Source organism: Populus alba, chromosome 12 (genome assembly GCF_005239225.2).
Source record: "Populus alba chromosome 12, ASM523922v2, whole genome shotgun sequence".
NCBI lineage: Eukaryota > Viridiplantae > Streptophyta > Magnoliopsida > Malpighiales > Salicaceae > Populus > Populus alba.
In genome coordinates this window covers 14731945-14802875 of record NC_133295.1, presented here as the reverse complement: position 1 = coordinate 14802875, position 70931 = coordinate 14731945, and the positions used below count along the sequence as shown (strand labels likewise).

The 70931-nt window shown below is 35.9% G+C and overlaps 7 protein-coding genes across 9 annotated transcripts in view; 1 reads left to right on the top strand and 6 right to left on the bottom strand.

Annotated features, from left to right (window-relative positions):
* Window positions 1-22693: 22693 nt before the first annotated feature.
* On the bottom strand, window positions 22694-24994 carry LOC118060538 (GDSL esterase/lipase At5g45670). The gene is made up of 5 exons (XM_035073764.2): window positions 24683-24994; window positions 24250-24374; window positions 23758-24000; window positions 23272-23518; window positions 22694-23179 (listed from the first exon to the last, which is right to left on the bottom strand). The coding sequence occupies exons 1-5, from the start codon at window positions 24933-24935 to the stop codon at window positions 22920-22922; spliced, it is 1128 nt and encodes a 375-aa protein (XP_034929655.1). The 5' UTR covers window positions 24936-24994; the 3' UTR covers window positions 22694-22919.
* Window positions 24995-26215: 1221 nt separating this feature from the next.
* On the bottom strand, window positions 26216-44299 carry LOC140954330 (uncharacterized). Its single transcript, XM_073403533.1, has 8 exons — window positions 44259-44299; window positions 43176-43707; window positions 42341-43076; window positions 30768-31705; window positions 30606-30656; window positions 30303-30395; window positions 29600-30256; window positions 26216-26671 (listed from the first exon to the last, which is right to left on the bottom strand). Exons 1-8 carry the CDS (start codon window positions 44297-44299, stop codon window positions 26216-26218), a joined length of 3504 nt encoding a protein of 1167 aa, XP_073259634.1.
* Window positions 44300-46618: 2319 nt separating this feature from the next.
* On the bottom strand, window positions 46619-50502 carry LOC118060539 (protein FAR1-RELATED SEQUENCE 5). Of its 3 annotated transcripts, none has more exons than XM_035073766.2 (5): window positions 50328-50502; window positions 47316-49827; window positions 47066-47218; window positions 46933-46988; window positions 46619-46821 (listed from the first exon to the last, which is right to left on the bottom strand). In XM_035073766.2, the coding sequence occupies exons 2-5, from the start codon at window positions 49647-49649 to the stop codon at window positions 46668-46670; spliced, it is 2697 nt and encodes an 898-aa protein (XP_034929657.1). In that variant the 5' UTR covers window positions 49650-49827; window positions 50328-50502; the 3' UTR covers window positions 46619-46667. The 3 variants fall into 3 exon arrangements, with proteins under 3 accessions (XP_034929657.1, XP_034929656.1, XP_034929658.1); XM_035073765.2 differs by having other exon boundaries at window positions 47316-49690; XM_035073767.2 differs by having other exon boundaries at window positions 46929-46988; window positions 47316-49690; window positions 50328-50501.
* A 1851-nt stretch (window positions 50503-52353) lies between these two features.
* Window positions 52354-52728, bottom strand: LOC118060541 (stamen-specific protein FIL1). Its single transcript, XM_035073769.1, has one exon. It carries the CDS (start codon window positions 52636-52638, stop codon window positions 52354-52356), a length of 285 nt encoding a protein of 94 aa, XP_034929660.1. The 5' UTR covers window positions 52639-52728.
* A 143-nt stretch (window positions 52729-52871) lies between these two features.
* Window positions 52872-56660, bottom strand: LOC118060540 (probable methyltransferase PMT16). Its single transcript, XM_035073768.2, has 6 exons — window positions 55829-56660; window positions 54775-54985; window positions 54355-54652; window positions 53878-54270; window positions 53698-53775; window positions 52872-53364 (listed from the first exon to the last, which is right to left on the bottom strand). The coding sequence occupies exons 1-6, from the start codon at window positions 56573-56575 to the stop codon at window positions 53118-53120; spliced, it is 1974 nt and encodes a 657-aa protein (XP_034929659.1). The 5' UTR covers window positions 56576-56660; the 3' UTR covers window positions 52872-53117.
* Window positions 56661-60397: 3737 nt separating this feature from the next.
* LOC118060542 (probable (S)-N-methylcoclaurine 3'-hydroxylase isozyme 2) lies at window positions 60398-62219 on the bottom strand. The gene is made up of 2 exons (XM_035073770.2): window positions 61207-62219; window positions 60398-61103 (listed from the first exon to the last, which is right to left on the bottom strand). Exons 1-2 carry the CDS (start codon window positions 62134-62136, stop codon window positions 60498-60500), a joined length of 1536 nt encoding a protein of 511 aa, XP_034929661.1. The 5' UTR covers window positions 62137-62219; the 3' UTR covers window positions 60398-60497.
* Window positions 62220-70661: 8442 nt separating this feature from the next.
* The window catches only part of LOC118060543 (DNA-directed RNA polymerases II, IV and V subunit 6A), a 2039-nt gene continuing 1769 nt past the window's right edge, over window positions 70662-70931 (top strand). The window contains exon 1 of the mRNA XM_035073771.2: window positions 70662-70816. Coding sequence (XP_034929662.1) covers window positions 70782-70816 — 35 coding nt within the window. The 5' untranslated portion in view covers window positions 70662-70781. The remainder of the gene's footprint in view (window positions 70817-70931) is intronic.

Sequence of the window (70931 nt, the reverse complement as noted above, 5' to 3'; positions counted from 1 at the left end):
GGTTCATCATAACCAGTTTGTACAATATCCAAACACTCTTGTGACCCAAGAAATGCCTTCAATCTGATGCACCAACTATCATAGTTGTCTTTGGTCAGCTTCGGAATGAGTGTATGTGTACCTTCTGTAGTCATTTTGCTCTTGGAATGACTATATCACCTCTTTGGGAGCCGAATTTGGACAAACGGACACTGTAGATCGATCCGGAATGGTCTAAATAGTAGGGAACCGGTCTGACTTTGTTGAAATCGGGTCAGAAAATGGGTGAACCGGTACAAAAACCAATTCTGTACGGCGGGCGGTTCGCTGGGTTTAACCGGGAATATTCTGTTGGCTCGGCTTAGGCTGGAACGCGGCTCGGCTCGGGGGGTACGGCTCGGCTTGTGGCTCGGCTGGACTCGGCTTGTGGCTCGGCTGGACTCGGCTTGTGGCTCGGCTAGGACTCGGCGTATACGGCTCGGCGCGGCTCAAATATGACGCGCGTGTGGCTCAGTCGTCTTCAACCTCGGGGCGCGTGGGATGCGCGTGGGCGATCTGGCTGAATATTCAGGAGGCGCGTGTGGGCTACCCCGGACTCTGATTTGGCTGATTTTTGCGGCAGTGAGTTCTTATTGATGAGCTCTACACTGTGGAATGATCAAAACTTGTTTTGGACAACTTTGAAAATTCGGATATACCCCAAAACTCTTCTGTTTTCCGACGAACGGGGCTCTGATACCAATTGTTGGTGGGAGAAACCACTGGTGGTGGCTTTGAGACACTCAGAGGGGATAAAACACACTGTTTTATTACACAAAACCGAAGCTTACAATTACACAAAATAAAAGCTTATACACGCCCTCTCTCTCTCTTTCTCTTTCTAGTGTTCCTCTCAATTCTCTCCACACAAATAAACACAAGCTGGGCACTCTATTTATAGACAAAATCAGAATACGAAAATCTACTGTTCCAGGTGTGAAGGCGGCTGTTGACCGGCGGTGTGAAGGCGGCTGGCGGCTGGCGGCTGCGGCTGGTGGCTGGCGGCTGCGGCTGGTCGATGGGTGGTTGCCTTCCTTGACTGGAAACTACTGGATTGAGTTTAATATTCAACAACTACAAAGTTACATGCAAAATGTGAACTTATTGTTCATGTTCTGCATATAATCCATTTCACTTGGGCCAGGTCAATTGTGGCCTAGACCAAATGTTTGGGCCAGGTCCGGCCCGACCCCCAAAAAGGAGAGAAAGAAAATGTGTTGGGCCAAAATCGGCCCAATCATTTTGGGCCGATATCAGCCCGTTGTTTTCTGGGTTATGCTTGGCTCGGTTATCGGGGCCGGGCCGACCCACCTGTTTTAATAATATTTAATTAATATATAATATTATATTATATATTTCTGTTTTTATAAAAAAAATTCCAGAAAAAAATTCAAAAATCCTTAAAAAAAAAAATTGTGATTTTCTCAAATATTTTTCTACAAATTTTGCATAATATCGGTTGTATATTTACACTTCAAATCCGGTATTAAAATACCCGGCTTTCTCCGGAAAAAAATTCAAAACATTTAAAAAAAAATCTCAAAAATATTTAAAGTAATTTTCCCTTTCAAAAAAAGAAGAAAAATTTATTTTCATGCATACAGCCAAATCCTAAAATTTTTCCAAGCATATTTTTCATTAAAAAAAAATTGCATCCTTTTCATGTTAAAAAAAAAATCCAAAAAAATAGATATCATAACCAGCTGATGATCATCCATTAGGGTTTCGCCAAAATATAAAAAATCATTTTCCAATCTTTTTGAGGATCCAGATGTAGACTTTAATATTTATAGGATGTAAAATTACATGATAAAGTACACCCTCAGGTATTAAAGATACAAGGTGTAAATAAATACGATGCTAAAATTCTGACTTTAGAACTGTTAGGATTTAACCCGATAAGGTAGAGACTCTCTCATGAAAAGAGATCTGCCTTGAGCTTTAAAAAAAACCAACGAATAGAAACCCATTTAGAAACAAACAATCAAACAACAATGCAACTTACCTTAGGTAGGGTGCACTGGGGATGACGCGTCTTCCCCTTGCACAACCAGCCTATTACTCAGACTTTTGCTGACCATAGGTTCCTAGTAACCATAATACTAGGTGGTGACTCCTAAACATTAATCATAATTTTATGATTAAATCTAAAAACCCTTCTCAACACTCAAGACCTCACACAGAAGGCACGACAAAGAGCCTCTACCCTCGCCAAACGACGTCACGCCGGCTCACACCCACGTGACACTGGGCATAACATTCATACCTACAATGCCTTCATGAGAAAGCTTCTGCAATTAATCAAGGCCAAGTAGATAGAATTGGAAGACACCCCTACTATGAACACGAACCCTCCTGCTTGAAGCACATTAGGATTAAATGTTCGGGGAACTAGAAAGAATCAATGGTCCAACATGGGTGCGGAAATGATAGCATGAATTTTGAAGAACTCAAATTTGGGTCGTGGTGTTGTTTTGCGTTGTCTATGAGTCCTCTACATAGAACTTTTAGGGAGGAGGCTAGCCTAAGAACAGATTCACCAAAATAGAGGAATGAAGACTGCCTTATTATTGCCTTTTGTTTAATCATGTTGCTTTCGGTCTTGGTGGTAATTTGGCTCATAATGCCACAAGACTTTCTCTATCAAAAAGAGCCTTTTTTGTTAAATAAGATCATGTGCTTTCTTGTGTTCATATCACACTCATTTTTGTTGTTAATACATGTAAATAACATTTTGAGCACAATTTTTACTCACAAAACTACAACATAAAGAATCCTTCGATGTTTTCCTTTCTTCCAAAACCATACATAATCTCATATGTTTTCAAGGATATTTTTTGGGACCTCTAAAGTGAGTACAAAAAAAAATCATATTGGTATTTGTCCAAAACAAATGCATTCTAGAAATTCAAGTGATTCCTTAGACATGTAAACATATACATGAAAACTTGAAAGAAAAAGACAAAACAAAAACAAAAACACAGACAAAAAAAGAAGAAAAAATCCAATGAAGTGACTCAAAAACCGAGTTTTATTTGAATGAATAAATCATTTTGCATACGTGCATGAAAGCAAGACCTATCGATCCGCAATGCATGAGTTTGAGATGAGGAAATGCCATCTTTGATAATCCTTTCACAATGCTGAAATATATCATTTGTACTCCCCTGTTGAGCCTATTACATTTTTGAAAATAACCTTGACTAGGATCACACCCCACACTAGGAGGCAAGTGCGATAAAAAAAAACTCAATGATCAAAGCTGCCTACGTAAAGCTAGGGTATGATAAAGGAGATCCAAAGGATCCAAAAGATTTGAGCTTCTCATAAAAACAACTAAGGTGATTATGCTCAACTAAACAAAAATAAAGAAAATAAAGAAAAAAGACCCCAAACCCGACACTAGGGGGCAAAACAAACCATTTTAGAAAGAAATTCAAAAGAAAAAGGTCAGGAAATTAGCATAAGTGATCCTTGGTTTTAAAATCCCTTAAACACCTTTTGAGCCTACAAAATATCCTTTTCTTACTAACCAATAGCCAAAGCCTACATTACGTACCTAATCAAGCCTTTTCTGATCAAAAGCAAGCAATCTGGATCGGTAGGCAGTGCTTTCTCGTACGGGTCAAATCATTATTCATGCAAATAAAATAAAGCTTTGAACCGATTCGGTTCTCAATAACCCTCAAATTGGACTTTAAACCTTTTATGACCAATCAGATATCACTTTATCTTTAAACCAAAAGCAAAAAACTTTCATCACTTCAAGAAACATGTCCATAGGAATCACTTGAATTCTTTAGAACAAGTTTATTTTGAACTAATTTCAAAATGATTTTTTATGGTTGGAATAACTTGGAAGTTTTAAAAAAAGAATTGCATGAAAACATTTCCTTGTACAAAAAACCCTAAATTTACTTTCAAATATCCTCATCCCCAAAGAAAACCCAAATTAAACACTTGAGGGGCATGATCAAGCTGGGGGTTAATAAAAAACACTTGGTAGGGCTGGCTCCATGATTCCTTTTCTAAAGGAAAATGTCGGGCAAAATTGGCAACCCTTGAGATAAAGGGTGAAGTACAAAGAGGTATGATGATATCAAGCCCTTCCTAAGGGTCAAAATCACAAAATATGACTTGAGTAAGCAAAAGTGGAAAAGCCATCAAAGTTTACTACCAACACTACAACTTTGGACAAAAGAAAGACATCACGAAAAAATGGGGACATATATTTCTCATGTAAGTATACATGCATATCAATCATAGTACATTTGCTTTCAATATTGACAGATCAGTGTTTCATCATCAACTTTTAGGTAGTGCATTTTATAACCCTACCTCTTTTACGAATGCGTCGTTGAGCCCTCGCTTCCTTTTGAGTGTGCCTTTGAGCCCTCACCTCATAGGTAATTATTTTCTAACCCTACCTCATTTAGAGTGTGCCTTTAAGCCCTCACCACTTGGATAGTGTGTTTTCTAACTCTACCTCCTTTCGAGTGCGCCTTTGAGCCCTCACCATCTTTTTTTATGGTAGGTCACCCATTACAATTCGACCATTCTCTATGTTTTTATTTGGGTAGGTCACCCATTATAGTGAGACCATTCCTCCACCCGGGTAGGTCACACATTACAATGAGATCACTCTTTTTTTTTCCATTTTTGGATAGGTCACCAATTACAATTCAACCAATTCTCTATGATTTTATATGGGTAGGTCATCCATTACAAAGAGACCATTCCTCCACTTGGGTAGGTCACCCACTACAACACGACCATTCTTCTTTTTTCCACCTGTGTAGGTCACCCATTACAATTAGACCAATTCTCCATGTTTTTATCTGGGTAGGTCACTCATTACAATGAGACCATGCCTCCACTTGGGTAGGTCACCCATTACAACACGACCACTCTTTCCTTTTCCACTAAGTAGGTCACCCATTACAATTCGACCATTCTCCATGTTTTTTTATCTAGATAGGTCACCCATTACAATGAGACCATTCCTCTACCTAGGTAGGTTACTTATTACAACACGACCGCTCTTTTTTTTCCATTTTTAGGTAGGTCACCCATTATAATTTGACCATTCTCCATGTTTTTATATGGGTAAGTCACCCATTACAGTGAGACCATTCCTTCACTTGGGTAGGTCACCCATTACAACATGACCATTCTTTTTTTTTTTTTTTCCATCTGGGTAGGTTACCCATTACAATTCAACCATTCTCCAAGTTTTTTAACTGGGTAGGTCACCCATTACAATGAGACCACTCTTTCTTTTTTTATTTGGGTAGGTCACCCATTATAATTTGACCAATTCTCCATGTTTTTATCTGGGTAGGTCACCCATTACAATGAGACCATTCCCCCATTTGGGTAGGTCACCCATTACAACATGAGCACTCTTTCTTTTTCCACTAGGTAGGTCACCCATTACAATTCCACAATTCTTCATGTTTTTATATGGGTAAGTCACCCAGTACAATGAGACCATTCCTTCACCTGGGTAGGTCAGCCATTATAATGAGACCACTTTTTGTTTTTTTACTTGGGCATGTCGCCCATGAAAATATACTAGGGTAAGCGTGAGTGTGTGGGCTGGTCGCCCCTGAAAATAGACCACTTTGAGTATAGGTTGGCAGGTCACCTATGAAAATAGACTAGGGTAAGTTTGAGTGTGTGGGCTGGTCGCCCCTAAAAATAGACCACTTTGAGTATGTGTGGCAAGGTCATCCATGAAAATAGACCAGGGTAAGTGTGAGTGCGTGGGTGGGTCGCCCGGGAAAATAGACCGTCTTTTAAAAAAAAAAACGGTTTGGGCACACAGATTTTGGTTCTGGTTAAAGGAGATTAGCGAAAGGAATCTTAGTTTAGCCTAACCGTACGCAGGATTTTGGTTCTGGTTAAAAGGGATTGGCGAAAGGAATCTCAGTTTAGCCTAACCACACACAGTATTTTAGGTTCTGGTTAAAGGGGATTGGCAAAAGGGTTCTCAGTTTAGCCTAACCACACACAAGACTTGTGGTCTGGTTGAAGTTTCAGGTCAACCAAATTTTGAGAAGACTAGTTTTGTTTATCTTTACAAAACTTACTACGCAAAATCTTTGCTCTGTAAGCATTGTAAAGAGGGGGCAATTGTCATAACCTATTTTTGGGTTATTCCCCAATTCACATTTTTTCTCTCTTTAAAAAAAAATAAAATACAAAAAAAATCAAAAAAATATTATCAGAAAAAATAACAGTGAAACAAAGGATGTCATAACGCTTAGAAAATGGTCAAAAATTAGTTGATGAGGTTTAAAAATATAAAAATTAAAATTTGACAATATTTTGTTGACTAATGAGAGCCCTGTTGACAATGAAAATTCAGTTTGAGGAAGAAAAACCCAAAATAAGATGTTTATGGACTCAATTAAATTTTATTAAAGGTTTAATTAAATTTATAGAGGGTTTGATTGCAAGAAAAATTGATTTTGGAGTTGGATTTAATTGGAAGAAATTAAAGTTTTGGGGTCAAATTATAATTTTAGAGAGTTAATTTGGTCAAATCAGGGGCTTAATTACATAAAAATTAAAGTTTGATGGCCAATTAGGGACTTAATTAAAGAAATCTGAAATCAAGGACCAAAATGAAAAGCACGCGTAAATAAAGGGGTTGTAATTAAACCGAATTAGGGGCCAAATCGAAGAAATTAGAAGTTTATTGCTCAATTGAGGGTCAAATTGCATAAATTCAAGACCAAGGATCAAAGTGAAAAAGTCAGCCAACTTCAGGGCCACTGTTTAAATTTGGCAGAGATGTAATTGAATTGATTTTTACAATTAAAATTGCAATTGAGGACACGATTGAACAAATCAGAAATGGAGGACCAATGTGAACTCTGACACATTTTGCCGCCTTTTCATTTAAATGAAAAGGCGCATTTTAGCTAAAATGACGTTGTTTCATACAGTGTTCAAAAAAAAGAAAAAGAGAAAGCCCAAAACGGTGCCGTTTTGAATGGCACTATAGCCTTTCTTCTTTCCCTAGACACGCAGAAAATAGGGGAAGAAGAAATTTTTGTTCCCCTGTTTTCACTGATGTTTCTCATCTGCCTCTCTCTCCTAAACATCAAAAACACGCTGACCATAGCCACTTGCATAAACTCTGACCCGTGGCCTACCATGGGGTGGTGAAAAAACAGAGGGGAGGTGCCCCTTTGTTGGTTTTTTTAGGGCGGTTGCAGAGTGGCCACCCCTACCTCTCTCCCCTCTGTTTTACCTATAAATACAGAGGGGGAGAGCATAAAAGTAAGACACCAAAAGAAAGAGGGTGGAAAGACCGAAAGAAAGAAAAAAAAAAGAAGAAGAAGAAGACCTGAAGAGAAAGAAAAAAGAGGAAAACAAAGAGAAAGGAAGAAGAGAGAGAAAAAAAAAGAGGAGATGCCACCAACACCGCCACCACTGGCCATCACTGACGACTGAGGTTGCGCTTCACTTGGTACTCTACCCCTTTTTCTTTCATTGCTTACATGACGTGCATGCATGTCTCTGTAGGCGAGGTGAAGCTAGTTATTGTGCTCATGCACAGTAACCTCACACAGTAAACAGTTGAGGTGGGCTGGGCTCATGGATCTTGGGCCGAGTTCGGCCCACCCATGCATTTGGGCGAGAAAAAAATATTTTTCAATATTTGTGATTTCATTATTTTACGTTGTTTTTTTTATCTCAGCCTCATTTCAAAAAAATACGAATCCAATATTAAAATACTCGATTTTCGTCAAAAACTTCCAAAAAAAAATTGTGCATGTTCTAATCGAAGCTCTGATCATAGTGTCAAAATCCATGGCCAATTGATCAAGAGATTTCCAAACTTCAAATTGTCTCTTCACTAGTTCAATTCACCTTCGACAGCTTGATCAACATGTATTTCCCTCCATAATAGTTGTGATTCAGCATTATTTCGGTCTATATTATCATGATTATGCTCTGCCTCAAAATAGGTCACTCTGTATTCGCCATTAGGCTGGCGAGTGACAATCTTGCAAGCCAAACAACCAGTTCTTGTTTCTTTCCGATGTTTCTTCACATTAAAATCTCTCTTGTCTTTCCACCAATAACCTTCCTTAGAGCAAGTAAAGTTTCTAGATACCACTAGACCATGCACCTTACTCCTATTTAAAAAAAAAAACTGAAGACGTGAGTAGAACAATTTGTTCTAATGGTTTTTTTGTTTGTTTGTTTACTGAAACGTGAACATACAAGATTTTCTAATACATTCCATTACCATAAGCAGAGTATTTAAAGTTTACTGAAGATGACATATACAAGTGTCGCACCCCGAAAAATTTCATCCGGCGCGCGGCATCGGCTGGCGATTTTTCGTTCTGTTTTGTTGATTTGGTTCTTTAGAGTCGCCACCTAGTAATTCATTGAGGGCTACTAGGAAACCTGATATACTGGTCTTGTCAGAGATCACGAGTAAAAGACTGGTTGTGGTTAGGGAAGGTATTAGCACCCCTAACGCACCCTACCTGAGGTAAGCTGCTTTGTGGACTTGACGTGTTAGAGAAGTTTTAAAAATTCTGTTCTTTCATCGAATTTTAGAAAATACAACTTACATGTAAGTTCATGATTCTTTATTCGTGATCAAATCAAAAAATTAAATTCTTCTTTATTCTTGCAATTTTATCATAATAAAAAAAACATTCATAAACAAAAATACACAATTCTAAGACTTTGATAAATCAGTTATTACTTTTCCAGACTATATGTAGATACATGTTCTACATTTCCATGGAAAATTCAACATGATTTTTATCTGTCCTTTAGATATTTGTGCATATAAATTAAATTCATTTTTTTAATTCAATAACATACAAAAAATTACAAGCACACACAAACATTTCCCTTTTTTTATTATTATTTATCACTTTCTCTTTTCTTTTCTTTTTCTTTTACATCCACATTTACATAATACAAATACAAATACAAAATCAAAATCAAAACAAATAAATAAAAATTACATTAATTAATTTTAAAATTACAAAACAGCCCCTAAAAACTCCAGGAATTGCAGGGGAGTCCTTCTGGAATGGCCGAACAGTGGCGGCGCGTCGCCCAACGCGCCTCCATCACAGCCCACGCGCCGCCGCTGGAAACTCAAAAAAAACAGGGGATCCGGAATGTCTTGTTCCCCTCCGTCTCCCTGCGTTGGTGGTGAGGACCACCGTGACCTGCAATAACAGAAAACGCACAACACAGTCGGTTTTAGTTTTTGTTTTAGATCTGTTTTAAAATTTTTCTGCTCGGTTTCTTTTCGTTTCCCCCTATGTTCTCTGTATCAAACAGCTGCTGATGACCGGAAAGCTGTTGGCGATTGTGCTCCTGTCGTGTCTGGCCGGCGGAGCTGGAGGAGGAAAAGGTGTTGGCTGATCGTAGGCTGGTTTCTGTGAGGGAGAGGGGACCGTGGATCTGTCACCGGTTGTAGAGGGAAGATTTGTTGGCGCCGCTGGAGGAAGGAGACGAAGAGGTTGGTGGCTGCTGGCTGCTCGGCCGCCACTGGAGGCTGATTGCAGAGCAGAGGATGAAGGAGCGGCGGACCGATCTGGGTCCGTGGGGGACGCTGTTGCTGACGGGCTGAAGAGATCGAAGGCGAAGAAGACGTTGCTGAAGGGGAAAGCTTCGGGTTGATGGAGATGCAAGGATCGGTCTGGGTTTGTCGGTGGGGGGAAAATGCAGAGGTCAAGGAGCTGTGAACCGGTGGGTGTTAGTGTGGCAGCTGCTTTGTGCTGGGAGAAGAAAAAATTAAGGGAACAGGGGACAGCGGGTCTGTTTAGGCTGAGGGAGATGCCGGGTCCGGGGTTGTGCTGGTGAGGGAGCAGAACCTTTGGTCGGGTCTGTCAAAAAAATATCAAGTCCGCGAGGTGCAGGCTGTTTGGCTGGTAAGGAAGAAGAAGTGGGGGGTGGCCGGCGGCTTGGTTTTGGTGAGGGGAGAAAAAATTAGGCTCTTAGGGTTTCTGGTTTGTGTTCCCTCTCCTCAAAATTACCAAATGACCCCCCTCTAAAAATTATGTATAGCATGGTATTTATAGGAAAACGTTTTGCTAGGTTTTCAAACTAGTCCCTCAACTTTTCCTTTCCTTCTTTTTTTCTCTTTTTTTTTGTAAATTTTGATTTTTCTTATTTTTTTGTATTTTTTTGAAAACGAGCAATATCAACGTCGACTCGATGAGGAAAATCAATGATTTTAAAATGACACGTGAAAAGTCGAACGCGTTCCAAAAACCTTTGAAAATTTAAATTCTTTTTTAGACGACGTTGAAAATGCTAAAAATGATGCAAATATATTAAAAACATATTTTTTTTGGATTTTTGTTGTTTTTGCTATTTTTGGATTTTCTAAAAATTTATAAAAATATGGGTAAAAAATTGGGTAGCAACAACAAGGATTCAAAAAGCTAGCCAACTAAGGATTATCTTGAGTATGTATCTTGATAAGCATTGACAAAGATATGAGGCGGCTTCCATGCATTGTCAGTTCTGACTTGGAATCATAAAGTCCTTTTTAATTTTGGATGAATCACAACAGTCTCCTTATCTTGTTAGAATACCATTCTGACTTGAATTTGTTGCCCTTAAAGACATCTTTTTCTCCTGACTTTTCTCCATTAAACACGGCAGTTTTGTAGAACAATGTGGGCGGCATCGTAGGGGGCATTGTGAGAGAATTATACCTTATTACTTCACTAGCTTAAGCACCTTTATCTCTCCACTAACTCTTACAAAGCTTGTTGTCAGATTGTGTTGTGCTAACACCCTCCCGCAAACTTGGTCGGGGCTGGAGGCAAAGTTTGTTTTGGAAGTAAATGTGGGCAGTTTTTTACACAAGTTTGGTAAATATGTCAGCAATCTGAGTACTGGAGTTTATATGTCTGGTGATAAGATGTCCAAGTGCAACTCGTTCTCGTACAAAATGATAGTCCAACACAATATGTTTACTGCAAGCATGAAATACTGGATTAATTGTCAAGTGAAGTGCACTGAGATTGTCACAATAGAGTATTGGAGTAGATTTGAGTGGGATGTGCAGATCTTTGAGAAGAAAGGTCAGCCAAGTAATTTTGGCTGCAGTGTTAACCATGGATCGATACTCAACTTTAGTGCTTGAGCGCGAGACATTGTATGTTGTTTCTTTGAACACCAGGAGATAATATTTTTTCCGAGAAAGATGTAGTAGCCAATAGTAGAGTGGCTTGTAGTAGGACATCCTGCCCAATCTGCATATGAAAAAGCAGATAGATCAAGTGTAGTTTGTGAAGTTAAAAATAACCTGGTATGGAGAGTTTCTTTCACAAAATGTAGGATATGATTGACCATTTTTAAATGTGTAATATTTAGGGCATGCATGAATTGGGACACAAAATTAACACCATACGAAAGGTCAGGACGTGTGAGAGTAAGGTATTATAAAGAGCCAACAAGACCTCAAAAATAGCTTGGGTTATCCAAAGGGGTGTCAACGGAGGAGGTTTTTGTCTTTGCTTCAAGTGGTGTGCTCATGGGTTTGCAATCTATCATGTTCGCATGTTCAAGGATGGTGAGGGCATAATAAGACTGAGAGAGGTGAAAACCATCTCATATGTGAGATATTTCAATCCCAAGGAAGTGATGAACATGGCCAAGGTCTTTCATTGCAAATTCACCACTGAGGAGTTGCATAAATTTTGTAACAAGGGTTGCATTTGAACCTGTGAGTAGTATGTCATCAACATAGAGAAGAAGAATTAATGAGCCATGATCTGCATGAGAGATAAATAATGAAGGATCTGCTAAACTAGAAAAGAATCTATATTTAAGTAAAAAGGTGTTGAACCGATCAAACCAGGCACGAGGTGATTGTTTAAGGCCATATAAAACTCGTTGGAGCTTGTAGACATGCATTGGATATTGGGAATTTGACATTCCAGATGGTTGTTCCATAAATATATCTTTAGAGAGAAAGCCATATAGGAATGCATTTTTGACATCAAGTTGTCGAATGGACCACTGCTGAACAAGTGCTACTGTTATGACCATGCGAATGGTGCTTGGTTTTACCACAAGGGAGAAGGTTTCGGTGAAGTCAATGCCATCAATTTGATGAAATCCTTTGGCAACAACCCTTGCTTTTAAACGATCTAGGGAACCATCAAGTTTAAGCTTTGTCTTAAGTGCCCATTTGGACCCAATAATATGCATATCAGAGGTGCGGGGAACCAGTATCCAGGTCTGGTTTTGATGCAGGGCAGTTAATTCTTCATTCATTGTTGATCGCCAACCTGGATGAGCTAGTGTTGCCTGAACAGTCCTTGGCTCTTGTGGGATAGAAGAGGAGTATGTTGTTGATAGAGCATACTTAGGATTTAGCTTAACAATCTAGTGGTGTGACCTTGTAGTCATGGAATGAGGGAAAGATACCTGGGGAGACTGATTCGAACAAGGTGGATCATTTGTTAGAGCTTATTAGGGAGAAAGTAAACTATCAGTGTCATCTGGTTGAACCATATATAGAGATGGTGTTGATTCATCTGATTCAGGCATAATAAGTTGGTTTTCCTCATGAACCGCAACAGGTGAGGAAACGTGATTATCCTCAAGCCTTAAGAGCTACTGTGTGATGCTATTAGCAGGTATTATTATGTGACCAGCATTATGGTCAGGTTGTGGCGTGCGCACAGAATTAAAGGCTAAAGAAGCAGAGGATGTGGGGCCAGTTCTGGGAGAAGAACTATCTTCTTCCCGCACACAGTGATGGGTGATACTATCAGTAGGAAGCATCATCGAAGCAAGTGACTCTGAGTCTCTAAACAATTAGGGGAGTGGGGCAGGAGACAAGGATAATTCACCAAGCGGGGTTGATGAAGGAGTGTCAGTTGTAGGCAATGGTGGTGTTGCTGCTATCTTAGAGGACTCTGCAAGAATATTAGTACAAGGTAGCCAAGCATCATAAATGCTAAGGGAAAGTTGTGGAGAAGGAGTAGAAGCAAGATTGTTTACGTGTTTATATGGAAAGACCAATTCATCAAAGACCACATGCCGTGAAATGAAATGTTTTTGCTTTTTGAATGGAAACATTTATATCCTTTATGAGTACTGCTATATCCTACAAAGATGCAAGGAATAGTTTTAGGATCAAATTTGTTAAGTCATGTGTCCCAAGTGTAAGGAAAGTATTTTGAGCTAAAATTACGTAGTGAAGAGTAATCCGAATGAGTATGATGTAGCTTAAATTATGGAGTTTCAAAATTAATAGATGATGAGGGCAAGCGATTGATGAGATAAACAACAGTAATGAATGCTTCTCCCCATAGAAATAATGGTGCACAACTATGAAATAACATGGTCATACCTAGCTCTCGTATGACGCGGTGGCGTCGTTCAACCATACCTGTTTGTTCAGGGGTATACGAACATGATATTTGATGAATAATCCCCGTTGAAAAAAAATGACTAAAGAGTTTTGAGTTGATGAACTCTCCACCTCTATTAGAATGGAAAATTTTGAGTTGATTATCATATCATTAAATAAAAAAATAATTTAAACAAAAAGCTTTTAAACCCGAATCCATGATTTGGGTACCATATTTTGTGAATTAAGCCATGAAACATATATTTATCCAATATATCATTATCTCAATGTTAAAAAAAAAAATATCATCTTGAAAATTTTTAAAGTCAAACCATGTTTTTACCAGTTGTCTGTGTTGCATTTCAAGCCCCAAGTTAATTAGGTCACCTAGAATCAACTCTACGCAGATGAATTTTAAACTAAAGTTAGACAAAAAATCTCAAGATTGACTTGCTAGATCAAATTTAGTAACAATACCAAATAGTTTCATTTATTTTAAAATTTCATCTCCCATTTTATTTTCTTTCAATTGGATCTTTTTTTGGATTTTTTTAATTATCAATTTTATCCTTTAACATTTGATTGATTTTGAATTGATATTCATAATTTGTTTTGATTTATTTTCTATAAGGTTATTACAATCTTAAATAAACATATTGATATTTGATTGATACTTAATTTTACAAGAGTTTATATATTTTTGTTATTGTAATAAATTTATAAATTATTTTGAATTATAACTTTGGAGGGTTAACATTTACTCAAACAGATCGAGTTGGTGCTCCTAAAAATATATGGTTGCATAAGGAATTTCATAGTAATTTCTGCATGCATGCACGCCACTTTCCCTACATCAATTGAGCTATAAGAAATACTTGGAAAGAAATAAAAGTAATATATATATATATATATATATATATATATATATATATATATATATATATATATATATATCCAAATCTCTCCTTTTACCTTATTTTATTCTCCATGTCCGTTCATTTCCAATATATCCACTAGTCTCTGCCCTTCAAAAGGTGAGAGATACATGTTCCTTCTCTCACCTTTTGTAGGACAGAGACTAGTGGATAGATTGGAGATGATTTCCATTGTTTCTTTTTGCTTATTTTATAATACATGTGCATGCATTTTAGATCAGTTCAGTGGCCTCTGTCCTTCAAAAGGTGCGAGAATATATAGAACATATATACACATCTTCTTTCTTATTTCCACTGTTTCTCAATCATTTATAATTTGGTTTAAAAAGAGACAGAGAATTATTATTTTTTTAATATTCCTTTGTTTGACCATTATTTTAATTTATCCATTTTTATTAAATTAACAGTTTCTTTTAAAAAAAATATTAGTCATACATTATTTTTTCTCAAACCCTATCTTCAGACTACTTGGCTAATTAAGATGATCATGTAGCAGTAGCAGCGGGAAACATCTCTCTGTGGTTCATTCCATTAATAGTGATCTATTATCAAGTGTAAGGGTTTTCTGCTGTTTCCTTCTTCCTTCATGTGCTTTTGTCCTGGATATTTGTGAGCAAACTTGAGTTAGGGAACGCTGGTGCCATAGGTGCATTGACCATATCTTGCAATTCAAAAGGATTCCTTCAAAAGGGTTATTGGATTGTTAGTTCCAAATACATGGAAGGGAATTACTAAATTAAGCTGCCTTTGCTGACATCTTGCCTGTAGTAAAGCTCTCGATATCATCCGGTTAATTTCATATATGATTTGGTGATTCCTTCATAATGTAAATTAATCTCTTCTAATTTGTGATAAATTAAGATTTTATCTATTATAGAAAAAAGAAAAAACTCTTAAGATATTATCAAAATTATAAGAACATCCAAAATTTTACAATTCTGAAACAAATTCTCTCCATGTTCATGAAAATATTATATCAATACCTGTTTTAATGTGTATCCAATATATATACTCTTACATTGTCCTGACTAAAAATCATGAGTTCACGGTAAAGGAATTTTGAGCTTCCAAGGGATTTTTATATGTATTTACCCTTTTGTCATCCTAAAATCTCTTTTTGACTCACTATATTTGTTAGCAAACAAATTTGCTGCGAAGTTTATAATCGATAGCTGAAGCTTACTGTCTTCTGATTATCTTTATTTATCATTCTCGACAGCTTAGAAATATGGTATAATTCAATTATAATCTTAAGCAGCTGGATACATGAAGAAAGCAACCACTGCAATATCTGCTTTCTCACTTTGGTAAGATTTGTGACAAAAATTGGGTTATATTGGTTTGGCCTTGTACAAAGAAAAATCATCTTAGAAGATGCTTTAAGGCTAATTTCTTTGTTTCAGCCACAACATCCTTTCATGGGTATACTTAAACATTGCAAGCCTCTTGGGCTGGATTTGAGACACTGCACAATCTAATTGTGTTTGGGTCTAGTTAGAATCAGATCCAGTATATTTTTACTGAGACATATTTAGTGTTGATGTAGTTTAATGCACTTGAAAAATTATAAAAATTTATACTATTATACTTTTTTTTAGTTTGATATTTTTTAGAAAAAATATATAAAAATATATTGATAAAATTTGTTTGGAAAATTTTCTATCAAGATTATCCTACTAGTACATCCATAATTATTGGAGTTTCTCTTTGTGTTCCGTGTTTAATCATTGGTAAAGAAATCTCCTACTTTCTTCAAGTAGCTGAAATTAACCGTGTCAACTGTCAAGTCTTGCTGTGTTGCTTGCTTTCTCAATCTTATCAATCAAAAGTGTTCAACCAATACTCACTCAAGCATTTCCTTCTAATCTCATAACATGGTGTATCATATCAAAGCTGAATTAAGGGCAAAAAATAAAAACAAGAAAAAGAAAAGTAGGAGAATAACTTATTAGGTTTAATCCGATAGATGCTATATGCATAATTGGACCGTCCATGATCCAACAAATTATATTTTATGAGATTTTTTATGGTAAGCAATGAGGTGGTGGTAAAGTAACTGTTATGGTAATAACGATCGTGATGTTTTATTGATCATCGAGAAAGGAAGGAATGACAGAAAGGATGGGCCAGGTGGTGTCATCTGACACCTGCACAGTGAGGGAGCAAAAACAGTGATTCAGAAATTATTGCACAACTTTGATTGAATCGAAGCTAACAATGGCAAAAGCAGTGCATGTGTCTCTCAAGGATAATGTGTTCGTTTGTTTTTTTAGTTTCAACCGGATTTTTATTCAAAAAGCTAGTTGAAATTAAAATTGAGGTACTTGACTTTCCGTTAAAGCACCATAATATTTTCCAAATATTTTATATCTATTAGGCAATTTTAAATCTTTATTTTGCCTGCATAACATATATAGAGGCATGAGCACATGCATTATATGGGGCCTACACTTATAAATGGAATGCTCCCATGTTGTTAATGAGTCGAAATGCTATCCTCCCTGCCATAATATTGTCCAAATATGTTATTGCTTGGAGTTGGTTGAAAATGCCAAGCAGTTTTGTCTAGACTAGTAATAATTGATACCTGATTGTTGAAATATTTGTGATGCCTATAGCTTCCTTCGAGTCATTTTTGTGCTCGATTTTTTAAGAAGCTTTATTTCGTTAAAAGAAAATTACTTTTGATTTTATCAAAAGAAAATTATATAATTAGCATTCAGAAACTTCTTAAGAAAACATACATGTAATATAAAGGAAATAAACGAATGGCAACACTAGGCAATCAAGAGTTAATTTTAAGATTTTAGTAAGGCATTGAATTTTTACAAATTTTTGGAACCACCAAATCATCTCAAATGATTATGATCAAGACAATCTTGATCTTGTTAGAAAATAATATAAATTATATATTGGGATATTACATAATAGCTTAAGTTATTAGATTAAGATTTGGATTAAGATGGTTCTTTGACATGATATAAGAGTTTTAATAATCAAGCAGTCATGAGTTTGAATCTCACTATCCCCATTTATTTTGTAAACATTAAGCACAGGGTAATGTGGCATGTACAAGTTTCAAGTCCAAATGACTTTCACTTGAGGGGGTGTATTAAAGAATAATATAAATCATTTCTTTGGATCTTATCTAATAGTTTAATGTATTGACACATTAAAACATAGTTGAGAATAATAGAATGTGTTGGGTTGTGCCTTAGCCAACCTTCCTATTTATATAGAAGCAGTAGAACACTGTAGTAACTGTAATGATTACAACATCCTATATTAGAATCATATTCTGATAGATACATGAGTAACTGTAATGATTACAACATCCTATATTAGAATCTTATTCTATAATATGCCCCCTCAAGCTGAGGGTGGGGGATCAACCCGAAGCTTGAATCAAAAAGCAGTAAAGGATGCAACAGGAAGCGGTTTAGTGAAGACATCGGCAAGTTGATCTCGAGAGGGAATAAAACGAATCTGAATTTCTTTCTTGGCAACACGGTCACGAACAAAGTGATAATCCACTTCAACATGCTTAGTACGAGCATGGAAGATAGGATTTTCTGAGAGATAGATAGCACCAAGATTATCACACCAAATGGTAGGGGCAGAGACTGAGGGAACCTGCAAATTTGTTAACAAGTATTGAAGCCAAATGACTTCAGCGGTACCATCAGCAAGGGCTTTATACTCAGCCTCAGTAGAGGAGCGAGCAACAGTGCGTTGCTTGCCGGATTTCCAAGAAATCGGCGTCTGACCAAAAAAGACAAGATAGCCGCCCGTAGACTTGCGATCATCAATACTACCAGCCCAATCTGCATCTGTAAAGCCATGTAGAGCAAAAGAGGAGCCTCGAGTGATATGGAAACCATAAGATGTCGTACCTTTAAGATAACGTAAAATACGTTTGACAGCGGCCCAATGAGAATCTGTAGGAGCATGCATAAACTGACAGACTCTGTTAACAGCAAAGCATATATCTGGACGGGTGAAGGTAAGATATTGAAGAGCACCCACGATTTGATGAAATCGTGTAGGATCAGAGAATGAATGATCCGATAATAAAATGACTTTCGAAGGGGAGACTGGAGTATCAACTGGTTTGCAGGAAGTCATACCAGCTCGAGTGAGGATGTCAAGAATATATTTATGTTGACGCAGCATTAAACCCATACTGGTAGACTGAACTTCAATACCCAGAAAGTAGTGAACAACACCTAAGTCACGAAGCTTGAACTCAGAGCTGAGTAACTGTATAAGGTGATGAAGCATAGCAGAGTTGCTACCCGTGAGCAGAATATCATGAACATACACCAGGAGATAAAAGATATTAGTACCATCAGATAAGATAAACAGGGAGGTGTCAACCTTGGAAGCTCGGAAACCGATGGAGAGCAAAAAATCACTTAGACGAGTGTACCATGCTCTCGGTGCCTGTTTCAAACCATACAATGATTTGTGCAATCTACACACATGAGATGGAAGAGAAGAGTCAATGAAACCTGGAGGCTGTTTCATATAGACCTCTTCAATAAGAACACCATTGAGGAAGGCATTATGAATATCAAGCTGATGAATCTTCCAATTTCGCGAAACCGCAATAGAGAAAACCAATCGGACAGTGGCTTGCTTAATAACTGGACTGAAGGTTTCAGAATAATCAATACCTTCCTGCTGGGTAAAACCTCTAGCAACAAGGCGCGCTTTATAGCGCTCAATACTACCATCAACACGACGTTTGATCCGATATACCCATCTACTGCCAACAACGTTCATCGAAGGATGAAATGGAACCAAAGACCAAGTGCGATTTTCGTGTAAAGCGGCGATCTCATCACACATAGCATTATGCCAAACTGCATATCGATCAGCATCAGAGAATGCAAAAGGCTCAGAAGAGGGAGAATACAGTACCCGTGTGGAGGTAGAAGTAGCGGCAATGGAAGCAACTAGATTAGCTATCTTCGGCTGCCGCGGTCTAAGAGTCATAGGATGTCTGTTGTGTGCTAGTGGAGACGCAGGGGAAGATGGTTGTAGCGAGGAGACCTGTGGTAGCTGATAAGAAGACAAATCAATCATAAGTTGCAGACCAGCGGGAGAGGATGATAAAGAAGTAGCCTCAAGCATAGGACTGTCAGTAGAGGAGGGGCTGGAGGTAGAGACTGAAGCGGCAGGAGTGCTAGCCAGGGAGGGCGAAGCAGAGGAGGGACTAGAAAGTGCCCCAAGGCCATGAGGAGAGGAGACCAATTGACGATCTGAACCTGCATCATAAGGGTTAGATAAACAAGCATGGGATGATAGCCAAGGGATGGGTGGAGGCTGTGGTCGGGTGGCTATTTGGTGTGGCAAAGCGGAGTGTTGTGGGCTATTTGGGTGGCTAGTGAAAGCGGGTAGCGATGGGTGGTTTAGCAAATTTGGGAGAGTGACAGTAGTGGGTGGGGTGGGGGTTGTGGTAGAGACCTTTGCAATCTGTTCAGAATTATCAAATGGAAACACATGTTCATGGAAGCGGACATGACGAGAAATATAAATACGGTGAGATGCAATGTCAAGACATCGATAACCAAGATGTGAGGAACTATATCCAAAAAACACACATGGAGAGGGACGAAAATCCAATTTATGATTATTATATGGACGCAGAAAAGGAAAACAAAGACACCCAAAGGTACGCAAAAAATGATAATCAGGAGACCGTTGAAATAAACAATCAAACGGAGAGCGATGGGCAAGAATAGGAGTAGGCATGCAATTTATAAGATAAACAGAGGTTTCAAAAGCATAATTCCATAATCGAAAAGGTGCTTTACATTGCCCTAAAAAAGTAAGACCTGTTTCCACAATATGCCTATGATGACGCTCTACTGTTCCATTTTGTTCATGAGTGTAGGGACAAATCAGACGATGATGAATACCAATGGTCTGAAAAAATATGGATAGTTTTCGGTATTCACCACCCCAATTAGTTTGAACAGATTTTATTTTTAAGGAAAATTGACGTTCGATAAGAGTTTGAAATTGATGAAAAACAGAGTAAACATCAGACTTGGCAACTAGAGGATAATTCCATACATATTTAGTATAAGCATCAACGAAGATAACAAAATAACGATAGCCATCTGAAGAAAAAAGAGGAGCAGGGCCCCATACATCACTAAAAATTAATTCAAGTGGAGTAGAAGTTTTGTGACCAGTAGGTCCTAAAGACAAACGCGATGATTTTCCTAAATGACAACTTTGACATTGAAAATTAAGACGTTTGTTGTTACAAATAATCTTATTTTTCGAGATTAACAATTGAAAGATACGTGAAGTAGGATGACCTAGTCGACGATGCCATAAATCGGCAGAGGCAGAAGTGCAGGGAGACCAATAGGCTTGAGGAATTGACGTGATGGAAGACTTGGTCAGGGCATAGAGACCATCTTTACTCTGACCTGAGAGAAGGACTTCATGGGTGTTGAAATCCTTGATATAAAACACACGAGGGTGAAATTCAAAATAAACATTATTATCAAGACAAAATTTCTGAACAAAGAGCAGAGGTTTTGTGATTGCAGGAACATGAAGAACATTAGATAAGGTGAAAGAACGATGTGGTGTATATATTTTTGTATGACCAAGATGAGATATAGGAAGGCCCTTACCATCACCAACATGCAAATTATCATTACCAAGGTACGGTTCTGAAGCGGTCAAGGTGGCAAGATCAGGTGTGACGTGTTGATTGGCACCGGTATCTGGAAACCAATCAACAGAACCGGTTGAGGAGAGATTGCGCTGCACCAGGTTGGCAGTAGGTTGTTGGCCATAACCTCGTTGCTGGAATTGAGGGCAATGGGGAGCTGTATGGCCGAAATTCTAACACAGTTAACAGCTTGGATTCTGCCCCCTATTACGCTGCCAAGAGCCTTGCCTATTGTCACCGAAGGAGGAGTTTTGGAAGCTGCGATGATCAGGTCTGGAGCCAGCAAATCGGTTGCCTCTGCTGTTGGACTGGTTGGGACGCCAGCCACCGTTGAAGCGGCCCCTACTACGGCCAAAATTGCCAAAAGTCTGGCGCTGTGCAACAAGAGCAGAAGATGGAATGCTGGGTGTGGGCAACAGAGGAACATGTATGGAAGCAGAAGATTTGTGAAGAAATTCATGTGTGAGGAGATGGCTGTGAAGATCTGCATATGATAAAGGTTCAGCCTTGGTAATAAGACTGGTAACTAAGTCTTTAAACTCTCCCCGAAGACCACGAAACACATATAAATTGAAATCTTCAAGTGAAACTGGCCGACCAGCAGCGGCCAATTCATCAAATAAGGCCTTCGCTTTTTGCATAAATTGAGTTACTGATTCATCACCCTGTCGAAGATCCTGAAGAGAGCCGTGAAGTTGTATAATACGAGAGTTGGAGGTGGAAGCGAGAGCTCGCTCAAGAGTGCCCCAAGCTGAACAAGAACTTTGACAACCAACAACAAGATGCAAAACTTCCATAGATAGGGAGGAAAGAAGAGCACTTAGAATGAGTTGGTCCTGTTGTTTCCAGGTTTGAAAAAGCGAATTTACCTAAAGAGAGATACCATCATGGGCAAGAACATGTGTTGGAGCCATCAACAAAACCAAAAACTCCTTGGCCTAGGAGATAAGGTAGCATTTGCATACGCCAATATAAATAATTGGTGTTTGTTAATTTGAGGGAGATGACTTGATGAGTGTGAGAAAGAGAGATAATGCTTGCGGCAGTAGAGGCAGCAAACGTGGGCTGCAAGAGGAGGCGTTCGCCAGCCATGACAGAGGAGAATCCAGGCGGTGACGTAGTAGAGGAAAGCAGAGGAGGTGCTGCAAGAGAAGAGGGTTGCACTGTCGGAGAAGAGGGCTGCACTGTCGGAGAAGAGGGCTGCACTGTCGGAGAAGAAGAAAGCTGGACTGCTAGTGCTGCAGAATTTGAAGATGTATGTGGTGGTTGTTCCATTGAAAAAGGGAGGTTGGGAGGCTATGAGAAAATTAGGTTTAATTTATTTTAGGGTTTTGTAGCTCTGATACCAAGTTGAGAATAATAGAATGTGTTGGGTTGTGCCTTAGCCAACCTTCCTATTTATATAGAGACAGTAAAACACTGCAGTAACTGTAATGATTACAACATCCTATATTAGAATCCTATTCTGATAGATACATGAGTAACTGTAATGATTACAACATCCTATATTAGAATCATATTCTATAATAAACATCAAAAACCTTTCAAAACACAAATTAAAATTTCGATGACCCAATTCTCCTTCCCTTTTATCCTCTCTTTCAGCTTTGTTAGGATACTGATTTCACAAAAATAAATAAATAAAAAGGCAAAAAATTATATGAAATTGGATGTTTTATTCAATGGCTAGGGTTTATTGCAACATCTTAGTACAATGCAAATATCCTAGACGACAGAAACAATATTGTCAACCAGTCTTCTCCGGAAAAACATGAAAAAAAGGGACCATTTGAATGGTGTCTTTTTTCTTTTTTTGGTAGAAATGGTGGGTATCTTTTAAATAAAAATAGAAGGCCCAGGCAGTGCTACCTCGCCAACAACCAGTCTTAATCATAATATTTTACTTCCATACGTACGTACTGCAACCATCGGCTTCATCATTTGGGACCTTAGCTAATTCACTGATATCATACGGATATGCATCAACAGGAAATTGACGTTTATATGCCCTTTTCGCAAAGATACGAGCTCTAGCTTCAGTATAGTGGGCTCCGTCCCAGTACACATGCTCATCCCTGTTGAGGCATGGATACGTAAGAGCTGCACACGGTATTTGATCAGTAGGAACGTCACAACAGCTCTTATCGGTGATTTTGAAACCTGCAAAGCAAGCCAAAGTAAAATTAGGAGGCCATGGCGACGCCTGTCTTGATGATCAACCATTAACCCCCTCCAAAGAATACAAATATTACCTAAATCTGTATAATTTTCAGAATCAATTTCGTAAGAGTTTATGTAAGTAAATTTAGCTCCGGGAAGGTTGGCATTAAGCTTCGGGAGAGCTTTCTGAAGGTCGTTGTTGAAAAGTTGAGCCGCATGGTTGAGTTTGTCTACACATGAAGATTCATTAGCGCCAAATATTTGTTTGTATGCTGGCATACAGCCTATCCGAATAAGCCCAAACACGGCTACCTTTCTTGCTCCTTCGCTGTACAATCTCTGGATTTGGCAAGAAGAAAAATGGAAGAGGCGCTATTAGTTAGATTATGGTCACAATTAATTTGGAATGATTTTTTATGGAACCAACCTCTAGTTGATGGTACTCATTTGTGTTCTTTTTTGCTAGATTAACTTCAGCTTAATGGTACTCTTGTTTTATTAATAAAACTACTCAATTATAACTTATATATATATATATATATATATATATATATATATATATATATATATAAACATACCTCTAGTTGAATTTCATAAGTTTGAACAAGAAGTTGTGCAAATTGTTCAGGAGTGTAGATGTCGCTGGTATTGTAGCCTTCGCCATAATAGTTGTTGAGATAGTCATTGTAACCCGTTTCAACAGCATATATGCACTGGCCAAGGTACTTCTTTGCAACATCTGCACCCCCCAATTCTTTGGCAATCCGTGATGCTATAATCTTGTGGTTGTATAACTGAAGATCCATGGTGTATCGTTGTCCCTTTCCATACAAAAGAATCATGATGTTAGCGCTGCAAATTAAGACATAAATATTCTTACTGAATTAATTTTAGAAAAACAGATCGGATGGCCATCAAGAAGATTACACATCAAAGAAAAAATGAAAACAAGGATTACGTCATAAATTTTAGAAAATGTTAGATTTTATACATACATATATATAGAGAGACACACACCGAAAGATTTTAATGCTTTGGTAATTAAGAGGCATAAAAGTGTTGGCAATCACCAAAAGATATCCAGTCATATTAAGAATGCCACTTCCACCAGATGCATAATTTACACCATTCATAAACTCCCTGCAATTTCCCTTGCCGAAAGGTGGAATGTAATTTTCAAAGCCCAATAGGTCAGCTGAAACAAAAACTGTACTAAATTAGTGCAATGACTGAAAGAATATATACTTGTTTATTCATAGCACAAAGCTTGGAACATCGCACAAAGAGTTTTAAAATTGAATCATCCCATTAAATAATTTATACAATGTTTTTGGGGAAAAAAATGATGAAACATTGAGCAGCAGATAGTAAAAAGCAAACTGAAACCAGATTTTTAATTTAATCCGATTTTTTTTCCCTTAAAAAGTAGCTTAATTCCTAGCTAATGAGAAAAACATCGTACGAAAATTTTATGTTTATAAGAGAAGAGAGGTAGCTGCAGACCAATCGCGTCCGCTATGTTGACGCCATTGCTACACCTTCCTGTAGACCCGTAAGGAAAGTCTACACCGTAAGGTAGATAATCAACTGTCACATCTGTTTCAAGGGCCAGATTGTTCCCATTATCAAACACTGAGTCTCCAAAGATGAAGAGACAAGGAACTTGAGGTGATGATCCACAAGCCCACTGTTGCCAGATTGATACCCCCAGCACAATAGACAGCAATATCCTCCATGCCTTAAGTCCACGTGCCATTGACAAGAAATATGCAAGGAGAAGAGGAAACAAGAATAAGAAAGGAAGGATAAAGAAGGAGTAGCTAGGGAAGGGTGCTTTGAAATAGACAAGCCAAAGACCTCCTTATAAATGGGTGGACACGGGAAAAAAACAAAAAATCTAATTCAAAACTTCATTATTGAATACTTTGTTTTTAAGTAATCGCGCGTTCTGAGGATTAAAACTCTTTAAATAAACTTAAAACTTAACCCAAACAAAGTACTAAGTATAAAAATGAAAATGAAAAATAACAAAACTTGCTCAAACATCACATTTTAACCTCGTTTGAAGTTTTGCCAAACCATTTGCTAGTTATAGATATATAATTGGATCTTTGAGATCTTTTTATCAAATTTGAACACATTTAACAATAAAATAAAAAAGTTATAGGTTTTTTTTTATTAAGCTGATCATTTTGTATAACTCACCCCTCTTTTTAAGTTTAGTTTATCCATAATTATCCCCACAAGACTATTCATATAGTGTTGTTGTGATAGATCCAACTGACAAATTAGAACCATTTATTATTAAAAAAAAGAAGAATTTAGATATTTATTTATTAGATTATGGTATTTTAAACTAATTTATAAAATTGAAATGAAAAGCATATTTAGTGTTATTGGATTGTCAATGAACCATCTTAATCTAAAAACTTAAGTTTTTAGGTGAGACTTTAATATATGATTTATATTATTTTCTAACGTATCATTTCAAGTGAAAGCCCATTAGCTTTAAACTTACGTAGATCAACCACTACCTTGTGCTTAATCTTATCAAATAGAATGAGGTCAGGGTTTGTGTTTGATTTAATTGTGTTTTAAAAAGTGAAAATATGAAAAAGTCATTTGATGGTTGTTTAATTGTTTTTTTTTTTTAATTTAAGAGTAATATAGTCATTTCACTATGCTTTAAAAATATATATAAAAAAATCGATTTATCCCCTATCAATACGATAATGACTAATGGACCATTGCGAAAAGATCATATTGATTTTTTAAAAGGATAAAATAGTCATTTTACTATTCAAATCCATAGTTATTATGGAAAGCCAAATCAGAACCATCATATCCCCCTGTTTTAGATCCAGAAACTCTTGTTTTTTCCCCTTCTATGCTGCCAAGAATAATATCTTTCCTCAAATTCCTCCTGAAAGTCCCTCCACCTCAATACATCTCATGATCTCCTCTCTCTAATAGTTTTCCACCAAGAGTGGGCACTCTTAGTCAACAACTAGGTCATACAATCTACTCGTGACTCCTTTAGCACCCACATTGATCTATAACGCTTTCCACTTTTCTCAACCAATGCTCGGCGACTTCAACATCCTCCTCCCCTGAGTAGGTCACACACCCTATCTCTCGCATACCTTTACCCACTGCACTAAAAGTGACCACCCTCTCTGGTCTAGGAGCGGTATTAGATGCTCGTGCTACCATCCTTACTACTACAGCCCTGACCAGCTGCTCCATGAAAGCAAGGTTTGAATATGGGTTAGGCGTAATTGCCAACGCCATTGATGGGGGTATGTCATCTTGTCTATACCCATCTAATGCCTCGGGCAATGATACATCTGCCTGAAAAAATATAGAATCATCTTGTCGCCCTGCTGATTCTCCCACCTTGGAGCGAACTGATGTTGTAGGTAGGTGGGAGGCAATATCCATCAATACATCCCCATCTAGTTCATTACCATACTGTGAACTATACTTTATTCTCTGTACAGTACAGGGAATGAATCAATCATGGTTCCTTATCGTGTGCGAACCATCCTATAATATATTTTTAAAATCAGATCAATATTCTAATCCCTGAAATTTCAATCATGCTCTGATATAAAAATTGTAACATCTCAATTACCAAAACAACACACCAATCATACTTTAGGGAAAAGCATGGTAATTTTATTTTATTTTTGTATAAATCAAATTCATGCAAGGGTCCACCAAAATTTCAGTAGTCTCCCCCATACCAGGAGGTCTCAAGTTATCAACAACAACCTGTTACACTTCTATTAACCATTATCCAATCACAACTTAATCATCCTGGGTCTCAATTTCAACAATCAATATTAATGCAATTGCAATCTCTCAAACATTAATATAATAGAAATAAAGTATTAAATGAAACTAAATAAGTAAACACACATACATGTAGATTATAAATACATGAAAATAAAATTTAAGCTCATACATTTAATTTATATTATTATAATTCAAGTCATGTGCCAAGTTAAAAGTTTAATTATGTTTAAGAATTAATTTGAGTCAAATTAAAATATTTAATTAGGTATAAGGACTTAATTATACTTTTAATATGTCAAATTAATGTTATTAGGGACTTAATTTGTGAAACAAATAAGTTTGGAAGCCTAATTTGGGCTTAATTGAGAAAATTAAAATTTTAGAAGACCAAACTTAATTTTTAGAAAGTCAATTGATTGAAATCAGGGGTAAAAATGCAAGAAAATCAAATTTTAAGGTTAATAAAGGGTTAAATTGAAAAAATTTACAGGCAAGAACCTTTTTGAAAAAGGTGTTAAACTTTGGAGACTTAATTCATTTGAAAATAGGGGTGAAATTAAAGAAAGTTTGAAGTTTAATGGTTAATTGAGGGTCAATTTGCATAAATCCAAAACTAAGGATCAAAATAAAAAGGACGCTAAAATTCGAAGTTGATATTAGAGTTTCATAAGGGTAAAATTGCATAAAATTAAAATTTTAAAGTTAATTAGGAATGCGATTAAAAGAAATCAAGAACCAAAGGACTAAATTGAACTTTAATCAAATACCTAATTAAAAGCCTAAGAAATGAAAACGATGTCATTTCATTTAAATGAAATGGTGCGTTTTGACTAGCAGAAACAAAAAAAAAAAAAAAAAAAAAAAAAAAAAAAAGAGAAAGCCATATGACTTGATGTCTGGTTACTATTCATCATCTTCTACCTTTGTACCCGTAAGGCTGCTCAGGTGGCTATCTTTTTAGAGTATTTAATGCTTCGTTTCTCCACGAAACCGAACAAACAATACACCACTATGATAGCCTTACATTGTACTACACCATAATTCGTTTTGGTTGATTGTCCCTACAGTCATCGTGGCACCGCCATAAAGAGGCCAACTCGATCAGCCTTTAGCAGCATAATTTTTTAAGATCATGATGACATCTTTGAGCCAGCAGTTGGGAGGATCCTTCTCGCTTGAATCATTTGAGAGCCAAGATTGGTCCCTTATAAAAACAAGATGCCATTTTTTGGCATTAAGGAGCAAGAAATCTTAGTGTAAAGTTGGCAAAATATTAGCCCCTCCCTAGTTTTTTTTCTGCCATTACTGCTCTTCCCTCTCTATACCGCAGCCTTACTGACGTAGCGGAAGCCTTTGAAGAAAATAGATCACTGTCTGTTTTGAAAGAAATTGATTGTTCGAGTCCACGAACACAAGTAACGCTCGATTCCACGAGCCAGAGAATAGAATTCTCTAAGAGAAAGTTTATTAAGTCTGAATTGAAAGTTGCTTTACAATGAAACTAAGCAGCCTTTATATAAGCTGCACATCCTATTTCAACTAGGACTAAACTACTAGGAAAGAAATAACTGAAGTGGAAAAAACATACTAGAGTTCTGACGTTAATTAACTTCTAATATTAAAGCATAAATTGAGAGTCCTAAAATAGATTGGAAAACTTCTAATATTAAAGCATAAATTGAGAGTCCTAAAATAGATTGGAAAAGCCAGTTGTCGCTCTTGATTTCTCTCTGCAACGAGTTGTTTGTTGCTGGTTCAACAAGCTGCAACGTGTTCTACATCAGTCTCCCCTGCGTGAAAAGAACTTGACCCCGAGTTAGTGATGTGTGAAGATGCCTCGTCAGGGGGATGATATGCATACAAATCTGCGACATTGAAAGTAGAGGAAATGGCCATATCGGCAGGGAGGTTGATGATATAGGCATTGTCATTGATTTTGCGTAGAACCTGGAAAGAGCGATATTTCTTGTCTTTTAATTTATTGTATGTGCCTATGGGTAGTCGTCCTTTGCTCAAATACACCATGACGAGGTCACCTGTTTGAAATATCTAAGCCCGTCTCTTCTTATCAGCTGCTGTTTTATATTTGGAATTGGATGTTGCTAGATTGTGCCGCACTTGGTCTTGAATAGTTGCTATCCGTTCAGCCATATTGTCTACTGCAATACTAACACCAGGAAGTTTAGGTAGGGGAACTAAGTCTAAGGCATGTCGAGGTGGACAGCAGTAAACAATCTAGAATGGTGTTTTTCCTGTGGATCGGTTGAGCATGCTATTATAGGCAAATTCAGCTTGAGCAACAGTAATATCCCACTGTTTCGGTTTTGTACCAGAAAGACAACGAATTAAGTTCCCGAGAGTGTGGTTGACTACTTCTGTTTGACCATCAAACTGAGGATGGCTGGTGATGCTGAAGTTCAAGGATGTGTCAAATCACCGCCATAAGGATCTCCAGAAATGGCTTAAGAATTTGGTGTCTCTGTCTGAAGTGATGGATTTAGGAACCCCATGCAGACGAACAATCTCTTTGAAAAACATATTGGCGACATGAACTGCATCCGCGGTCTTTTTACAAGCAATAAAGTGAGCCATTTTTTAGTACCTGTCGACTACAACGTATACCGAGTCAAATCCGCGTTTGGTGCATGGGAGGCCTAAGACAAAGTGCATGGAAAGATCCTCCCACGGTGCTGCTGGAATGGGTAGAGGCATGTATAAACCAGTATTTTGGGATTGGCCCTTGGAAGCTTGACAGATGGGGCATCTCTTAACGTGACTGCTAACATCACATTTCAATTGTGGCCAATAATACCGCTCTTCAGCAAGGGCTATGGTTTTATCTCGTCCTAAGTGTCCGCTCAAGCCTCCACCGTGTAATTCATGGATAATTTGAGCTCGCAAGGAGCTCCTGGGGATGCATAGTTGGTTGCCATGAAAAAGATATCCTTCCTGTATGTGTAGCCCGCTGACAGGGGTCCCTGCTTGGCACTTTGCCCAAACATTCTGAAAGTCGTCATCGGTTGCATATAATTCTTTGAGGTAGTCAAATCCTGTTACTTCAGTTTGTAGTGTGACCAGCAGCAGAGCTCTTCGGCTTAAGGCATCAGCTGCCCGATTCAAACGACCTGCCTTGTGTTTCAAGGAGAAGCTGAAGAGTTGTATGAAGGAGATCCAGCGGGCATGCATCCGGTTGATATTGTTCTGGCTGTTGAGAAATTTTAATGCTTGATGGTCACTGAATATTAAAAATTCCCGTTGCACTAGGTAGTGCTCCCAGACCTTCAATGCACGAAAAACAACATATAATTCCAGCTCATAGGTAGACCATTTTCGGTGTTTTTTCGCTGTAAAATGCGATTGGTTTGCCGTCTTGAGATAGAACAGCACCAACGCCAACAATAGAAGCATCGCACTCTACCTGAAACAGTTTATCAAAGTTTGGTAGTGCCAAAACTGGGGCGGAGGATAGTTTGTCTTTAATTAACCTGAAACTATGTTCTGCTTCTTCTCCCCAATGGAATTTCCCCTTTTTCATGCATTCAATAATAGGCGCGACAATTCGAATAAAATCCCGCACGAATCGTCTGTAAAATGTTGTCAAGCCATGAAAACTACGGACCTCACTTACAGTTTGTGGAGTTGGCCACTCTCTAATGGCACGAATTTTTTCTTCATCCACCTTAATTCCATCCACACTTATTATGAATCCCAGAAATAACAAGTTGTTGGTTATAAAGCTGCACTTTTTCATATTAATATACAGCTTATTTTGTTGTAGAATTTGAAGTACTTCTCGCAGGTGTGCAACATAGTCAGCTTTGGTTTGACTATTTATTAGTATATCGTCGAAGTATACTACCACGAATTTTCCTGTAATGGATTTTAATATATGATTCATGAAACGCATGAAGGTGCTGGGTGCATTGGTTAGTTCAAATGGCATTACTAACCATTCATATAATCCCTCCTTTGTTTTAAAAGCAGTCTTCCACTCATCGTCTGGCCTGATCCGAATTTGATGGTACTCGCTGCGCAAGTCAATTTTTGAAAAGACTTTGGATCCGGACGACATGTCTAGCATGTCTTCTAACCGAGGGATAGGGAATCGATATTTAATAGTGATTTTATTGATTGCCCGACTGTTGATGCACATGCGCCAACTGCCATCCTTCTTTGGGACTAACAATGCTGGAACCGCACAAGGGCTCATACTCTCTTGTACCAAACCCTTTTTGATCAGTTCTTTAACCTGTTCCTGAAGCGCCTGACTTTCTTTGGGGTTCATCCAGTAATGTGGTCGATTAGGCAAACTAGCTCCTGGCATTAAGTCAATCTGGTGTTGTACGTTCCGTATGGGAGGTAACCCATTAGGCAGTTCTGTGGGTATAATCTCCTGAAATTCTTCCAGTAGAGGTATCAGTATTGGTGGGATGTCATTGGATTCCTTGCTGACTTCTCCTCCTACCACCATCGCGAAAATCTCACAGGCTTTCTTAGCTTCTTCTAAGAATTTCCCCCCGTCCATTAACAGTACTGAATTGTTCTTTGTCTTTGACATGCTGCTGGTGAGTTCTTCTTTCAAAGGCCCTAGCACGACCTTTAGATCATCCTTCATGAAGACATATACATTATCACGACCCCTATAAGTAGCATCCACATCATATTGCCAAGGGCGGCCCAAAATTATATGACAGGCATCCATTTCTACTACGTCACATATAACCTCATCTACGTAGTTCTTTCCAATCGAGAATTTAATGTGACAGGTGTCGCACCCCCACAAAAATTTTATAAAGGCACGACATCGGCTGGCGATCTTCGTTGTGTTCTAAGGATTTGGTTCTTTGGAGTCGCCACCTAGTATTTGGTCACTAGGAACCCTAACTGGTCTTTCAGAGATTCTAAGGCAAGGGACTGGTTGCGTAAAGGGAAGGTACTAGCACCCCTAATACGCCCTACCTAAGGTAAGCTGCTTGGTGTTTGGTTTGCTCTATAGTCTATGGTGTTGGTGTTTTCTAATCCCGTCAACTCGTAAATCGCAAGGAAAAGAGAATAAAAAGAACGAAGAAAATTTCACAATTCCTAAAAAAAAAATTACTTTTCACGGCTCGTAAACCGTGGAGAGAAAAAATTTTAATTTTGAAATATTCTCGATCGCAGCCAAAGCTTCTTTCAAACATGTGCGTTGATTTATTACTCCCGATAATATTTTGGATGTTCGTCCTTTTAAGGATTTCTTCATCCAAACATTAGCGGTGAACAATAACCACAACTTCTCCTCCCAAAATAAGATTTTTATAGTTTTTTGGAATATTGGCCAATACCCTTTGGAGTTTTACAAACGGGTTGTAAAATCCACAAATGCAAGAAAATGATTTTGTGTTTAAGAAATCTATGCGAAAACACATTTTCAAAACTTCCAATATTTTTTTTTTATATATAAAAAGAACATTCAAAACATGCTAGTGTATTGGCCGTATGCATGAAAACAAAACATTTTTTTTTAGTAAACATTTTTTTTTTACGAAAACCGGGTATTTTTAATACCGAATTTGTATCTTGACAATATAAAAAATACAAACCGGTATTGACCCAAAATACAATAATAAAATTACAGAAAAATCACAAATTCTTTGAAATAATTTTTTTTGAAGATTTTTTATTTTTTTATTTTTTTTTTAGGGCTGACCCATCGGGGCCCACATGGCTGGGCTGAACCCAGCAGGCCTCATGTGAACAGTGAAATAAATATGATGTGAACAGTGAAATAGCATTTCACTGTTCACGTGAATTATATGTGATGTGAACAGTGAATTAACATTTCACTGTTCAAGTGAATTATATTTCACTTCAACAGTGAAATGCAAGGAAATGGTGCATGCACAGCGACGAAGGGGGTGCAAACCTGGTGGCAGAAATGATGTTGAAGACGATGGCGAACACTCCCAGTGATGCTGGTGGCGGTGGACAGGAAGCCAATGGGGGCTCACGATGGTTCTGACGGTGGCAGTGGTTGGGAAGCGCAACTGTTTTCTGCAGTATTTCTTCTTCTTTATGTAGACGCATGTACCTCTGTCTTCCTCCTTTTTGCTTATGTCTGGTTCTTCTCCTCTTGATCCCGGGTGTTTCCTTCTGTCAGCTGTTCATCCTTCTCTGTGTACAATGGTCTCCCCTCTCGGTCGTCCCCTCACTGTCTCATTGCTTTTTTTTGTTTTGTTTCCTCCTCCCTCTCTTCTCTGTCCGTTCCTTCTCCGGTTTCTTCTCTCTCTCTCTTCGGGTTCTCTCCTCCTCTCTCTCTTCGGTTTTCTTTGTTTTTTCTTTGGGTTCTTTTTTTTTCTTTTCTGTCCTCCTCCCCTTCTTCTCTCTTTCGGTTCTCCATTTATAGAACCAGCGGGCGTGGCTTCACCGTGGAGCCAAGGAGCGGGTCGAGGAGCGGCTGTCGGGGAGCGGCTGTCCAGGCGGGCCTCCCTCGGCTTCGGCAGCGCGGCGGGTGGTCGGCCAGTGTCTTCTGTCGGTGGCCCACCGGCGTGGGGCCTCGGTCGGTGACAAGAGGGACCTGCAGAAAAATAAATAATGCAAACTTTTCCTTCTTCCCCGCTGTAATGTTCGGGGGAAGAAGAAAGTGAACAGTGCCGTTCAAAACGGCACCGTTCGGTCTCCTTTTTTTTTTTTTTTTTTTGCATGAAACGGCGTCGTTTTGGATAAAACGCGCCGTTCCATTTTTAAAATAAAGGCGCCAGAACATTTCTTGAATCAGTCCTTAATCATCTGTGTTCAATTCAATTTCGTCCCTTCCAATTTCGGTCCGTCCCCATAGTTGGCCGCGTTTTCCACTTTGATCCTTGGCCTCTGATTTATGCAATTTAGCCCTCAATTGATCAATAAACTTCTAATTTCTTCAATTAAGCCCCTGGATCAAATTCAAACAGCCCCCTCTATCTTTGCGCCTTCTCCAAATTGGTCCCTGGTTTCGGATTTTTACAATTAAGTCCCTAATTGGCCATTAAACTTCAATATTTATGCAATTAAGCCCCTGATTTGACCCAATAAATTCCTAAAAAATATATAATTTGGCCTCAGAACTTTAATTTCTTCTAATTAAAGCCCAAATTGACTTAAAAATCAATTTTTTCTTGCAATCAAATCCTTTATAAATTCAAATAAAAATCCAATTAAGTCCATAAACATCCAAATTTGGGCTTCTCCTCAAAATTTAAATTTTCCTTCTCAATAGGGCTCTCATCCTTCAAGAAAATACTGTAAAAAATCCAATCTTTGTATCTTTATACTCCTTGACCAGTTTTCTAACCATTTTCTGAGTGCTTCTGCCTTCCGTTATTTTTCTAGCCTCTTTTGGCTATTTATTTTATTTATTTTTGTGGGGACCCAAAAATGGGTTACAACAGATGCCCCCTCTTTATAAAGCTTACGGAGCATAGGTTTTGCGCAGTAAGATTTATAAAGATAAACCAAAACTGAACTCCCGAAACTGATCTGGTTGGAGCTTGATCGCTCTGAAACTTTGTCTTTACAGCAATCCTCCTCAACCCAAAAACCATGATCAAAATTTAGTCATCTCGAGATCCCTTCTGGCGATCTCCTTTAACCCCAAAAACTTGGAATCCCATCCGGCGATTCTTCTTAACCAAGGCTAAAATATAAAGTCCCTTCTGGCGACCTCCTTTGACCAATATCGAAATGCGAGATCCCTTCTGGCGATCTCAATCAACTTGGAATCTCATCTGGCGATTCCTTTACTCACAACCAAATACAAAAATGCGTAATGGTCTCATTGTATGGGTGACCTACCCAAGAAAAATGATGGTCTCATTGTATGGGTGACCTACCCAGAAAAAAAAAATGAAGAATGGTCTCATTGTATGGGTGACCTACCCAGAAAAATGCTGGTCTCATTGTATGGGTGACAAACCCAAGAAAAATGCTGGTCTCATTGTATGGGTGACCGACCCAAGAAAAATGCTGGTCTCATTGTACGGGTGACGAACCCTAGTGTTGGTCTCATTGTACGGGTGACGAACCCTAGAAAAATGATGGTCTCATTGTATGGGTGACCGACCCAAGAAAAATAATGGTCTCATTGTATGGGTGACCTACCCAGAAAAATAATGGTCTCATTGTATGGGTGACCTACCCAGGGGGAAGAATTCTTAGTAAACTCCAATGCTTTTCTAAGAAATGGTTTCAATATGAGGTCCCTTCTGGCGACCTTCCTTGATGAATGTCGAAGTATGAGATCCCATCTGGCGATCTCCTTTAACTTGGAATCCCATCTGGCGATTCCTTTTATTCAAAGCTGAAATATGAGGTCCCTTCTGGCGACCTCCTTGGATGAACATCGAAATATGAGATCCCTTCTGGCGATCTCCTTTAACCAACTTGGAATCCCATCTAGCGATTCCTTTTTTAACCAACATGAAATACGAGGTCCCATCTAGCAACCTCCAAATAGTGAAACACGAGATCCCTTCTGGCGATCTCATTTAATCATCTTGGAATCCCATCTGGCGATTCCTTTTAACAAACATGGAATATGAGGTCCCATCTAGCGACCCCCAAAATAGTGAAATACGAGATCCCTTCTGGCGATCTCCATCAACTTGGAATCCCATCTGGCAATTCCTTTTATTAAAACATGAAATATGAGGTCCCTTCTGGCGACCTTCATCGAAATACGAGATCCCTTCTGGCGATCTCAAACAACTTGGAATCCCATCTGGCGATTCCTTTTTATCAAACATGAAATATGAGGTCCCATTGGCGACCTCCAAATAGTGAAATGCGAGATCCCTTCTGGCGATCTCCATCAACTTGGAATCCCATCTGGCAATTCCTTTTATTCAAACATGAAATATGAGGTCCCTTATGGCAACCTTCATCGAAATACGAGATCCTTCTAGCGATCTCAACCAACTTGGAATCCCATCTGGCGATTCCTTTTAACAAAAGCTGAAATTTGAGGTCCCTTCTGGCGACCTCCGTTGATGAATATCAAAATACGAGATCCCTTCTGGCGATCTCAAACAACTTGGAATCCCATCTGGCGATTCCTTTTTACCGAATGCTATCGATGTCGTTTTTCCTGCTGGCAGGGTTTGAGAATCCTTATCTTCTCTTCTTGTTTGTTCTAGAATCAACTCAATGATTCTTTCTTCGTCCATAATCTTGTTGGAATGCACTAAGATCTCCTCCTGTTAACGATCCAAAAAACATAACATGCAATGATTTATGATTAGATGCAATGCATGCATTCGTACCTGGTTTTTGAAACATAGGCCCCATCCTCATCTTCTTGTTCGTGAGACTTGCCTCTCAACATGAGCTTGCTTTTTGAAATCGTATGCTGGATTCATCTCTCATGTTGCCTCCTATCATATCTTGGGGAAGAAGTCTTCGACTTTTTTACAAGTAGCCCCTTTTTTCTCCAAATTTACGACTTGTCCTTGCCTCTTTGTCATGCTTTTGTTAAATGCTTTATCTTTTTCAAATCTACGGGCCCTCATCCTGTTTTGAAAACATGTAAAACCTTTCAGGAAATAATCTTTTATTGCCCCCTAGTGTGGAGTGCAACTATATGTCAAGAAGATCTGATTTGGTGCTCTCCAATTGATGGAGTCATCTCTTTAGTCATGTGTAAAAAGTTCTTTTTAAGTAAAAGATTTCAAATGCTATGAGATCATATGTTTTATATATATATATAAAAAAGGCTCTTTACAAAGAGAATTCATGGTCGGACTTTAATTTTGTTGATTGAGAAATTACAAAATACATCAAGCGTAATATTTCCTTACAGAGTCAGAATTCGCGGGCCTAAACAGATCTTCTCCATCCATTCTAGAGAACAATTAAAGCTTCTCCCAAAAACGCTTTCTTTACCACTAAAGGGCCCTCATTGTTTGGCGTCCATTTACTCTGACCTTCTCCTGGTAAAAGACAACATTTTCTTCAATATAAGATCTCCTTCGTGGAACCCTCAAGGTCGAATCCTCTTGTTGTATGATTTGGCCATCCTTCTTTGATAAAGTTGATGATGACAGATTGCGGCTATCCTCTTTTCACTTATCGGATTCAACTGTTCACATTTAACCTTGTCCCATTCTAACTCTTCTAGCTCAAAGTCTATCAATACTCTTAATGAGGGGATTTCAACTTCTAAAGGTATTACCGCCTCCATTTCATATACCAACGTATACAGGGTGACTCTTATTGAGGTTCGGATTGCAGTGGGGTACGCGTGAAGGGCAAATGACAACATCTCAAACCAATCCTTGTAAGTGAATACCACTTTCTAAATAATCTTCTTGATATTTTTGTTAGAAGCTTCTACCGCACTATTCATCTTTGGCTTGTATGGTGAGAAATTGGCATACTTGATTTTTTCATTTAGCGCAGAGTTCTATTATCATCTTGCTATTGAAGTTCTGGCATTATTAATTTTTCTAGTGGACCATATCGATGGATCAAATATCTTTCCATAAATTTCTTCACCACTTTTTTCACGTCATCGAAACATCTCAACAAAGTTTTGTTAAATGATTTCTTATACAAAGTTTCCCCATCAAGATAGAAATTCATTGCCAACCTCCTCAACGTCTTCTTATTGATTTTTGGATGCCCCCACAGGATATGTCTGGTTTTGGATGAAATTCTTGATATCATAGTGCCAAGGGTTTCCATCAATTTCTCTTTCAAACTGAGCAATAATGAGCTAAGTTATTTCTTATATCAATGTGTATTGGTTGTACCTTGTGCCCAAAGTCTATTCTAGCCATAGAAGCTGGCGTGACCAAAACATCAAAATGGTTTCTTTCCCTTCCTAGATGGGTGAACTTTATTTCCTCAAATTCTCTAGCCCATTTAGACAAGTATTCTTTGCAAGGTCTCAACTTCTCGTCCTTGGTTTGCCCTTTTCCTTTCACTTGACAAATAATCAAAATCGAGTCTCCAATACACATCTATCTTTCTGATGTTTAGCTCTAATGCAACCTTTAAAATCGAGAATGCAAGCTTCAAACTCAGTTGTGTTGTTAGCGTACCCAAATTGCGATTTAACTAAAACCGGATACTGTTTCTTATTAGGAAAGATTAGCACTGCCCCCACTCTATTACCACAACACCCTCAAAGTACATAATCCAATAATCTGATTTCCCTTACTCGACTGAAAGCATATTTTTATCCAAAAAATCAAATCTTAACAGCCCATAAACTTTCACAACATGGTCAGCTAGGTGATTGGCGATGACATTCATGGCTTTTCTTGTCATATATACTATGTTGTACTCAGTTAGTAGAACTTGCCATTTTTCAATTCAACTCGATAGATAGGGGTGGATTCAGTAGGTATTGCTTGATTTTCGTGAAAGCTTCTCCACGTTCTTATTCCAAATTCCAAGATTCTTCTTCCTTAACAATTTGAAGATGAGGTCATAAGTCGTGGTTAATTGGGATATAAATTGAGCAATGTAATTCAAACTTCCCAAGAACCTCCTTACATCCTTCTTAGTCTTGGGAGTTGGCATAGGTTGAATAGCCTTTACTTAATCAGGGTCCACTTCTATCCCTTTGTCACTCATCATAAATTCCAACAACTTCCTAGATTTCACCCCGAATGAACACCTTGCATGGTTAAGCCTCAACTTGTACTTTCTTAGTCTTTCAACTAATTCCTTCAATATTTGGTCATGATTCTCTCCCTCTCTAGGTCATGTCATCCACGTATACTTTAATCTCTTTTGCATCATGTTGTGAAATAAAGTTACCCTGGCACTTTGGTAGGTGCCCCCAACTTTCTTTAACCCAAACGGCATGACCTTGTAGCGGGTTTCCAAGTTTGTTCATGTTGTTCATTTTTGTGAATCCCCTAATGTTATTTTCCTACCATTCTTCCTCTTCTACAACTAATATGGATTCTTTAAAGTCCGGCCATTCATTCTCAGTGTAAAGTGCAGGTGTAGTTATGGAAGATTCGTTTTGAAAAGAAAAATGATGTGTAAAAACACCAAGATGAACTTTTGAAAAGGCATTTGGAACCTCGATTTAAAAAGTTGAAAAAGGAAAACAACACAATATCATGATCAAACAAGCATTGTTGATTAAATCACCAAATGAAGCTTCTTGGGTCTCCCAATTCTAGAACATCTCTCCCTTTATGGATGCAAAAAGATATTATGGAGCATACATCCTAAGGATAGGCTCTAGTTCCTTTATGTGAGACATTGGGTAGGTTTACTATTGGGTCTCTAAAAAGGGTCTCTTGCTGTTCCAGTGATCACCCTCGTAAAGGCGATATGGAGGTCCAGTAGATAGTGGGATGGCACGTGTACCAATCACAATCAGTCTAAACACTCAGCAAAGAGTTGGGGTTTACACAAACTTAAACCTTGACTCAAGTCATAAGGCAAGCTGCTAGTCCCCCACTTAACCTTAAAGTTACAGGTGTGTGCCCTCATAATATAATAACAATAATAAAGTGATGCATGACCATGCCATGTACGATAGAATGTAAAGATGTATGCTAAAGCTTTTAAACAAAGCATCGTAAGAAAACAAAAACCAATAACACATAGCATAAACAAACAAAAAAATCAAGCTTAGTCCAAGGGTCCCCAGTGGAGTCGCCATTCTGTCGCACCCCCACAAAAATTTTATAAAGGCACGACATCGGCTGGCGATCTTCGTTGTGTTCTAAGGATTTGGTTCTTTGGAGTCGCCACCTAGTATTTGGTCACTAGGAACCCTAACTGGTCTTTCAGAGATTCTAAGGCAAGGGACTGGTTGCGTAAAGGGAAGGTACTAGCACCCCTAATACGCCCTACCTAAGGTAAGCTGCTTGGTGTTTGGTTTGCTCTATAGTCTATGGTGTTGGTGTTTTCTAATCCCGTCAACTCGTAAATCGCAAGGAAAAGAGAATAAAAAGAACGAAGAAAATTTCACAATTCCTAAAAAAAAATTACTTTTCACGGCTCGTAAACCGTGGAGAGAAAAAATTTTAATTTTGAAATATTCTCGATCGCAGCCAAAGCTTCTTTCAAACATGTGCGTTGATTTATTACTCCCGATAATATTTTGGATGTTCGTCCTTTTAAGGATTTCTTCATCCAAACATTAGCGGTGAACAATAACCACAACTTCTCCTCCCAAAATAAGATTTTTATAGTTTTTTGGAATATTGGCCAATACCCTTTGGAGTTTTACAAACGGGTTGTAAAATCCACAAATGCAAGAAAATGATTTTGTGTTTAAGAAATCTATGCGAAAACACATTTTCAAAACTTCCAATATTTTTTTTTATATATATAAAAAGAACATTCAAAACATGCTAGTGTATTGGCCGTATGCATGAAAACAAAACATTTTTTTTTTAGTAAACATTTTTTTTTGACGAAAACCGGGTATTTTAATACCGAATTTGTATCTTGACAATATAAAAATACAAACCGGTATTGACCCAAAATACAATAATAAAATTACAGAAAAAATCACAAATTCTTTGAAATAATTTTTTTTTGAAGATTTTTTATTTTTTTATTTTTTTTTTTAGGGCTGACCCATCGGGGCCCACATGGCTGGGCTGAACCCAGCAGGCCTCATGTGAACAGTGAAATAAATATGATGTGAACAGTGAAATAGCATTTCACTGTTCACGTGAATTATATGTGATGTGAACAGTGAATTAACATTTCACTGTTCAAGTGAATTATATTTCACTTCAACAGTGAAATGCAAGGAAATGGTGCATGCACAGCGACGAAGGGGGTGCAAAACCTGGTGGCAGAAATGATGTTGAAGACGATGGCGAACACTCCCAGTGATGCTGGTGGCGGTGGACAGGAAGCCAATGGGGGCTCACGATGGTTCTGACGGTGGCAGTGGTTGGGAAGCGCAACTGTTTTCTGCAGTATTTCTTCTTCTTTATGTAGACGCACGTACCTCTGTCTTCCTCCTTTTTGCTTATGTCTGGTTCTTCTCCTCTTGATCCCGGGTGTTTCCTTCTGTCAGCTGTTCATCCTTCTCTGTGTACAATGGTCTCCCCTCTCGGTCGTCCCCTCACTGTCTCATTGCTTTTTTTTGTTTTGTTTCCTCCTCCTCTCTTCTCTGTCCGTTCCTTCTCCGGTTTCTTCTCTCTCTCTCTTCGGGTTCTCTCCTCCTCTCTCTCTTCGGTTTTCTTTGTTTTTTCTTTGGGTTCTTTTTTTTTCTTTTCTGTCCTCCTCCCCTTCTTCTCTCTTTCGGTTCTCCATTTATAGAACCAGCGGGCGTGGCTTCACCGTGGAGCCAAGGAGCGGGTCGAGGAGCGGCTGTCGGGGAGCGGCTGTCCAGGCGGGCCTCCCTCGGCTTCGGCAGCGCGGCGGGTGGTCGGCCAGTGTCTTCTGTCGGTGGCCCACCGGCGTGGGGCCTCGGTCGGTGACAAGAGGGACCTGCAGAAAAATAAATAATGCAAACTTTTCCTTCTTCCCCGCTGTAATGTTCGGGGGAAGAAGAAAGTGAACAGTGCCGTTCAAAACGGCACCGTTCGGTCTCCTTTTTTTTTTTTTTTTTTGCATGAAACGGCGTCGTTTTGGATAAAACGCGCCGTTCCATTTTAAAATAAAGGCGCCAGAACATTTCTTGAATCAGTCCTTAATCATCTGTGTTCAATTCAATTTCGTCCCTTCCAATTTCGGTCCGTCCCCATAGTTGGCCGCGTTTTCCACTTTGATCCTTGGCCTCTGATTTATGCAATTTAGCCCTCAATTGATCAATAAACTTCTAATTTCTTCAATTAAGCCCCTAGATCAAATTCAAACAGCCCCCTCTATCTTTGCGCCTTCTCCAAATTGGTCCCTGGTTTCGGATTTTTACAATTAAGTCCCTAATTGGCCATTAAACTTCAATATTTATGCAATTAAGCCCCTGATTTGACCCAATAAATTCCTAAAAAATATATAATTTGGCCTCAGAACTTTAATTTCTTCTAATTAAAGCCCAAATTGACTTAAAAATCAATTTTTTCTTGCAATCAAATCCTTTATAAATTCAAATAAAAATCCAATTAAGTCCATAAACATCCAAATTTGGGCTTCTCCTCAAAATTTAAATTTTCCTTCTCAATAGGGCTCTCATCCTTCAAGAAAATACTGTAAAAAATCCAATCTTTGTATCTTTATACTCCTTGACCAGTTTTCTAACCATTTTCTGAGTGCTTCTGCCTTCCGTTATTTTTCTAGCCTCTTTTGGCTATTTATTTTATTTATTTTTGTGGGGACCCAAAAATGGGTTACAACAACAGGTTTCGGTTATCTTCACTTCACTTCCTCGTTTGATCCATCCAATTTTATACGGGCAAGGGTGCTTTCTAGTTTGCAAACCAAGTTTGGTAACCATGATCTTTGACACTATGTTCTCACTACTGCCACTATCAATAATAATATCACAAACTCTTTTGTTTACAGTGTATCTGGTTCTGAAGATCTTATGTCGCTGGGATGGCTCTTCATGCTTTGGTGTAAGCAATAGTCGTTGGACCACTAGAGAATGTGATAAAAGTTCTCCTTCGTCGCCACCTGTTATTTCTTCTTCTTTATAAGCATAGACTGCTTCATTCTCATCTGCCTCACGTCTGCAATCCTCTCCTGGTTCCACTAAGTTGACAGCGCCTCTCCTTGGACATTGGTTAGAACGATGCCCTGGTTGTCCACACCTATAGCATTTATCACCCGCTGGACGAGCATAAGGATTTCGGGGTGCTATTTCTGGTGGTGCAATAGAGACTGGTCTTGTGGGCACCCCATTATTGCTTACAACGTTAGAGAAGGATGGTTGTGTCATGGGAGCTTTGCCTTTGTTTACCGTAGCCCGATTATTGTCTACAAAACCTCTTCCCCCGATTGCTGGCTTTGTTATATCTAGTTGGGTTTCCACTTTAATGGCTAGCGCTACTACTTCAGTCAAGGTATATACTGTCTGCATTGCCACCCGATCTTGTATAGTCCAACGTAGTCCCCCAACAAACCAGGCCACCTGTTGTGCTTCAGTTTCTAGCAGGTTATTTCGAGATGATAACTGGTGAAATTCTTCTAGGAAAGTCTCGACAGTCCTGCTTCCCTGCTTGCACTCTTGATATTGTTTAAACAGAATTTGTTCATAATCTGGGGGTAGATATCTGGACCTTAGTAGTCATTTCATTTTAGCCCATGTCTGGACCATGCTCTTTCCTTGTCGCAATCGCATGGTTTGTAGTTGTTCCCACCATGCCGAAGCCCCTTCTAGGAGCCTGTATGCGACTAGCTTGATCCTTTTATCTTCAGGGATGTCCATATAATCGAAAAATCGTTCAACTAACACCAGCCAATCAAGGAATCCTTCAATCTGAAGTTGGCCATTAAAACTGGGTAGGTCCATCTTCATGCGAAACGTTTGTCGGTCTGGCTCTCTTTGACCTCCCCTGTGATTACCCCGAAGCATGGTTTCAGCATCATCTTCATCCTCACTGAGGGTATCTTCATAGGTTGGTTGCCTTCGTGCTATCCCTGGATGGCGTTCAAACAGAACGTCAGTTCTATCTCTATAGGGGTGACGACCGGGAGGGTCATTGCCCCTCTGATGGTTTCCTGTTGTTAGCTTAGCAAGGGTTGCCTGGATCTCTCGTAATGCCTGTCGTGTTTCATGCTGGAAATTCCTGAATTCTATTCCAGTAACCAGAGTATCCTCACGTTCACCGCTGCTGAGGATTTCGCTCTCGTTTCATGCATTCACCATCAGGTTAGGATTAAGCTTGCTCTGATACCAACTGACGTAGCGGAAGCCTTTGAAGAAAACAGATCATCGTCTGTTTTGAAAGAAATTGATTGTTCGAGTCCATGAACACAAGTAACGCTCGATTCCACGAGTTAGAGAATAGAATTCTCTAAGAGAAAGTTTATTAAGTCTGAATTGAAAGTTGCTTTACATTGAAACTAAGCAACCTTTATATAAGCTGCACATCCTATTTCAACTAGGACTAAACTACTAGGAAAGAAATAACTGAAGTGGAAAAAACATACTAGAATTCTGACGTTAATTAACTTCTAATATTAAAGCATAAATTGAGAGTCCTAAAATAGATTGGAAAACTTTTAATATTAAAGCATAAATTGAGAGTCCTAAAATAGATTGGAAAAGCCAGTTGCCGCTCTTGATTTCTCTTTACAACGAGTTGTTTGTTGCTGGTTCAACAAGCTGCAATGTGTTCTACATCACTCACTCACCACAACCTCACCAACATTGTGACCAACAACAGCCTAGCACCTTTGCAACCTCATCTTATCGCTGACAATAGGAACAACCATTGTTAGCTTCTTCTTCTCCCCCTACGAGATAATCTTCAGCAATGATGTCAATAGCAACTTCGGTGCCACCTTAACCACGCCAACAAACCAGTAATGGCGGCGACACCCCTCCCCTGCTCTAGGTAACCTTCTTCTTTTCCCTCTTCCCCCAGCTGTAAACCTTCCATAGCAACTGCATGCAAAACAAGAATTTGTTATGCATGCAGTGCAATTAATTAACATGGTCACTTGGCAAGGCCAATGACCATATGAGCTGGGCTAGACTCATTTCAGCCCAGCCCGGATGATTGGGTTGTTTCCAACCCAAATTCAAATAAAAAAAAGAAGATTGTTGGGTCGTTAGTAAGCCCAATCCAATTTGAATACGTCGAGCTTGGGCTTTGGGCCCGAGCAGCCCATTTATTTAAAAAATAATATAATAATACTTTAAAAAAAAAATCTTTCAAAAGACCATTTTAAAATTATTTGTGAGCCTGTCACATATTTTCTAACAATTTTGTCTAATATCAGGTCATAGACTTACATTGTAAAATACCGATCCGGTATCAAAATATTTGATTTTTCCATTAAAAAATCCAAAATTTCAAAAATAATCTTTTTTAAAATAAAATAAAATAAAATAAAAGTATGTTTTGTTTTCATGCATACAACCAAATCCTAAAGGTTTTTCATGTATATTTTTCTTAAAAAAAAAAAATCACATTTCTATCACCTTTTAATAATGTAAAAATTAATATTGTAACCAATTTATAATTATTCATTAAAATTTAATTAAAATATCAAAAATTCTATATAATAACTAGTTTGGTACCCGGAATATTAATTATTAGAGTCTGACGCCAAGGTTCATGAATTCTTCTTTTTTGTTGTCAACTTTATTAATGGACATTTCTCTTCACCTTCATCATCATCATCTGAAGCATGATCATCTCTCTAACAGCCCTCTACCATATTTTGATCTAAAAAAGACACCCGGCCCCATCAGAGAATCTCTATAGCTGAGTCCCCTTGGATTTTTGTCGGTTCTGACAATAATTCTGCGGATGTATCCCTCCAGTGATGTTTAGCTAAATCCACTTTTATTTTTGTATTAGAACGAGCTAAGAGAATAGTTTACTCTGATGAGATAGTAGTGGTTACTTTTGGTAATGACATGAGACGCATGAAAATGATCACTTGTGAAAAACAGGTTGGAGTTTAATATGATGAGGATAGGAAGTAGTTTTTTCTCGGTTTCAGCTACACCTCTGCCATGTTTCAGCTACCCAGAAACAAAAGCAGCAATCGATGCCTTTCAGTGGCCTAACATCTGGTCACGTGACAACAACTAGTCAAAACGAGTTAGGTGTAATGTAGCACACGAGGTTGAGGTGAAAAACGACAAGGCTTGCGAAATTAATGGGAAGCACTAGGACCCAATTAAAAAAAAAAAAAAGGACTTGAGTGGGAAAAAAGAAAAAAAACAACCCTTGAATGAAAAAAAAGTTGAGGTGAAAAAAAAGGTTGAGGTTTTTAAAATGGGAAGGAAAAGGACCCAAAAAAAAAAAAAGGACTTGAATGAAAAATAAATAAATAAAATTGAGATGGAAAAAAAGGGTGAAGGTTTGTTAAATGGAAAGAAAAATGACCCAATTAAAAAAAAAGACTTGATTGAAAAAAACAATTAAAGTACTTCACTCATCAGATGAACCGATAAAAATAATGATAATTGATTATTGATAAAAGAATAAACTACAGGCAAGTTTTCTGTTTTTTCTTTTGTTTGGACTAAATTGGTAGGCAATACCAATTGAAGGCCTACCACTTGAAGTGGAGAGTTTCTTTAAACAATAAGGAGCTGAGTATTTTTCTCATCTCTTCTCAAGAAAGAAGTGGGTTATTTCTTTGCAAAATTATGCTCAATTTCATATGTAGCAATTTCATCAAAATCTGGGAGAATAATCCGGAAGAATCAGATTTTGTAAGGAACATATGAAGAGAGAATTGGATTTGGTAAGACAATGTACTTTTTTAACAGAGCACAGAATATATCATCAAATATTTAATATAATTTCACAAGATCTAGATTAGGCATTCTAGATGGCATAGTTAATTCCATGGGTCAATGGTCCTCCAGCATATGAATTAAGCTCTAGAGCATGAACATGGCTCAGGAATCAGGAAGGACCTTTTGTTAATGAAAAAAGAAAGAAAGAACTTTGCCTTCCCTTTTTGAGTGAAAAGGACGGAATATGCAGGTTGACTCAGGGGAGAGCACTTCCATTTTTTAATGAAATTTTGGTGTGGAGATCTGCCTTTCTATTTAATGAGAAAAATGCCTAATTGTAATCCAATTTATTATTTGTTGAAACAACTGAAGCATTTGAGGCTATACAGGCATAGATACAAAACATAGGAGAAGAATGATATGACATTCTTCATGTTTACTCGAGTCCAAGATAAGAAGTGTCAAAAGTTCTGAATCTGTGATCATATAGTAAGATTGAAGATGAATGAGGATGTTGGAGATCGAGATCCATTGCCTGCAGATGAAAATTAGAAAGTTGATGATCAACATGCAAAGTTTGGCTGCAATTTAATTACAAGAGCTAACATCCAAGATATTGCCATTTTCAAGTTAAAAATTTACCTGCCTCAATAGAGCATTGTTGGTGAGGGACTCGTGGTAGGCGCTCCGGATTAAAGGTTCCTGCACCAGATCACCTGGATAAGTACCATGGTTCTAATTCGATAAATGGAGAGAAGTTAAATGTTCATGAATAGTACATGGAGTAATGGAGTTTGAGTAGGTGAGACATGCTGGTCAGCATAAAAAACTGATTGTTGGTACATGTTAGGATTATCTTCATGGTCCATTACTGGATTCTGCTGCTGGTACATGCACTGGACCACCTGATTAGCCTCAAAATTATACAAACCCTGCTTGATACACATGGAAGAATCATTCAATTATCAGCTCAATCATGAGAAAGGATCCAAGCAAGAAAAGGATGATTGAAAGTATGGCTAGAATAACCTGCAGAAGAGGATTGTGAGATTGGCCATCAGTCATAACTCGTGCTTGTGGAGGACTTGAAATGCAGCTACTAGTATTTGGTGAAGGTGCTTGTCCAAGCTGAAATCTTTTTTTCTTACAGCTCTTGTCATTTATATTCTTCAGTTGATGTCTATCAGGAGCAGCACTCTCCTTTTCTTTGGTTCCGTCCACTCTGTTGTCTTCGCTTTGATCCTCAATTTCTTCCTCATCCAAGAAAAACTCAGCATTTTCACTTTCAAAACCATTCACCACTGTGCTACTAGAGGTGATGCCTTGACCCTCCTCAGCTTTCAGCATCAAGATCTTCTCTACACCTTCAATTAGCTCATCTAGTTGTCTTAATGCAAACTGAAACGCGTCCTCTGATTCAGCTGCTCTGGCTGATATTTTGATTATGTTGCGGCACAAATCTTTGTAACGGCTAGCTACAGCCAACTTCAGGTTCTCTTTAGCAGTGAACTCACCGCTATCTCTTACTCTTCCGAGCCTTGTATCTTTTGTCCATCTCTTCAAGATATATCGGGACGGGACCACCTTTATGTTCCAGTTATCAAGAACTTTCAAAGCATGGCCACATAAAAACCCAACATTCTCAAATTTCATGCAATTGCAAACAACCGTGTCATCTGCTGAATTGAATATGACTGTATATTCTTGAGTCTGTCCAAATGTACTGACTTTATATTCAAGCAAAAATCCTTTCTCATTGCACTGGGTAACTACAACATTTAAACACTTCTCGTATTCCTTCTGAAATAATTCAAAAGCCTTTGGCGTATAAATACCACTTGCATGCTTTAGCAAAGCTACATTCCCCAGTAATCTTGGCATGGATCTAGTCATTTCATCATTAGCATGTGTTTCTTTGAGGCGTTGCTCGTCTGCCACCCTTTCAAAAATTTTGTAAATCTGAAGAGCATCTTGGTCAGAGTTTAGGTAACTCCTCAAGTTATTAGATAAATCTTCAGCCACATGCGAGCCTTTCATGTCAAGAAAAAATGTGTTCCTGCCATATGCTATGGACCATTTCTCTCTTTCTCTAAACATCCATCTTAGCCGGTCATTTTGTTGAAGACCATATTTGTCCAGCAGACCCTCCCAAGCATGAACAAAAGCCTCCTCATTATTGTAGTCATAAATACAACTTCGAAAGTCATTAGAAAAGGATTCCATATCCTTCACTACAAGGCTAAGATGCTTAAGAGCATTTTGGTACATCTGCCAAACACAGATACGATGGCTTGTTTCAGGTAAAATTGAATTGATAGCTTCAACTATTGCTGCATCTTGATCTGTAAGAATGACTTTTGGCTTCTTTCCAGACATTGCCTCTAGAAATGTATTAAACAACCACTTAAGTGATTCAACAGTGTCATCAAATAAAAGTGCAGCAGCAAAAATTATTGCTTGATTGTGGTGGTTCACTCCTATGAACTGTACAAATGGCTGAAGATCTTTATTCATTCGGTAACTTGTGTCCAAACAAACCACATCACCAAAATGATCATAGTCCACTACCATTTTATCATCAGCCCAGAATATGTTACTTACTTTGTCATCAATATCAACCTGAATGCTATGAATGAATGATGGATTTTCAATGTGCTGCCTCTGGAAATAACGCAGCAAACGTCCTGCCTCCCCCTCCTTCATATCTCTAATCCTTTCAGACCGCAGGGAATTGTCAAAATCCATGGCCAGTTGATCAAGAGATTTCCAAACTTCAAATTGTCTGTTCACCAGTTCAAAGGATGAACTTGATTCTGTACCTGAATTACTAGGCAAGTCACCTTCAGCAGCTTGATCAACATGTATTTCCCTCCATAATAGTTGTGATTCAGCATTATTTGGGTCTATATTATCATGATTATGCTCTGCCTCAAAATGGGTCACTCTGTATTCGCCATCAGGCTGGCGAGTGACAATCATGTGAGCCAAGCAACCAGTTCTTGTTTCTTTCCGATGTTTCTTCACATTAAGATCTCTCTTGTCTTTCCGCCGGTAACCTTCCTTAGAGCAAGTAAACTTTCTAGATACCACTAGACCATGCACCTTACTCCTATTCACCCAATCTTTTCGAACACTGAAGCCTACTGTTTTGGCATACTTGTTGTAAAATCTATACGCATGTTCATCCGATTCAAACTCTGTGCCAAATTTTAGTACCCCACCTCTATTAACACCATCTTTCGATGAGTTACTGAACTGGCATGAATTGACCAGTGCAGAATTCATACTATGACAGTCCTGATCTAAGTTCAAGTCCAACTTATCTGACTTTTGAAGCCCGATTTCCATGCTGTCATCACTCATCACAAGGACTACCTAATTCTTCATCATCTCTACTCCTTGAACTTCAGAAAACAGGAAGAAATAAGGACAACAACATAGAGACATTACAAAAAAGAAAGATACAAAGACAACCGTTAGCTCACTCCAACAGAAATCACAACTGGCAAAACGATCACAGTTCTTGAACTAAAATCATCATCTGCCCATGACAACATGCAAAAAACACAAGCAGTTTTTACATTCATTTCAAACTAAAAATCCTATCTAACATTATCAAAACAGGAAAAAAAAAAGTCCATCTATATTTATAAATTCATTAAAAACCTCTTAGCTATGAAATTAAATACCAAAACTGAATTTATTGAATTCTTTCTTGACAAATATACTCTAAAAATTCCACTGTCACAGAAATTATCATCACCAGGACTAATAAAGGAAATAATAATACTAATAACACAAGAAAATATAAATTCTCTTGAATTGAAACTAACGACAACACAGTACAATATACACACAAAAGGGTCTCTAATTCTCAAAATGGGCATTGTTTCCACACTAAAAACAAACCCATTTCTTAAAGCAAAGTATGAAACTAAAAAACCAAAAAAAAAAATAGAGTTTTGATAGATAAGAAGCAACATTTCTATAAATTGCAAGACATGCAGAGAGAGAAAAGAAAAGAAACGAAAGTGTGTGTACCTTTAGAACGGTTTTGGAGGTCACAAAGGCTCAAAATCCTAGAGGGTTTTTGATAGAGAGAAAGAGAGGGAGAGGGGTTTGCTTTGGACTTGGAATTTTAGGGAAAAGTCATGCTTAGGAGCCATTTTAGTTCTTGCCTGAAACAGCACGCCATTAGGCATCAGTAAGGTCTCCTGACCCCAATGATTTAGGGGTTAAGTATAATTTGTAGAAGTTTGGGGTGTTGATGTAATTAACCTAAAAGCTCTCTTTTTTTCCCTCCTTTTTTTCTTATTTACTTTCCCTTCTTTCTCTCTCTACCTATCGGAGAAATTTGATGTGATTTTTGGAAGTTATTTGGAGTTATTTCTTGATTTGATGATTCAAGGAAAATCGTAAGTGTATATAATTAAAAATACTTTTTGTTTTATATTTATTTAATATGTGTCTGATAACATGATTAAAAGTTTTTTTTTACTTGAGAAAAAAATCAAGTTGATGTATTTTTTTATTTAATTTTAGATGATTTTGTTATAAAAAATATCAAAATTACTAAAAAAATACATGAGAAAATTTTAATTTTATTTTTTTAAATAAAAATTATTTTTTAAAAAAATCCAAACAGCAATTTCAAATGATACCTTAGTATTTTTTTTAAAAATAGGAAAAATATAACTTTTAACCACTAACTTGTTACATATAAAACTATTTCATGTACATTATATATAAAAATATATACACGTTAAATTTTTAATTTTTTATATAAATTATGTAAAAATAAAATTTAGCATTGTAAATTAAAGTAAATTTTTTTTATCTTTTACAAATTCATATCAAACATAAAAGTTCCTCCATTAAAAAAATATATATATCTCATGAAAGTATCTTTTAAATTTTACTTTTTTATAAATTATGAAGCTTAAATCACCATATTAATATATCATAAAGCCATCTTCAATCCCCCTTGTTTTGTTTCGGATAATTTCAAATGTGTTTTATTGTTAATCATTATTTAATTTAATGTTTTTATGATTTTTTTATTAATATGGATGTCCGGATTAGCTTGCGTGTATTTCGACTAATCTCACATATCCTGAAATTAACAATTATATAAGTTTCTAGTGATTATCATATTAACAATTATATGGCTAAAACTTGAAATCACATAAAAAAACAAACTTGTTAATTCCAACTTTTTATTATTGAACACCTGCTATATGGTTATATTTCTACTATTTGATTGCATTGCTACGTGCATGTAATTACTATATATATCCAGTCACCATTACGATAGAATTAGCAACTAATTAATAATGTGTTTTATTTATTAATCAGCATGAAGCTTCTGCTTGGTTACAGATCATTGATCGGGTACACATTTGAAAGAGGAAAGGAAGATTGGTGGATCATAAGCTTCAATGATTGAAGTTCCAATTACACTAATATTCTTTTTCACTCTCTTGCCAACATCTTCATGCTTGTCTTGTACCTGCGAAGAGACGATAGACATATATTATTATTATTATTAAAAAAAATCCAAGTCAAACTACTATGGTAAGGGATGGATAATTCATGCTTAGATATGAATGTTGGATCATATTATATATTTTAATTGCTAACAACAGTTGGTACAGAGAGTAAAATTGTTTTCCTCGACAAGACCCGTCACATTCTTTAAGAAAAAAAAAAAGAAAAAAAAACTCATAGCTTAAATTATTATAAAAAATTATATTACTCTCTTATATATTATATATTCTTTTAAAGCTTAAAATTTATATAAGTTTACAGTATTTTGTGTTTAATATATTTATATTTATAATTTAATTAAATAAAATAAAAGTAGTGAAATGTAAACTTCCGATCGTTTAATAATTAAAATTTAAATATTATATTAAAAAGTTATTTTAAACTTAAGAGTTTAAGCTATATATTTTTAAATACTATATTAAAAAATTGACACAATTGCTTTTGAGATTTTAATTAATATCACCTAATATCTTCCTAGCAATTGAATTTTAAAATTTGATTTACGAAGTTCATACCTGCTCTAGTTACCGCAAGTGATAGGTGGAAGATTGCATTGAGAAGGGAGGCGAGCCGCGATCTGGAGAGTGTTGCAGAGGCAGTCATGTTGCACTGCACCCAGTGCATTACAACAATCAGTACTAGGGTTGGTGTTCGGTGCACCAGCCACCACAAATGGTGCACAGACATTCAGGCTGTTGAGCTGGGATGTGCATATCTGCGAGTGAGCCAGGTGAGTCTGCACTGCGAGTGCAATGAGCAAGAGAAGCAGTGCTGCTGGGGACCTAAGAGACTTGAGTGTTGCCATGTCTGCTTATCCAACAATTTGTAACGACTAAATTTCTAGAGCTTCTGTGTGATTTGCTAGCTAGCTTGCTTTGATATCTCATTATGCTAATCTCTGCCTTGATTTATAGTTAATTTGAGCTTGGCTAGATATAGTTGATCTTCTACATGACTCACCTAACAGAAGCTTTGAGCTCGTAACAAATGTGTTGAGTTCAATATTGTAGTTAGATCATCGAGTTTATGTGTAGGAAAAGTGCCCAGCACAAAACATGTTCTTGATTTGGGCACAAGCCCGTTTCCATGAAGGTAGATACAAAGCCTGAAACAAGAGGCTAGGCACTTCTGTGTCCAATTCAAGAGGATATCGGTAACATAATTTCTAGATTTTATCTGATGAATTGGTTGTGCTCTAACTATTCGAAGAAAGAATCATATTTGAGAGAGCTGAGAAAAGAAATCTAAACAGAAAACAAATTAAGCAAATGGAAGCGAAGCTACTCAGGAAGATGTGGTGGTCTCATGGCGGCCGCCTTCAGCAGGAGCTGTCCAGTAGGTCTTGATAGCAAAAAGAAGCTTTTCCCTCTGATGAGGTCCATCTTCGTGATCAACAATTTGACTATCCCAGTTCAGTCCATCACTTATTTTCTTGATCTTCACCAACACGTCAACATCATCTCTAAAGATTACACTTCCTTCAGGCCTCAGAATCCTATCCATCTCTAGCAAGATATCCTCCACTTCACATCTGTAACAAAAATCCATGTCGGATAATATTCATCAAAACACTTCCCATTTAGTAATTCCACAATTAATTATATCTTACATAAATATATATATGAAAGATAAATTATAAAATTAATAATTAAAGAAAAAAAATTTTGCCCTCCTAACTAGACCCTTGTCCTGTAGAGTCCCCACAAGACCATGTGTTTGGTACTTGTCTCACATGGATTTTTTTTATTATTATTATTTCATATTTAAAATAACGACAGCGTAGTTGACCATGATTCTGCTATTTTGGAACAGGAAAAGCAACGAACGATCTGTCTGATCATAACATAGAAAAATAATTGATTACCTGCCGTCATAGAGGCTAAATACATAATCAGCATGGATTAAGTCATAAGTTCTTGGATACGTAGACATGGCTTCACACCTGTAAAAGAAATGAAATCATAAGACAGGTTAATTAACCACTTGGTTTTAAATATTATAACTCTAACGAAACCAGATTAGTTTATGTTCGATCTCTGCTTACCAGTCCTGATATGTTCCAATTAATCCTCGTTCATAAATTACTCCAAGAGTGTTAACCTTAGCCTGGACAGGAACCACATTCATAACCCAAAGAGGGTCCTCGGTAAGAGCAGCAGCGAATCCACCCAAGTAAGCGTTCATGTCCAAAATGTTGCGGTACCTTCCAGCTTGTTCTAATTGGTTATTTACAGCTTTATAATAAGATACTCTCCTATTCCATAGAGCTGTATCTTTCTGGAAAGTCTCAGCTGTGATTCCTTCCAAAGTTCCCCTACTAATCCTTGGCGGCACAGCATTCAATCTCTCAGGCCATTTCGGCAATTCTCCGCCGGCGACGTCCTCCTTGCTAGATACCTCAGGCAAGTGAGTCAAACATGTCTCCGTGCTTGTGTACCTAAAAAATGGAATGGAATTGATCAAGATGCATAGAACATTTATTTTTATTTTTTTTTGTGTGTTGAAAAGCACATGTATGTACCAGGCTTTGTCAGGATCCTGAGCAGGACAGAAAGGTAGATTTTGTGTAATCTTCCTGGTAACCTTACAATTCAAATGATTGAGTGGTTTTTGCCATATAGCAATGTCTCCTTTCTCCACAAATTTTTTCCAACATAAGCTTTTAGCCACAGCCTCAATTTTCATCTGTTCATCATTCAAATCATCTTTTGTTCTTTCCCAGCCGTGCCAATATTTTTTCCAATTAATTGGAGGACCAGACAAAATCCAATACCCACCAGGTCTTAGAACTCGATCAACCTCAATCAAATACTGTCCTCCTGTTCCATACCGAGAAGAAAAAAAATACTTTTAGATTCAACCACTGCACTATATAGTATAAATCAAGCACATAATTTTGTTTGAGATAATCAGATTTGATTTTAGGTATATGCATATGTACCGGATTCGGCCCATGGAATGAGGCAACGAGAGCAATGTGCCATGTCAAAAGCTCTAGATGGGTATGGCAGCCTTTTTGAGGCCAAAACTCCGATCAGGGCAGGAACTCCTCGTTCTAGGGCAAATTGCACTTGTGCTTCGTGAGTGTCCCTCGGTGCAAATGACATTGTTAATATATTGCGTGACAGAAGATATGCTCCCCAACTTGCAACCTGCACCAGTCCAAGCAAAGTTCAGGGACTGGAAAATTTACAAAGAGTGGTGACAGTTTTATACAAAGATTCTTGCCGAAATCATTTTCCCGAGATAATATAAATCTTTGAATGATTGAATTTTACTGGTGGAGGATATCAAATCAAACGGTCTAAATTATCTAGATAGCGATTTTTGGGAAAATAAATAATTAATTAAAAAATCAAACGGTCTAAATTATACCTAGGATTGTCTTTGACTAGCCTAAGAGAGCATTTCTCGACTTCTTAACGCTTTATATATTTAGTAGTAAATCAAATCTCATTAATTACTCATATTTTCAATGATAGCTATATTTCAGCAATATTGAAATCTAACAAATTCAATGAAAATTCCACATTTGTCTCATCCCCTTGTTCACTTGCACAAAAAAAAATTGACTGTTCATCAAATGAACAAAAAAACAATAATTCAAAAACCAAGGCTCTTAATTAACCCTAATGTTAGATCCATATCCCACATTTAATAAATCGTTAATTACAAATCAAGCTGGTTGATTTGGCCGCAGAAACTTTGTAACGTTTCGAAACATGGAGTCACATATACCAATGTCATATACTTAAATCTCTAAACGCCGTTACAAGACTTAAAAATCCAATTAATGGGTGCTTATCTAGGAACACGAAAAGACTTCATCTTTTTGTTTTTATCTTCACTATTTTTAAGAATAAAAACATTTTAAAATTCAAAAAATCGGGAGCAAAATGAAAATAAAATATTAATTTAATAAGCTAAGATTAAAGAAATAAAAAAAAGGAGTAAAATATGTTTAGAGATTAAGGATCAAGAGCTTGATTACGTACCCCACAACCAGTATCAATGGCAGTCCTAATAGACCCATCTTTGAGATTGATCAATCTTCCAATATCATCAATATAAGCATCAGCACCATTAGGAAACATAGTCCCCCCACCAGGGAATCTAAACCGATCACCTACAAATCTGATCCAGTTTTGCACTGCCTTCTCCACCGTTAGATGCTTGTGTGGCACGTTATTGTACCAAGCAAAATCCCTACTAGCAGGCCATTTAAAAGGGTTCTTGTACCCGTGTGGAGCTGGTATACGACACTTTAGTATCTCATGTTTCTTTGGACAATGCCTTTCTCTGTATATCAATCGGTGCCTGTTGAATTTCAATGATCTTTTTGCATCCTCGCACGGTGTGTATTCGCTGAAGTTCACGTTGCATGATGGGTAGGTTTTGACTTCTGATGTGAACGTGGAATCTAAATCATCTGCCTTGTGGTGGGATGAAAAGTCAAGGGGCTTCTGCCCTTTTGGTGCAGCAGTGGTGGCTTTTGAGGGGTCACATGGGGTTGAAACAATGGTGTTGGTGGTGGCAGTAGCGGCGCTCTTATTAACAGATAAGACACTGCGCCCGCCGCCGTCGTGGCGCCAGAAGCCAAAGAGATAAGAGAAGGTGCAAAGGACAAGGAGGAGGGCTAAGGTGTAGAGGTTGGTCTTCTTGAAGAAGAAAGGGCTGTTGGCAGCGAAGTGTTTGTGGGGTTTGAAGGTGGCGCCATGGTATTGTTGATTAGGACTAGCCATGGCTAGCTAGGCAAATTAATTCTCCCTGGCTGGGTTTTTCTTCTTAGTGAATGTTTCCTTCTCTCAATAAAACCCTCTATTTATTGTGGACTGGGAGAGTTTAAGAGAAAAAGGGTCGAAAGAGAGAGATATAATAGGTTTTGAATCAAGTTGATCATGTGAAGTTGTTAACGATGCACAAATATTATAGCTCTAAAATGGAAAGAGAGATCATATTATAATAAATGGTACTGATTTCGTTTACTTCAATAAAATAATATGGTTGTAAGAGAGGATGGGAGAGTAAGTGAGTGGGCTAGGCGAATCCAGTCCAGTAGATACTGTCCAGGTAAGCTGAGAAAATGAGCAGTCGGCCAGTTGATCACATCGTGCCGCAGTACGAACTGGACTGCTTCTTCAACAAATAAATTACTAGAAAATCACGATCTGTTTCAGCCATTGGAGCCCTTCCAAGAGCTCACCTGGTTTTCTATAATTATTGCATGACCATGTGGAGATGATCTGGAAGGTTCAATGCTCGGACGGGAGTCGTCACTACACAAGTACGTACGTACCCCTCTTGCACCCACACACCAGTACTGCAGTTTTCCGGCAAAAGCTTAATAAAAAATTGCGTGTCATTGCTGCTACGTACTTCTATCTCCATATCCAAGAAAAACATTTTTCGTTAATATATAAATTCGTGTATCAGTTATATTTTTAAGGTTTAAAATGAATAGAACCTCGTACTTATGAATAATTAAAACTCTTTGTTCTAAAATGATTTGTTGATTAATCAAGGAATCATGGCTGATTTCTTTTTTTTTTTTTTTTTTTTTTTGAGTGGGGACTAATTAAGCTGAGAATTAGTGGATAGATGAGGTGCTAATTTGAGGTTATTTCAAGGAAATTAGAAGAAAATGTTTGCAAGAGTGACCATATTCACAAGGTTGGTTAAAAAATAGCAGCAAAAGAGCCACTGGGCAATAGAATGGAATGTGGATTAAAAGTATGAACTGTAAATTAGAATTAACAATAGATAACGTCAATGCAACGATAATGTCTGCAATATGATGTTTGACTATATCGGTTTAAACAGTTTGCAGTTGGTAATTCCACCGGCCGGTTAATAATTAGCTGCTATTTTTTCTTTGTTTATTCTCTTGTCATGATGACTTTGACTAGTAATTTAATTTAATATTAACAGTTTACACCGTACAAGTAAAGGACGGGGTCGTTTTGACTGATTGTATAAATAGTAGTATGTATACCACGTTAATATATTATTTTAATAATTTTTTGAGAAATTTGTTTGGTGGCGCACTTGGCTAATATTTGATATTGAGAAGGTACTCGAAAGTACAGTAAAGGTTATTTTTTGTTTATTTTCAGATTGATTTAGCCCCGAATGAACCCGCCGGATAATTTCTCATTACTTTGTAATATTGCTGTTTCTTATTCAGCCACGGCATATTTTTATTCTAATTAAATATTATTTTCCATATTCCATATATCTCATATCTCATAGATTCTTCTTCTTTTTTCTACAAGAAGAGACTATTTTAAAAAAAATTCCAAACTGCACCATTAATATAAAGTGGAACAGTTAGTACTTTTGAAGGAAAACTAGACTGTTAAAAACATGAGATGGAAATTAATAAATTATATTTGAAAATAAACCCAGCCTGTTTTTTAAATTATTTCTAAGCCTTCGTTTTCCAAAAATTTAATAGAGTGTTATTATAAATTAATTTTAAGAGTAATTTCAAATGACAGAAAAATATATTAATTATAAAAATTTTATTTAGGAACGATTTTTGTTTTAAAACTTATATTATACTGTTGGTGTTATTTTTTAAATAAAATTTATTTTTTATTTTTATTTCTTATGAAAATAATAAATTATTTTTATTTATTATTAATTAAATTAATACACTATTTTTTCTTAAAAATATATATATTTTTAGCAGTGATTTATTAACAAAAACTAAAAAAGTTTAGGGTTTGTGCTCTTTTATATAAACAGTGAACCACCTAATTATTCTTTTAATAGTTAAAAAAAAAAAGAAATCTTTAATTGTATTATTTTATGGTTTAATTATATGAAATTAAAGTCTAAATTGAAACACAAAAAAAAATTACAAAGCTCACCTTAAATTCATCACAATTTTTATTTTAATCAAAAAAATTATTTTGTTTATTTTTATTCCATAAGTTAAGAAGGAGAGAGAGAAAGATACATGAAAATGAAAAGAGAGAGAAAATGGTTATATTACAGTATCAACTAAAAACATGATTAAACTTGGTGTTAATAGGTTCCATAAGAAGAATTTAATGGTGGTGGGTTTTCTTTTAAATATAACAGGAAAAAATATCAATTTTAATTTTAATTTTTTAGGTTTAGTTAATTTGAATTAATCAAAATTGATCTAACAAATCATCATTTCAATAGTTTTTTAAAAAAAATATCAGTTTTTATCTTTTTTAAAATTAAATTATTTTTTAATAATCATTTAGTTTATCTTTAAATCTGTGTATCTAATTTTTGTTTTTTATATTAATTTTTTTTTTTGTTTTTTTACCTTGAACCAACAAAATTAAGATACAACTATCACTTAATTTAATTAAAAATCCAGAATTAGCATGGCTTCAAGTCAAGATTTTTTAAATTTAACTCACTAAACTGGGTTTAATAATAATATCAATGAATTTCCTGCAACTTGAATTATTATTTGTTCACATTTAAAATTGCACTAGAAAATATATAAAACGAATCGGATGCCAGGCCATGTTTGGAAATTGGAATAGGCCATGTAAGCTTACATGTGGGCTGACTTTGAAGTTCTTGGGATTACCAAAGCTCAGCCCATAAGTAACTTAGTCTGACCTGTTGTTACAAACAATGAGCCCATATAAAGAAGTTCTTGGGCTTATGAATTATTTTTGTGCCTTTTGCGACCCATATTTTTGGAGACCCGACCCATTTACAATGTATTCACTCTCTATGATATGTTTGGCATGGAGGAAAAATTGTAAGGGTATTTGTTAAAACTGGCACCATAGACATAGACCATATCGAAAAAATAAGTAAATAAATTACACACTGATTTTACGTTATTAGTCTATGCCAACATCTATAAGTAAAAAAGAAAATTTTATTAACTCTAAGGGGTATAGTTTAACTTGTTAGATTCTAAATTTATTTTCTAGAGATCACCAGTTTGAATCTCACAAATCTCAGGACCACTAGAAGCTTACATGGTTGTTAATTTCAGGGCTCGTGGGATTAGTTAAAGTGTATACAAGCTGACCTGAACACCCACGTTAATTAAAAAAAAAATTACTATAATCATAATTTTTACAAGTTCTAAAAAAACTAATTTTAAACTTGAATCCCAAATACATTAAGTCCTCACAACATGATATAAATCTCTCTTGTTAATTTTTTTTTTTTTTTTTTAACACGCATACAAGATCATCCTTAAAAGAAACTAAGCTTAATCACATATTTACAGAGAGCATGTTTTAGTCCTGATAAATAAAAGATTAATCATAATTATAATCCTATATGTCATGATTATATTTTTACACAAAATAGTAATGTTTTTTAATTAAAAATAATTAAAATAAATTTTCTTATATGTTTTTTTTTATTATTTTATATATTAGCATTAAATGCACTGCCCACTTGGCTGGGCCCTTGGTCCTTGGCTAAGATAAGACTGGAATGGCTGCTGACTGCTAGATAGGATTTGATATTTATGAAAATCTGGACCAATTGGTTTGGGGATTTGAGCCCTTCAGTTTTCTTAAAGCAAGACGAAAAAACAACACCCCATGGTCTTCAAAATGAAAATCGAGTTTTATTGAAGCTTACAGCTTTTTATTTTGTGTAGATCTAAAACATATTACAGCAGCACGTAGACAATTAACCAGTCTGAAATTACAGTCTTCTTTTGGGAACAAGAAGGAGAGGTTGCTCCTTCTGCAAAACAAGACCAAACTTATCCTTCATGTCTAACCTTGCAAGATCCTCACCATTGGGAAGTGACCAGTCAAAACAACGGATCAAAGAGGCTAAAATCAAGGGGAGAAGTTTATTGGCCATGGGTACTCCAGGGCAGATTCTTCTTCCAGCACCGAATGGAAGAAACTCGTAGTTGCCACCTTTGAAGTCCACATTTGAGCCAAGAAACCTGTCAGGTTTAAATGATAATGGGTCTTCCCAGGTCGACGGATCACGGCTGATTGCCCAGACATTCACAAGAACTTGAGAATCCTTCGGAACTGTGTACTTCATAACCTCACAGGTCTCGGTAGCGCGATGTGGAACAAGCAATGGCACAGGAGGGTGTAACCTCAAGGTTTCCTTTATACATGCATTTAGATATGGAAGCTCAGAGACATCAGATTCAGAAATTGTGTTCTTTGTGATTTCTCTTTCGAGCTCTTCTTCAACTTTCTCCATAACTTCTTTGTTCTTCAGTATCTCGGCCACTGCCCACTCTATTGTTGTGGCAGTAGTGTCTGTGCCTGCGCTGAACAATTCCTGCAAAGCAAACCAACAGAAAATACATACTGTCAAGATCCATTGGATTCAAACCAAATTAATACATGGGAATAAAAGCAAAAGGTATTTTGTTTGTTCATACTGAAGCTAACCAATTGATTTGATCGTCGTCAAACCCATTTGCAAGAAAAACATCCAAGAAATCTCTTTTAGGAGAATCATGGACATAGCTATTTCTTCTTTCCTTGATGTTGATTGCCCATATAGCAAAAGTTTCTTCAACAAGCTTGGATAATTTCCTTCTTAAACCTTGAGGATCCAACCCTGCAAATATAGGATAAAAATCAGCTATGTTTGGAGCAGCAACCAACAGCATCAGCTTCCGAACATGGCTCTTCAATCCACTTGACATCCCTTTCTCTTCCAAACTAGCAAGATCATTGGAGAATAAAAGATTCGATATTGTGTTGAATACAGTACTAAACACTACTTCTCCAATGCTAACAACTTTGCCTTCTCTTGCTACCAAAAAATCCATCAACTCCCCAACTTTCTTCTCTCTCAAAGTCGCCTTTGACTCTATTGCTTTGGCTGAAAATAACTCAGTCCTACACAATCCTCGTAGCAATTTCCATGTATCAATGCTTTCAGGGCACCAGACGAGCGCAACCCGGCGAAGGACATGGCTTTCCCGAGGAATCACTTGAGGCACGTGTCGAGCAGAGAGGAATCGATCGTGAGTTTTGAGAATCTCAGTTGCTGCCTTTGCTGAAGAACCAACAACAAGGAGTTGAGTTCCTAGCCTTAGTGAGATGAGGGGGCCATGAATTTTTGCAATTTCTGCCAAGGAGACATGAGGCTGATTCCCCATTTGGAGAAGGTTGCCTATGATAGGCCATGGCTTTGGACCAGGTGGAAGATACTTGCTTTTAGAACATGACCTTGTAATGTTCTTGAGGATGATAAATGTTAGAGGTAAAAGAAGTAGAAATAGAATTTCAGCTGAGGATACAAGACTGAACAATCTCTGCAAAAATCTTGAATCCATATTTTCTGAGAAGATTTTGCACATCGAGGTAGCAATATAGAGAGAGACTTATGTGAAGCCAGATGGCATTGGTGCCACTTGCTATAGGCACATGAATACTTGACTTGTCTATAAATAAATAATACATCCGAGCCTTAAACACAGCACAAGAGAGAGAAAAATGAAAGCAAGAATGGAAAAATAATCCGGTATTTATAGCAGAATAAATTATATGTTTTTTTTTTTTTTAGTAATTGAGAAATTTTAACTGTTCTTCTTTTTAATAAAAAGGTTGTAATTTTCAGATTAATTAATAAAATTCTTCTATATTTGTTCATGAATATAGTTTAATTAGGTAAATCAAGTAAATTATTATGTGTTATTTGTCATTTTATCAAATCTCTTACGTTTTATTTTGTTAAGTTTGTATGTCAGTTTTATAATAGCTTATCTCTTGAGAAGATTATATTTAAGAATTTTTTTTTAGAGTTAAAAATAAATTTTAAAAAATAATTACAAAAAAATCTCCTAGAATTATATCATAATTAATTATGATAGACATTCACCGATATGGAATCAGAAAAAAAAAATCAAATACCAAACCACTAAGTCCACAATTGGACCAATATTGTTTTTTCCTCCTAAAATCAAACGAAATCTTGATTCTTGAAATTTAAAACTTTTATCCAATTAAACGTGCAGGTGGGCAGAAGATTTTTTTTTATATATAAAAAAAATCAAGTATATATTATTAATCAATGCTAGTGCTATAAAGCCGACAAGCTAGCAAGAAAGACAATATACAAATTGAGCAGAAGGTTGCTGTCCACACTTGGTCCTGCTAGTCTGGGTCATTTGTATAATTTGATAACATTATATAACACAATTATTTTAAAAAAAAAACTAGTGCTATGTATAAAAACAAATAATATAAAATTCTCATGCAATGCTATGCTACGACATTCCAAATCAAATATTTATGAGATTCACAATTACTTGGGCATATATATTCTTTTATAAAGTTTTATTATTATTTGTTTGAATCCAAGTTAGATGGTAATAAGGAATTTGATTTTTTTTTTAAAAAAAAAAAAAACCTTAATACCAACAAGTTAAATCTGAATTATACTCCTAAAAATCTATAAAGCAATTATACTTTTATATTATATGTTATATTTGATTCAAATGATATTTTCTTCTTCATAAATATATTTATACTCTTTATCATACATGTGGGTTTTAATTTAGACGAATAGTTAAGTTAAAAGCTTTATATTATGAGTAATTTGATATTTGATTACTATAAAAGATGATCTAATATGAGTAAAGGAAAATAATTTCAAATTCATCGAGAGATTTAATTAATAATAGTTCCTTTTGATACTTAGTTTTAAACAATATTTATATTATAAATTTAAATTGCTTGAATTCTAAGATTGTAAAAGCCAATCTTGTTCGATTGAAAGTCGGAAAAAGAATAGTGATTGAAAATATATAATTTCAGTACAAATCTCAAAGAATAATGATTGATGCCTCAATGTCGTAACCATTTTCATTGTTGCTTGTAAAATAAATACATGAATCTCATTTGCAGTAGGAAAAGACTTCTCCCAATTGTCCTAAAACAACACAAAGATAATAATAATAATAATAATAATAATAAAAGGGGGGCCAGGTTTCAACAACCTTCCAAGCTGGCGGCCAAGGAAATGAGCATTCGTGAACAAAGTTTTGCTCGTATTCAACAACTGCTCTTTTACATGGCCAATCAGGCCTTTCAAACCTTTTTCTAAAAAAAGAAAAAAAACAAAAGGTTCCATCATCTTACTTAATTATCGCACAACCTTATAAGAATATTTGGGATTATAATAATGATTGTGATTTAAAATATATTTTTTAAAAAAATATATTAAAATAATTTTTTTTTATTTTTTAAAAATTATATTTGATATCAGCACCTTAAACGATATGAAAACATAAAACAAATTATTTTTAATAAAAAAAAATTAAAAATTTAAGGGAATACGGTTCCAAATACACTCTATATCTTCTTTAAACACCATCACACTCCACCATAAATCACTAATATAAAACTCGGACTAGCTTGCTCAGAGTTTAGACTAGTTTGAATTTCATAAAAAATAGAAAGAGAAATTGCCTTGAGTGACCCGGTCAAAAACTTGAATTGATCCGATATTGAAACCTGGTAAAAATACATGGTTAATTTTTCTTTTTTTAAAAAAAAATTCATTTTAACATTTAATATTTTTAGTCAACCCAAGTTAATTCTCCTAACTCACGATTTGAGTTTTGACTCAGGTCAATCCTAAGTCGAGTTTAATAACCATGTCACACACTACAATCTTCTCTTTGAAACTGTTTGGGATTATAGTAGTAGTTGATGTTTAAAACGTTTTTTGTTTAAATATATATTAAAATGATGTTATTTTAATTTTTAAAAATTATTTTTAAAATTAACACATTAAAATAATATAAAAACAATATTGTACCAAAATTAAAAAGAGCACCAAAATCAGAAAGAATTTCTAACCTGATCAACACCATCACAAAAACTACCAACAGCACCTCGCCCTCAAGGATGCCATCAATTTCCCATTGTAGAAAAACTCCAACTTCTCCTTAGTTCACCATCGCATGAGGTCAAAACTCTAGTTATCCTTTTAAAACCACTTGCTTCATCATTCACAAGACACCTCTGACACCCCATTCTAGAGAACGAAGGTTACGAGCTACCGGTGGCGGTAAACACAAGTGTAGAAATATAAAAAATTTATCAATCAATTTTTTTTATATGTAATTTTTTTTTTCATGAAAATGTAAAATAAAATTGAAATAAATAAAATTTATATTTTTTTTGCCTATAAAAAATTGGCACATAGAATAAGATATTTAAAATATCTTTTCATAAATACAAGATCTCATGAAATAAAATAATACCAATTATTGTAGTTTACATTACATATTTTTAAATCTCTATAACACAAGCAGATAAAAATTTTATGATATTAAAAAATTAACACTACATAATCTTCTTGAATTGTTAATATATATATATATATATATATAAAACATGCGAATCTAAAAAAGACATACACATTATTGTCGACTTCCTTCATGTATAGGGCTTTGCGATATTTAAGTTGGTACAGTGTCATCTTTATCTTCGAGAGTCAAACTTGCAAATCTAAAGAAGACATACACATTGTTGTCGACTTCCTTCGTGTGTAGAGCTTTACGATATTCAAGTTGGTCTAGTGTCATCTTTATCTTAATATTTTTTATTTTTTAAAACATTTTATCAACAATACTTGTTATTCAATATTTAGACAAAGACTTATATTAAAATAACAAAATATTCTTTACTTTCCTACCCAATATTGGAGATTACTCTCTCTACTGAAAGAATTGGGAAACATTATGGTTTTTTACTGTTATGGTAAAGCACCTCATTTTTTTAAATAATTTTTCTTTTTTTTAATTCTATTTTTTAAAATTTTTTCTTCTAATTTCATCCTTTAATATTTTAATAAATTTGAATTGGTCATTATAATTTTTTTTATATAAAATTATCATAGTCTCAAATAAATATCTTGATATTTGATTAGCATTCAATTTTTACAAGTATATTTTTTTTATTATCATATCATTAAATAAAAAAATAAACTTTGTAAACCCAATGAAACCCATGATTCGAGTCATGGGTTTTACAAGTTAAGTCTTTAAACCCAAACTAGATAAGAAGTCGGGTTAGGAAATTTCAGAGTTACCTAGTTGATCCATTTCAATAACAATTCCAAATAATTTCTTGTTTTTAAATTTCATCTTTCATTTTTTTCTTCTTTTAATTGAATCCTATTTGATTTTTTATTTTTTTTTATTAATTTCATTCTTTAATATTTGATTAATTCTAAATTGGTCTTCGTAATTTTTTTTAATTTTTTTTTAAGTTATCACAGTCTCAAACAAACATTTCAGCATTTGATTAATGCTTAATTATACAAGAATCTATATTCATTATTATATCTTTAAATAAAAAATAATTAAAAAAATAAAGTTGTTAAAACTAGTTGAGTCTATGATATTGGTTGTGGGTTTGGTAAATTAAATTACAAAACTTGAGTCGATTTAATAAGTGGTTATTTCAATATATATATTATCTTGAATTATTTTTAAAATCAAACCTCAATTATTGGACCAATCAAGTTCACTGAGATATATTAGAGTAACTCTATCAGAGTTAATTTTAATCTAGAGCTAAGCAAAGAGTAAATCAAGAGAATTTAAGGTTTACTCAAATTTAATAATAATACCAAGTAATTTTTTGAAGTCTTAACATTTTGTTTTACCTTCAGAGATTTTTTAATACAAACCGAAATATAGTATGAGCTACAAAACTAGTTTCTTTCTTTATAACATCCATTTTATAATTGCTCTATTTGGATCTTGCATGTAGGTACTTTCTTGAAAACAAACGATTATTGTTCGCTATAAATTATGGAGTAATATTCTTTATTATTTATTGAAAATACTTGTTATTTAATATTTAGAGAGAGAATTAACATAATATCAAATAACAAAATATGCAATACCCGCACTTCTTTATTCAAAACAAAAAGGAAATTATGAAATCAACGCACATATAAAAGTGGGGGTCTGCTAATTATTCGCGTTCGCACACATAACACATCCCCTATGCTTTTGTTGCTGGAATAGAACGCAGCCTCGGAACGGAATTATGCTGCTTGCCGGGCGCCGACGGTGGAACTATCGCTCTTGTGGGGAAGAAACCGGCCCCTTTTTGAGTGATGGGCAGCGTTGCTTCCATTTGTGCAGCGGTGATGCCACTCAGAAACAACCCGAGGAAAAGAACAAATAATATATCACGGATTAGTGCCATAACTAAAAAGCAAATTGAGTTGTAGAGATCACGGAAGAGACTGTAATTTATATACTGCCACAAAAACAAAATCAATAATAAATTATGGAGCAATATTCTTTATTACAGAATATATATTCGTTACTCTCCTAATCAATGGAGATTTCTTTCTACATAACATGCATTTTTTAGTGATCTATTTGGATCCTGTATAGTTACTCTAAAAAAAACGTATATAAACAATTTTTACTTCTTATAAATTATGGAGTCATATTCTTTATTTATTTTTTATTGACAGCACGTGCTATTCAATATTTAGATAAAAACTTATCATAATATCAAATAAAAAAGATATTCTTTACTTCCCTAATCAATGGAGATTTCTTTCTATATAACATGCATTTTTTAGGAAATCTATTTGGATCTTGTATGCCATTACTTTCTTAAGAAAATAAACTATTATCATTTATTATAAATCATGGTACAATATTCTTTTCTTTTTTATTGACAATACACGATATTTAATAACTAGAAAAGAAAACGTTTGGGAATGTGGTGTAAATCATGTTCCACTAAAATTCAAATTTATTTTTGATAAAAATTAATTTTTTTGTATGTTTTTTATTATTTTGATGCGCTGGTCTCAAAAATAAATTTTTAAAAAATAAAAAAATATATCATTTTAATATATTTCGATATAAAAAATACTTTAAAATATAACTACAACTATATTCCCGAACAATTCAATTACTTATTATAATATCAAATAAAGAGATATTTTGTACTAGCCTAATCAATTAATATTTCTTTCTACATAACATGCATTTTCTTAGTTGATAAAAAAAAAAGTTCTTAATTTTTTAAATCGGGGCTTAGGAGCCCTAAAAAATTAAATTAAGTGAGTAAATGTAGACCTAACAAGCTAATACTAAAAAATTAAGTACAAAGAAGATCACTAAGCATTGCGTGGTCAAACCAACAATTTGTTGGATCAAAATTAAGTGCAACACCTAATAAAATTTTCTCTCTCCAACTTGGTTTATAAGGGTGGCATTTTATAATTTTAATATTTTCTTATATTTTTTTAATTATTTTTTTTAAAAATGATTTATAGATTTAATTTTTTTTCAGTGTTGTCATCTTTTAATTTTTTATTTGTCAGATTTGGTTTTTATTCATTTGATTATTATTTATATTATTTTAGACAATTTTTAGAATTGAAGTTTTTTTTTATGATTTCATCCTTCTTTTTTCTAAGTGTCTTGATCTTTTTTTTTTTTTTTTGCAATTCCTTTTTGTTTTGGTAATTTATTTTTTAAAATTTATTTCATTCTTCAATCAGAGAATTGAGTTTCTTAATTGAACTCACATCTAAAATTTCACAAAGTGCGAGTTTAAGAAATTAATCCAAATTTAAAAGATTCACACGAGTTTACTTCGTTTTTTTTTTCCTCTTTTTAAGCTAATAATTTTTTAGTTTCATCATTGCACATTTATTTATTTTTAAATTTTATCCTTTATTTTTTATCTCAGATTTTGTCCTCATTATTTTAATTACTATATTTTTTTTGTTTTAGATGACTTTTAGAATTAAAGATTGTTTACAATTTTATCCTCCAGATTTTATTTTTACAATTTGATCCTTATTCTTTTTGTTGTAATCCCTTTTGCTTTGACAATTTGTTTTAATGAATATTTTTATTATAATTTCATCCTTCAATATTAAATTGGTTAAGAATTAAAACTCTTAATTGAACTCGAGTTTAGGATTTCACTAGTTGTGAATTTAAAAGATTAACTCCAGTATAAAAAATTCGCTTGGGCTTGCATTTTTTTTAAGCTAATTCTTTTTAATTTTATTATTCAACATTTAATTAATTTTTAAACTTCATCTCCATTCTTTAATTGAAATCGAAGTTGGAGACCTAATCTAGGCTCAACTAGGAGGAGAATAAGGGAAGAAAAAAGAAAAAGTTTATTACCTGGGTGGGTTGACTTATTATAATTGTGACTATTACCTTGGTTATTGATTATGCGGGTTAGCACGAGTCAATATAATATGTCATTAGTTTTTCATTTTACTCCTAATATTTTTTGATGATTTAATCTTTTGACAATTTGTTATTTCACATTTGAGCTAGTATTAGATACAAATAAAAATAACAATAATATTAAAGTTTTTACCAACTACATCACCATTTAAACATGGTGATGAATTGGCTTAGATCAATAAACAACACCAACTTTTTACTTTTTTATTAACATAAATTATAGTCAATTAACTTTATTTGATGTACTAGTCAAGTTTTTAATCCACGTTTTAAATATTTTATAACATGCAAAAAAAAAATTAACTTTTTTTTATCTAACCCATAGCACATTTTTGTCAATGCATTCATTTGATTTTGATCTAACCCATAGCAAAGAGCAGCCTCGGGCGGAATATATGCTTATACCAATAATATTTGTTGACTTTCAATTAATTCAATTCAATTCCATTTTAGTTTTTATTTTTATTTTATTTGAAGTGTTGTAGTTCTATAAGTTTGATTAATCAATTATTACGGTTTTATTACTTTATTCAATAAAAGTGTTAAAGAAGGATGTTTCTTGGGATAGGCCATGGCTTCGGTTTTGGTGGAAAAGACCTCCTTTTCGAAGATGTCAAGCTAACACGTTCCATGGTGACAAAGAGCAGATGTAGAAGAAGAAGAAGAAGAAAAAGTGCAGGGGATGAGAGATTAAGGTTTTGTTTGGCAGGTGTCAAATAATTCACAAATTTCAAGATTTTTCTGCTAAGAGGATGTAACTAGATATTTAATTTGTATTTATTTCTTGATATTCCTTTTCCCTTGTTTAATCATACTCTTCATAGCTAAATTATTTAGTTAATAAAATTCTTGTCTTTCATAAAAAAATTAGTTATCTAATTCTTACTATTATCAATATTTTTTCATTTCAAATTCACAAAGAAATTTGAGTGATTACACTACTTTATTTGATTATAATAAATTATTTTAAAATTGGTCTCGTGGCATATTCTCTACGTATTACAACCAATAACTTGAAGTTCGAAAGATATAAAAATACTACATCTTTTATGAAACAAAAATAAAATATAAATCTATTTCGACTAATTGTCTAATAAGAACATTTAAACAAAGTTATGATTTCAAATTAAAAAATTCAAATAATTCAAAATAAAACTAATAATTAAAGATTTTAAGCATTCTTTTGAAACCCGGCTCGACGGGTCGACCTGGAGCTGAAACCGGGTCAGGTTAAAGAAAAATAGAAAAAGAAAAAACCCAGTGTGATCCGGCCAAAAACTCAGTTACAAACCGTTGATTTTTATTTGTTTTTTACTAAAACGATATCATTTTAATTTAAAAAAAAAAATGAACTTGACAACCCAGTAATCCTGTCAAAATCCTAAACCTAGACCTTGAATCGGGTTAGGTCTAAGAACTATGATTTTAAGTGTAAAATAATAGAAATGTAAAAGGCAGAGATAAAATTAAAAGAAAAGACATCGAGGACAAATGAGAAAAACAGAAACAATTAGGCACGTAAGTGATATTTCAAAATAGTTCCAAGTATGTCTGTGATATAAATAGAACTATATAGGGACTAAGATGGTATTTAGCCAAACGAAAGTAAGAAACAAACGCTGTAAAATATAAAGCAATGCCAGCGACAATGTTTCTTGCTCTCTCGTATTCCAGAGACAGAAAGGGTTTTAGACCTACAAAGAACCAGAGAGAAGCGCTCCTTCCTTCTTCAAGAATCAATAATGGCAGACGAAGATTACAATGATGTGGACATGGGGTTTGATCCTATCTCTTCATTCTTATAAAAAACGAGCTAGTGTTTATTTTTATCGGTTTAAAATGGTCAGAAAAATAGGGTTTTGTTAGCAGGGATCTTTGGCCTTTTTTTTTTT

Bases quoted from the DNA above. Each gene is read 5' to 3' on its own strand.
- LOC118060539 (XM_035073766.2), bottom strand. From the start codon at position 49,649: ATGAGTGATGACAGCATGGAAATCGGGCTTCAAAAGTCAGATAAGTTG. The intron at 47,219-47,315 runs GTTATTCTAGCC...TGTATCAAGCAG, and splicing joins CTCACAATCCTCTTCTGCAG to GGTTTGTATAATTTTGAGGC. The intron at 46,989-47,065 runs GTACTATTCATG...GATCTGGTGCAG, and splicing joins CTCAAACTCCATTACTCCAT to GAACCTTTAATCCGGAGCGC.
- LOC140954330 (XM_073403533.1), bottom strand. From the start codon at position 44,299: ATGGTTGTTCCTATTGTCAGCGATAAGATGAGGTTGCAAAG. The intron at 43,077-43,175 runs GTCCAGACATGG...GAGTGCAAGCAG, and splicing joins TGCGACAAGGAAAGAGCATG to GGAAGCAGGACTGTCGAGAC. The intron at 26,672-29,599 runs GTATACGTTGTA...TGTACTGTACAG, and splicing joins CCAAACGCGGATTTGACTCG to AGAATAAAGTATAGTTCACA.
- LOC118060540 (XM_035073768.2), bottom strand. From the start codon at position 56,575: ATGGCTAGTCCTAATCAACAATACCATGGCGCCACCTTCAAACCCCAC. The intron at 54,653-54,774 runs GTACATATGCAT...GGTATGGAACAG, and splicing joins CATTCCATGGGCCGAATCCG to GAGGACAGTATTTGATTGAG. The intron at 53,365-53,697 runs GTAATCAATTAT...TTTTTGTTACAG, and splicing joins TTTAGCCTCTATGACGGCAG to ATGTGAAGTGGAGGATATCT.
- LOC118060538 (XM_035073764.2), bottom strand. From the start codon at position 24,935: ATGGCACGTGGACTTAAGGCATGGAGGATATTGCTGTCTATTGTGCTG. The intron at 24,375-24,682 runs GTCTGCAGCTAC...TTTTTGTTTCAG, and splicing joins CAACATAGCGGACGCGATTG to CTGACCTATTGGGCTTTGAA. The intron at 24,001-24,249 runs GTGATTGCCAAC...TTGTATGGAAAG, and splicing joins ATATGACTGGATATCTTTTG to GGACAACGATACACCATGGA.
- LOC118060541 (XM_035073769.1), bottom strand. From the start codon at position 52,638: ATGGCAACACTCAAGTCTCTTAGGTCCCCAGCAGCACTGCTTCTCTTG.
- LOC118060542 (XM_035073770.2), bottom strand. From the start codon at position 62,136: ATGTGCAAAATCTTCTCAGAAAATATGGATTCAAGATTTTTGCAGAGA. The intron at 61,104-61,206 runs GTATGAACAAAC...TTTGCTTTGCAG, and splicing joins AAATCAATTGGTTAGCTTCA to GAATTGTTCAGCGCAGGCAC.